We start from the raw sequence: 72089 nt of genomic DNA, 5'->3' as shown, positions 1-72089 counted from the left end.
AATTTTGATCTTGAAGGTATTTTTCGTGACAGTCAATTTTTTCCTATCAAAAAATTTTGTTACAAAATGTAACATGATTTTGTAACATTTTTTTTCTTTAGTTACGAAAGCAAATTAATTATTTTGTAACAACTTTTTTTTATTACAAATTACATGCATAATTTACTAAATTATTTTTTAAATTAACTAATATATTAACGATTTTAATAAGCAAGTTTACATGTATATAATATGCAAAAACATACATAAGTCAAACAAGATCCTTTTAGCTAAAATTGTCTTGAAACAAAATAACATTAGCTAGTGAATACATTGATTAGTTCAACCAAAACATAAAAGTTCTAACATAAAAGTTCAACCAAAACATAAAAGTTCTAACACAGATTAGTATCTTTATGTATCAAAACATTCTTGAGCCCTCAAGGTAGCATATGGTTACTATTTTAGCACTCCTGTAAATAAGAAAAACCGAAACAAGAAAGTTAGAAACAAGATATAACATCTATTATAATTTTTCCACTAAGTTTTATCCAAAATGTTTAGAAAAATTTTGGCAAAACCTCCCCTAAATTTTGGATATTTCTACCGTCCATGGTTCCAACAAACACAACCAATTCACAACTTATTTCTCAACCAATACACAACCAAATTTATCAAACTAAATAATAAGACATTTGTGATTTCTCAACCATGACACAAGTAAAATGTGATAAATAGATCCATATACAAATTAAACTATACTAATAATATAGGAATCATCTAGGAAAATATATTAAAACCATAAGCAATTTTATGAGTACCTTTAGGGTCTATTAGCATTTGAAATTCATGCGCAACATCCAGCAATTTCTTCAGTACGTGTTCTGAAATTTCAGTTTACAGGCACATTCTTAAAAAACAATTAATTCTAATGCATATCTGGTTTAAAAATTAAGAATAGCTAATATAATACCAAAGCTGCATGGTGGTATGCCACTTACCTATGAACCATATTATAGCAGTAAGAAAGAAAATGGATGTTAAACAAAGTGCTGTTTTCCTCCGGTCATTAATATGATCCTGTGCAGAAAAACTGTTTTGCTTAGAATAAAAACAAATGTTAAAACAGGAACAAATACAGGCAAAAGGCTGGAACAGCCAACAATGTAAAGCAGGTCAGTAAATCATGAGTATGGCTGCATCAAAATGTAAAACATAAGGCAGCACAGTTCTTGTTACTAGTTTTGTCAACTTCTTTTCCATATATGTTAATTCAAGAGGGATGTTGAAAGTTGCCTAAACAAACTAAGATGTGAAACCCTTTTACATCAAAGGGAGAGATGAGAAAGAGAGAACAGTTTGGCTAAGTGAGGTGTAACTAAAAGTAACTTCCAAGATGTCAACAATATCAGGAAAAATGAGGTGTAACCTGCAGGATGCCAACAAGTGGTGAGGTAGGCACATCACCAAAGATATGGATTGAAACTGTAGATATTGCTATGGACAGTGCCCTCAAAATTGGTTTTACACAATGAAGAGAAACATAATTTATAGGAGCTTACAAAAGGGGACACAAATTTAAGACTAGAGTTTTATGTTATATATCATTATCAGGTTCTTATGAACATGCAGTAGCATGCAAGAAGATGAAATACCAACCATCTGAATCTAGAACAGCCATAATATTACCTATGTGGCAAAAATCAGCAGTTCACCAATAGAGAAGAGTACTATGAAACCAGATAAGCTCCTGAAATAGAATGCAATCAAGCAGAAGATAGCACCTAAAAATGTTGCTCCAGAAAGAAGCTGTCATGAAGAAAGGGAACCAAAGAAGAAAAAAAACAAAATATGATAAAAGATCATGAAGAGTAGAACTTCCAAATGAAAGATGTAAAATTCATGATAAAGGTTCAACTCAAATTAAATGAGACCTGCAACATTGGAAACAAGACACTTTGCAGAGCATGGTTCTTCAAGTCCTGTCACCGAAGGTTTGAAGCTCCATGAACAACGGCAGAGTTTTGCCAATATCAACAATCTGCTGAAATTCATAAATTACTTTAACCAAAGGACTAACAGTTTTTCACTTTCCAAATACCCAAAACACATTATCACCTAACTTAACCAAAATCTTAGCAATATTGACCCCAAAACACATAGAGTATGTTTTATTTATAAAATTCCAGTTCTCTTATGATATGTTCACCCAAAAATTCTGCTCCATGTAGTTTCCAATTATCACAATTTATCCTTATACTTTTAGAGTTACTGTTTTTATCTCTAAATTCAGATTTCATAAAAAGGTCAATTTAATAATCAAGCTTCAATCTTTTAACAGTTTTCAAACGTAATTCTAATTAATCATGAACCAACATTAACAACTACCAAAACCAATTCCAATCAGTCACAAGTCAATTTCACGGCCGTTCCGACATGTCAGATTACCAAAATCAACAGCAAACGCTTATTCTCAATAATCAAAATACAGCCACAACTCAAACCATCATCACAATAATCCCAAACCAAACACAAATCCAACTCAGTTCATCAAATATCGATACGACAACTTTTCAAATTTCAATTTAACAAGTATTATCAACTGAATCACCATTCACAACCACATTTCTACCAATTCAGCAATATCACATAAGATCAGAATTTTCAACAAATTCATCAAAATCAGAAAACCAATATCAGTCACAACATTAACCAAAATTAACCTTGTCAAATTAATTACTCACAATAACAAAACCCAGCAACATTCACAGCCATAACCTAAACTCAATAAACTAATTAAAACACTAGAATATCATCTCAATATCAAACTTAATCCGAATTTCACAACTTCAAACCAAGCTTATTCCTATCAATTAATCATATTCATGAATTATTTGCAATTACTCACTAAACCTCATTGGCATTCATAAGTTAAAACTGTTAATTTTAAAATAAATCCCCTACCTCAAAGTCGAAACTCACGAAAATTGCCAAACACAGCAGCTCTGATAGAAGTTCAAACACTCGTTTTGTTACCTGGGCAGCAACCAAAGTGGTTCTGGGCAGCACCAATATTGGTTTCCGGTGGCAGAGGGCTCCGATAACTACGAAATCTGAAGCAGAGGCTGAACAGAATAGCACAGAGTAGTTAAGAGCAGCAGCAGTTTCTTCTGTCAATAGCTACTTCCCCGGCAAGCTTCAATGGTGACAGTGGAAGCGTCCTCCTCCAACGGCGGCATGGTGAGACGCGGCAGCAGCAGAGTGTGACAACAGCGGGGCTGCAACTCAGTAACGGCGACGCGGTGGCAGCTCGCGAGGATGGCGATGGCAACCCGCGACGCTGACGGCGACAAGGCTGGTCGCGGGCTTCTCTTCGTGCGTCTCTCTCTCTTCGCGATTCTGTCCCCTCGACGACAGCTTGTGGACGGATCGGCATTAATGCAAGCTTGTGGGTCCATGGACGGGACGGCGCTGTGAAGCAGCTCGACAGCGAGCTCCAGGGCGGTGACAGTGACAGCAGACAGCATCTCTTCTCTCTCGGACGCAGCCTCTCTCCTCTCCACCCTTCACGTTTGACGGCGACGGTGACGGCGGCGAGGCCCCAGCCAGCGCCGTCTCCCTTCTCTTCCCTCTCTTTCTCAAATCTCTTCCTCTCTGTTTCCCCATTTCTTCAGTTTGTATGCGTTTGTTATGTTGAAGGAAGGTGAGGCTGTGCCTGTTAGGGTTAGAAATTGGGGAAACTAAGGTTATGAGTTAATTTTTGAAATTAGGGTGAGAAATTAGGGATTTTATAAAATAATATGGATATATATGAATAGATATTTTGATAAAATTTGAGAGTAGAATAATTTTAAAATTAAATATACTCTATTAAAAATATTTAGAAATATTATTTATCAACATATTACTAAGTTCAATCAATTATTTTTAATTTAAATTATAAAATGAATATATTAATCACATTTTTATAAAATATAGTTTAAACTCAATTTTAATTATTCAAATTAAATGATATAACTTTTCATTATATTTCTATCTTCGAAACTTTAATTTCAATTTATAAAATAATTAATTATAATAAAAGTTGTGCATAAATATTAATTGACTTAAACTTAAAGTATTTATAAATATCAATCTAATAATTTCTAATAAAATAATTTTTAGGATGGCTCCGCGACGCAACCTCCTCTCTCTTCCTCGCGAGTTCGTCCCTCTCTCTCCTGACGCTCCTGTCGACGACAGCGACGATGGTAAGGCATGATGGCAAGCTGGACGCGACGATACGGCAGCAAATTCCGCAGCACCATCCCTTCCGTTCTCTTCTTCTTCTCCCTCAGTGGAGTTGGAGGCGCAGAGACGGGGTTGAATGAGGCTCAGAGCCTCCGAATAAAGGAGTGATGAATTAGGATTTTTTTTTGTACAGCTTTACATTTTTTTTTACATTTTGTCTTTTGGTTTCTTAGTTTTTTCTATCATTTATATTTAATTATTATTGTTTATATTTATAATTTAATTAAATTTTTTTAAGTTTCACAAATTAATTTTTAGTTAATATTAAAAATCTTATTATTAATAAAAATTATATATTAGTTTTTTAAAAAATATAAAATAATATCTATAAATTTTAAAAATTAATTAGTATAAACAATATTTAAAAAATTTTAATTTTTGAAACAAAATAAAATTATTCTGAAAAGAATTATATAAATAATTTGTTTACTCTTAAAGTGTTTAACAGTTTAAAATAAATATTTCTGTTATAAAATATACTTATATTTTGTGACAAACAAATAATTTGTTATAAATAATGTTGAATTTTGTGACAAATTAATTTTTTGTTACCAAACAATTAGAGTTTTCGAAACAAAAAGATATTTTGTTACAAATATTTCGAATTTTTGCAACTACTTTATTCTTTGTTGCAAAATATTATAATATTTTGTAACAAAACACCAGTTCGTTACAAAAACTAACATAATTTGTAACAAAAAAAATCAGGTTGTTACAAAATATTAGCATGTTTTGTAACAACTTGTAATGTTGTTACAAAACATTATTCTTCTGTAACAATTACCAATTATTATTACAAAAAATCATCTTTTTGTAACAATTTTAAATTTGATACAAATTTTTTGTTACAAATGTTCCATTTTCTTGTAGTGTGCCTTCCTAGTAATTCAAATCATATCAATTCGAATTACATGTAAGTATAATTCGAATCATATTGATTCGAATTATATAATAATTCGTCCTGGTTGATTCATGTATTGATTTTTGATTTGGCTGATTTGAGTAATTTTGAGCTCTCCTTGGCTCATTTGGGTTTTTTATCCTATTATTTATGGTCTATAATATTTTAAAATATTTTGATATTCTTAAAATATTAGTAAAAATATGTATTTTAAATTAAAATTTTAAATTTTTGACTATTTTTATTTTTTATTTATATAGTACCGAGTTAACCGGTTCAACCAGTGACCCACCGGTTCAACCAGTAACCCAGTGACCCAGTAATTTGACCGATTCGATTACCGGTTCGGTTCTGACAACTATGCTGGCACCACGTAACATTTAGCCTTTATATTAAAATCGGATTTCATAAAGTACAAATTCTAGGCTAAAAACACATTGGTCAGTTTAATATTCTATGAACCTCATGCTTGAATCACCGAGGAAATTTTGCATGTATAACACTGTCTATCTTAGATTGGAACCTTTTTTGAACCAGTAATCTTCGTTTTGTTTTTTCCCTAAATGTACTTCATGACAGAAAAGAAAATTAGTCCAACTAGTCGCTGGGTGAAAAGAGTTATATTCGTGTTTTAAAAATACATGTGTATACTTACTCAAAAAACGGAACCACAGCTTTGCAGTTGACTAGCACATGACGATATGCTTGATATTTTTTCATTGGAGTGAGTCCGAAATGTGAAACAGCCCCTAATGTCTTTCCAATATCTAGGAACATAATTTTCCCTAAATTATGTGTAACATTAACGGGTTGATCATCAAATCACACTAGTCGATTAATTCTAGTTTCAATACTGTCCAAATATCTAGAACAGAAAGTCAGAATTTCCTCAGATAAATAGCCTTCCACAATTGAGCCTTCTGGTTGTGCCCTATTACGAACATATTGCTTCAAACGACCTAGATACATTTTAGATAAATACAACATAACGCTTAGTATATACACAATTAATTCAACTGATTGTATTAAAGGGCTTTATTAGCAAGCTAACCTTTCTATTGGATACGTCCACCGATAATGTACTGATCTACCAAGATTTACTTCATCAACGAGATGCACCGTGAGGTGAACCATGACGGTAAAGAATGATGGAGAAAAAATTATTTCCATCTAACAAGGGGTTTGCACAATATAATTCTGAAGGTCAGCAAGCTGCATAAGATTTATGACTTTCCCACAAAGTTCATGAAAAAATGATAACAAATTTGCAATCACATTGGACACCGAACTTGATAGTACATTCTTCACCAAAATCGGAAGTAATTGTTCCATTAGAATAAGTGGGTGTAAAGACATTGTAGTAATATGAGAATAAAGTTGTTACAGTAAAGCTTTGCTTTCCTTGGCCAACTCCAAACTTGTACAAGTTATTATTGGTGCTGATTCTCCTCTCAGATCTAAATCCTCACCTTTTGCCCCACATTAATTTAATTTTAGCTCCTGAACATGCATGGTTTTTTATTTTTTCCATCTTAATTAAATGTTTAGAATGTATATGCCTGTTTATGTTGCCATAATCAGTACATAGTGATTGAGTCAATAATCTTTATTAATAAGATAACGTATAATAGTGAATATTTACGTGAAATCTGCTACACTGGGTTAAATTTTTTTGCACATAAAGTTATGGAAACTGCTATATACATATACGCAGAGCAAACAAATTACCAATCATTAAGTTTATGTGAACCTCATATGCTTAATGTCTCTTATATCAAACGAAGAGCATTAGCCAATAAGGTAACATTTTTTCTGGGTCAACAAAGCATTAAGGTGATCTAGTTTATCTAGTAGTGTGTCTTAGGTAATGATGAGCGGATATTTTATACGCTTTTTGGCATCATTTTTATATAGTTTTTATTATGTTTTGTTTAAGTTTTATTATATTTTCATTGGTTTTTGTGCAAAATTCATATTTTTGGATTCTACTTTGGACAAAGAAAGGACTGTAGATGCTGTCAGGATCTGACCTTCGTGCTTTTCTCTTAACGACTATGAAAAGCTAACATCTAGGGCTTTATAGAAATATATAATAGTCTATACTTTGCTTTGTAAATAAAGGCCCAAAACCGGCGTTCAATGCCAGCCACTACCATATTCATTGTGTTGGACGCCCACAAGGGAGCAGCTGACATCCAATGCCCAAAAGGGAGTCCCAAGCCAGCGTTCAATACCCCTAAGGGGTACTAGCTCGTAGGAGACACTCAAGCTCAGCCCAAACACTCACCAAGTGGGCCCTAGAGGTGGATTTTTGCACTACAAGACTAGTTTATCTTATTTCTGTAATCTTTAGTTAGCAGATTAGTACATATAGGAGGAGATCATCCTAACTTAGGATCATCTCCCCCCCCCCCCAATTCGAATACTTTACTACTTTTGTACAGTATGAGTCACTAACCTCCTAAGGTTAAGGTTAGGAGCTCTGCTGAGTTTCATGGATCAATAATATTACCGTTCTAGTTTAATTTGTCTGATTCTATTCTCTAATGCATTCTCGTTTTTTATCTTATGAGTTGGGGGTGACCAGTGACAATCACCCTTGTTCTACATGGGTTATGTGCGAGTCCTGACTTGGATAGCGTTGAATCAAAGCTAGAGATTGCATTGCGGATTCCAATAGAGTACTTGGGCAACTTTGGATACGTGACATGAAATCCCGTTGACCGTGGGTAAGTGAGGTCTCTGTGACATTAAGGCTAGAGTCAGAGAAGCAGCACTTTCTGATCCGGAAGATCTGCCTTGTCTGTGACACCTTGAGTAGAATCGTGAAGGGAAGTGGATTGCTTAGAGTTTCATCTTCTGCTACAGTGAAAAACCTATATGTGGCTTGATGAGAGGACATGAGTTAATTACTTACGGCTGCCATTGAAGGAATCAGAAGATTATTGAAGTAGACAGTAAGAAAAGTTAATCCGGAAAGACAAAGCATTTCCAAAGCCTCAACCATTCTCGTACCATTGATTTCACACCTATCTAGTAACGTTTTATTCATTTATTCTATTTTATGCATTTTTCGTGACAAACTATAAATTCTAATTAAGATCTGCAAGGTAACCACTGCTTGCTCAAACCAATAATCTCCGTGGGATCGACCCTCACACACTTGAGATATTACTTGAACGACCCGGTATACTTGCTGGTCTATTTGTGCGAAATGTGCGGAGCCAGTTTCGTGCACCAAGTAATATTTCTCGTGAGTTATTAAGTTTTTTATTACTCAATTTTAACCACTAACATTGCGACTATAGTTTTTGTTAGATATTTGTTTTAGATTTTTTTCTATAAATTGGATTTTTTGCTAATATTTGTCTAGTAATATTGTTTTCTCTCAAGGTTTGTAAAAATGCCTAGGAAACCATGGTATAGTGTTATACATGAATCCCGGAATGATGCCAGGACTAATGACGAAACAGAGGGTACTATGGTGAGTTTCTCGTCGTTAACATTTTTCCATAAAAGCTTACGTTAAAATTATGAAGCATTTAATTATATCAGTGAACCTTTTTGTAACTTTTTCGTGGAAAATTATGGGTTTATAAAATCAATTATAATTCTAAATTAATTATTTTTGTTAAATTTAAGTCTAAATGATTTCATGTTGCCTGAAGGTTGGATCTATGACTAGAGGAGTTCAGATATCACGTGAGCAACCACGTGATAGAGCTCCTCCATTTTCGTCTTTAGCTAATAGAGCTCCAGCATCCCGCATCAATGAACCATTTTGTGCATCGTGCAATGATAGACGACTTGCGACGTTAAGTACAACTGATGACCCTCAAACTCCCACAGAACGCACAGAGACTCGACATCGCAATGAAGTAGCTTATCATCAATCAGAGGATGAGGATTACGACCCAGAGGCAGATGAAGTTCAGTCGTTTGATGACCATATATGACGACTAAGAAGCCAAAGATCAAAACAACAACGAGAAACGCAAAGATACATATTGGAAAGTTACTATCATCGGTATATTTTTTTCCTCCTATTTTTGTTAATATTTATTTTGAAAGTCCTTTACTTTTATTTCTCTTTTATGCAATGATTATCTTGCAAATTTTTTTTCCATACATTTCTTAGAGGACGGCGTGAGAAAAGTGTCTGAGTTGAGCATGAAGGTGGCTATAGCACTTCCTTCCAATACAAAGATAATACTCCTATTTAACAAAGAGTTACAACCAATTGATCAGGCAATTGGATTATTAAGTAGTTTCTTAGGGAGTTTGGGTGCTGACTATTCCCAATTTGTCATATATGAAGAGAGTTGGAAGCACGTGAACAAAGAGAAGAAGGAACATGCATACGACATGGTTAAGGTACACCTTTTAGTTTCAACATATTAAGCAAATTTAGTATTCAATTTTTTTTTGGGTAAGAACTTTTGCATGGATAAAATATATTGCTGGTTAAATTTCCATATTTCGTTTTTCACATGTTTATATCAGCATTTCTATCTTATACGTAATTGCGATTTCTTGACCTAGATTTGAATGTTATACTTTTTCAATTTAAAGTAGCTTGTTTTGGTTATTGATATTCTTTAGATTAACAGTCTTATGCTTGTTGATTGGTTTTAGTTAATAACAATGGCAAATAATTACATCGGGTCTTTCACTATGAGAACGATGTCAGAGGAAAAATAAAGCGGAAAATTATGCAAAGGATAGGAAAGAACTGGAAGGATATAAGACACAACTTGTATCATAAGTTTTACGAAGAAACAAGGACTTTTGAGGAAAATGTTAAGCATCGCCCATCAGGAATAGAAGAAAATCACTGGAAATGGTTCCTTGAATATCGCCAGAAGAAAGAAACAAAGATAACCCTTAGTATTTTTTATTATTTCCACGAAAACATACATATGTCTACATAATAGACTCCTTAAATTTTATATTCAACATCACATTCTCATTTGTATTTGTTCTATTATTTGTTCATAGAAAAAGTGTAAACAAAATGCTTTAAATCGGAGTAAACAACTTTACACACATATTGGGGGTTCCAAAACATTAGCAAGAAAAAAAGACGGAGTGGTAATAAATAATTATTTGTTTTAATATTTTGCTTAATTTTCCTGAATATGGTGTTGTTATTTATATAATTGTGTCAATATCAATGTTATAGGAAAAAATACGAGGAAGGCCCATTGGTAGAGGAGAATTGTGGACCATCACTCATAAGAAAAAAATGGCTTTTATATCTATGCCGATACGCGTGTTGTTGGTGTAAGTAATGTTTGAAAATTTTAAACTTCTCTTATTGTATATATCGTGCTAACTTTAAATCATCATAACCCAATTTCTTGTATATCTGTAGGAAGCAATTGCAAATATTGAGAGCCAAGATGAATCCTCTAAACACCTTTCACAAAATGATTTGCTAGCACAAGTTCTTGGAAATGAGCATCCAGGACGAGTTTGTGCCTTAGGTGTTGGACCATGTCCCACCCAAATTTTTGCTAACGCTGCTGTACAACTGTCGAGTTCTAGTGTGCCAACTGAAGAGTATCAGAGGACGATTACAGAATTAAAGGCTGAGGTAGCAGAAGAGAAGGCGAAGAGTCAGACGATGGAGAAGCTTTTGAGATATCTCATTAAACAGTAAGGAGACAATTTGCCACCTGACATTGCTGCAGAATTGGATTCTTTGGGCAGTACACCAACCTCATCGCGCGCAAGGCCATTTACTTCTGGAAATCATGATCCGCAACAAAAATAATGACTTTCAGTCAATGTTATTAGATACTTTTGAATTTAAATTGTTTTAGTGTTTTATGTTTATTTTCTTGAAATTATCGAATTATAATTTATATTGAATGACACACTTATGACAATCTCATTATATATGTTATGTTTGCATATATATATAATTTAGTTTGTTACGTTATTTTGTTGTTTTATTTGGTTAGAAGTTCTTTAAATTAATTGGTAACTAATAAATTAAAGTTGAATACACAGACAGCTATAAAAGAGGCAAAATAATAAAAAAGCTAAAACTTTTATGGAAAATGGCCATCGTTTTCATTTCCCTTCTATTTAGCGGCAGTTTGCAACTATCGCAAAATTGATATACATTTTGCGATTTATTACACGGTGGTTATTCCAGAGGTTAGCTTAAATCGTCGCTAACCGTTTGCCTGTAGCTTATCTTTCAGCGAGTATTTAACAACCACATTATGTTTAGCGGTGGTTGAGAACCGCCACAATATTACTCCAGAAATGCCGCTATCTGCCGGTATTGTTGTAGTGCTATTCTACTACTATTTAATTACTTTCAAATTTAATATGGTCAATTAATACATAAATAATAAGGTGAATTCTACCATACCCTTTGTAAAGTAACATGTAACTTACCCTGTGTGATGTGTCACTTTCTAATTGGTTATTAGGTTAACCATGGTTAGACTATTTGATAATAAATTAGTTTTTAAAATGGATAATTATGTAATTTTTTTAAAGTATTAAAAATTAAAACATGGCTTTTTTCCCAAATCATTTCTATAAAACCTGCGAATTTAAAAATAATTAACGAATAAATAAATTATTATTTAAAAAAATTAGAAAATTAAATTTGATAAGTTAGAAGAGTAGAAATAATTGAAATACAAATTTTGACACTAATTTTAAAGAATTTGGCCCGAAATTGGGCCGAACTGGCCAAACCAGACAAATCGAACCTGTATTGGGCCCAAGGCCCATGTATATAAACCCATGTTCAGCCCCACTTTCCCCCATCAAACACAAACCACATGTTGAATACAAGAAAGAGGAGCCAATAACGTGCAAACCCTTGGTTCCAAAATTCAATCTCACATAACTTTCGATTCGGAGTTCCGATTGACGAGCTGTCAGCGGCCACACGTTTATCTTGAAATCCTCTATGAAACCCACAAAACAATTTGGTAAGAAGCTTGAGTTTTTTTGCCCAAATCTTCTCATCTCAATTTTGAAATTTGTTGAGCTGTGGTGTTGAGAATTTGTTGAATTTTGGTGTTTAGGAGCAAATTAGCTTTGTGAATTTGTTGGGTTCTGTCCCTAGCTTCTGTTGGTAAGATGAAAAATCTCCAATCCTTGTAAAATTATTCATATAGAATATGGGGTGTTGGTTTAGTGATGTATATATATGATATTAGATTGAATTATATGTTATGGAAGCAAATTGATGAAATTGGTGGTCAATTGACGGTGCTAAAAGCTTGAAGTCAGACATTTGTTGCTGAATTTCTGTTTGAAAGAGGTTTGGAGCTTTGGGTATTTGCGAAACAATGATAATTTGTGGTGTTTCGAGCTTTAGGGAGGAATCAGACAAGGTATAGTTTCAGTTTCTCGTGATTAAAATAAAATGTGTTGTGAAAATTTAGGTTAGATCACCTCAGATAGGTTGAACCATGTATTGTTGCATATTATTTTGATTCAGTATGGAATAGTTGAGTTGATGATTACTGGTATGAGTAACGTTGATGGTGGTAGAATAATGTGTTTTGTGGTGTTTGATGATGTATGTTTGGGGATGTTAATGATTATGTATGTGTTGTATTGAATTTGAATTATTGGTGTTGGAGTGACTATAATTATGGATTGATGACTTAAGAGGTGTTGTGATGTTGTTGAGGTTGGTTTGGAGCTTTTATGGTAAGGTTTGGTAAGTTTTAAAAGGGTGGAAAATTGAATTGTTTTGAAAGTCGAGGTTTGATAATTATTGAGAAAATCTTGATTTTTGACTAACTTTGGTGAGCCATAACTTGCCTTCCGGCCCCCTAATTTTTACCAAACTTATCTTGAATGAAATTGGGTCCGAGAAGTTTATGCCGTTCGAAGAACGGATGAAAAATATTTTAAAATAAAAAAGTTATGCGTGACAGGAGTTTGGTGTATGAAAGGCAATTCTGTAACACTTAACAGCTTTTTGGCATTTTTGGGAGGCTTGCGTGCATATGCAGGGGTACACGCGACGTGGCCATTTGGGTTGGCCACACGTGCTCGCGTCCGCGGGAGTATGTCACGTACGCGAGTTGGGAAAAGTTTCACTTCCTCGTAGTGGTTCACATACGCGGGGCCTTGTTTTTCAGAAAATTGAGTTTTGTGTTTTAAATGTGATTTTGAACATCTAAACCTCTATTTTTACTTTCTAAGACCCTGAAACATTGTTCTAATCATAGGGAGAGGGGTAAACTTAGAGAAGGAGTTAACTTAACAAGAGAAGAAAAGTCTGGAGTAATGAATTGTGATCGAGGAAGTGCAAAAAGGATGGTTTGTGAGTGAATGTGATGTGTGACCCCTGGATAGTAGGCATTGGTATTGTCCACTTGCTCCGGATATGAGATGAGAAAGAAAAATTATGAAAAACTGAGTTAATTATAGAATTCCAAATGAGTATGATAAATGAGGATGATTAATGATTATGAAATATAATTGATGATTGACTTGAGATTGAATGAATTCTTGAGTGAGATACCTGGGTAGTAGCAGGGATTGTGGTTTGTCCCTCTTACTCCAAGTCAGTGATTGAGATACCTGGGCAGTAGCAAGGATTGTGGTTCATCCCGCTTGCTCTAGGTCAGTGATTGTGACACCTGGGTAGTAGCAGCAGTAGTGGATTATTCCACTTGCTTCAGGTTGAGCTTATAAACACCCGCCTGAGTAGTAGCAGCAGTTGTGGTTATTTCACTTGCTTTGTGTTGAGCGGATAGTAGCAAAGGGGTTGTGGCTTAGTCCCCCTTGCTCCGCGATGGGTGTTTCTGTCCACGGTTAGCTATCAGGATATGTTGGGTTGGCTATATGACCGACAGATGATATTATCAGCCATAGGACAGGCATACATCATTTGCATTTGTCTGTTTGCTTTGGTTTGCATTCTTGGGCTTGCCTATTTGATATTCATGCTTATCTGCTATATGTCTTGTTTGTTGTATCTGTAAACTACCTGTGTTTTCCTTGTATGCATTGTTTGTCTATGCAACTGAGAGGCCCCTTGTCTGGTGGAGGAGTGACGAGAGCAGTTCCACCGGTGTTTTGGAGGATTGGAGGAAAGGCGATGACTTGGGGATTAAGTTAGATTTGAGCTACCTCACCCCATTTATGGTTTTAAATTTTATTTTTAAGTTTGAATCAAATGTCAGAAGCTCTAGGATCGCCTTCGCATTTCCTGAGATATTATATGTTAGTTATGTGGCACTGTTACCATGCTGAGAACCCTTGGTTCTCACCCTATACATATTTTGGGATTTTCAGATGTAGGACGTGAGGCACCTCGCTAAGGCATTCTGGAAGTTTCTGAAGAGAAGGATTCTAGCTTTTTGGGGATTATATTTTGGTTTTCGATATATCTATAGATACTTTATATCTCCATTGTATATATTATGTTTTATCCCTCTTAGAGGTCAATTCAGTGTAAACAGTATTTTGGGATTCTCATGTATATATGTATATATGTTTATATGCTCTGTCCAGTTTTAACTTCGCGAGCTGGGTCAGAAGCTTTGTTATCTGTATCTTGAAACTCCCTATATATATATATATATATATATTCACGCTTAGTTTACTCTTAGCTTGCTTTGGTTACGTTAACGTTTTACATGAGTACTGCGTTTTTCGGTTTAACGCTTTTGTTTTAACTTTCCTTCAAAGGCTCCTAGATAAAAACCTTTTTTCACCTATATTATATATATATATATATATATGATTTTACTTTTAGAGGCCGTAATACCTGCCCACTTCTGTTTTATGACTTAAGCATAAAACTCTGTGTGGTAGGGTGTTACAATTTCCGAAAGATGTATCCTAACCCTCTGTAATGGCTTTCGTCCTTTCACTCCTCCCTCATTCCTTCATCCTCGTCGCGCCTCCCAAGAAGCACCACCTCATTGATTGTAATCAAATTATAAGCTAATTGAATAATTAAAAAAACTGATAGGGAATTTCAAGAACGCAGAGAAGAGAGAAAACTAACTTGTCCAAACACGGGCAAAGCAGACTCTAGCCAAGGGTGACAGTAGCAACGGATGTGGACGCGACAACAAAAGACTCACCAGAGCAAAGAGACGCGATGATGCATAGTAGGGGAGCGCAATGGCGCAGTGTTGAAGATGCACCGGAGCTGGCGAGACAAATCAGAGGATCCGGCGATCGTGACTTCTGGACTCTGGAGTTCGACCGTTCAAGACTTCAAGAGAGGTTGACTGGTGAAGAAGAGTTGCTAAGTGATATTGAGAGAAAACGAGGAAGAAGAATTTAGGATTAGGGCCACTGTTAACGTGATTTAGAAAATTAAAAAAAAAATCAGTTTCTAATCTTTTAATAAATTATATATTTACCCTTTTTAAAAATTTAATTAAATATAATTTAACTATGTTAAGATAGTAACTCAAATTAAAAGCAAATATCCAATTAAGATGTGACACATCATCGAGAAGTAATTTACATATTATTTTAGGGAGGATTGGGTAGAATTCACCAAATAATAATAATAATAATAATAATAATAATAATAATAATAATAATAATAATAATAATAATAATAATAAATTTTTTAAATTGTACATAAAATCTACTAGCTTAACACGGTTTACGAATAAATAACCAAAAATCTAATACATCGAATTTTATCGAATAAAAATCAAACAAAATATAAAAATATAATTAGAAAAAACATTCTTAAAAACATAACATTCATAAATTTAATAATTAAATAATATATAAAAAATTAAGTTGTAGTTAAAATTAAATAAGGACTATTTATTAATTATTAAAAAATTTAAAAAATATATTTTATTACTGAATGATTTAATGATCCAAATATTTTGGAACCATTGAATCCTAAGTTGATTTTTTTATATGATTTAGCATTGTGAGTTATGTTGGGTTATGATGATTAGGGGTGAATTATACTGTTATGACGGCGTTACTTTTAGGAATCTGGGGGGGAAGAAATTGGACCGTCCGATTTCATGCAAAGAGAGAAAGGAACACAAATCGGACGGTCCAATTTGTGTGGGCAGATATTTGATTTGCATGAAATCGGACCCACTGATTTTTGGTTGTCCAATTTTTTAAATCCAAGAGTGCACTAATCAGACCCACCGATTTTTGGGGGAAATTTTTTTTTTATCTGGGAGTGCACCAATTGAACCCAACGATTTGTGATGCGCAAAAAAATTGAAATGATAGGACGCAGTCGGTCTGTCCGATTTGATTGTAACTGCATACATAAACCCAAAAAAAATCACAGAAACCCCATTTCTTTATCGTGTGTCTCATCTCATGTTCTTCCTCTTCTCTCATTCTTTTCCTTCATTCTTGCAGAATAAATTTTAGTGAGATTGAGAGTAGTTAAGTACGTATAGTGTTATGGATGATAGATTTGTGTTAAAAATTTATTGTTACGGGCAGATTTTATTACAAACGTATGAGGGAGTTCAATTTGTGTGTGAAAATTCATTAGATGTTGTTATTCCATTCACATTGTCATTTGAGGAATCAAAAGGTGTGATTTGTGAGAAGATACATTCTCAAATATCTAGAAGAGTATCATGTATTTTGTACAGGTATCCTTTATCTGTGTTTGGTGGGTTCGTTCAATTTCAGACCAAATACGTGACGAATGAAGCGAGTATGCATGAAATGTTTTCAATGTATATGGAAAATCGCCACCAAATGTCGTGCATCGAGTTGTATATTGAGTTCGATCAATCTAAATATCATGTATTTTATACAGGTATCCTTTATCTGTGTTTGGTGGGTTCGTTCAATTTCAGACCAAATATGTGACGAATGAAGCGAGTATGCATGAAATATTTTCAATGTATATGGAAAATCGCCACCAAATGTCGTGCATCGAGTTGTATATTGAGTTCAATCAATCTAAAGTGGACCGTAATATTGAATTGGAAGATTATAATAGTGAAAGCGAGGAGGAATTTGAAAGTAACTATGAGATCGTTGGTCCAGGTGAAGACGAAGATTAAGTTGACGGCGCCATGAACACAGATGTGGCGGAAGTTGCAAATGCACTAGCAAACCCGCATCTGTTTCAGGAGCCTTCTTTTATGCGGACGCGGTCGTTGGATTTGGAGGCTATGCATGCACCGGAGTTTTCTCAATATATGAATGCAGGTACGTAAAGAAAAGTTAGCTTTGTGATACTCTGAATTAGAAGATCAATAAGGTAAGATGAGTAATATATGTGATATGTGGATAGTAATTAGTGACAATAGCATTTTATTATTTTATTAGTTAATAGTTCTTTATTATGAATTATATTTAGTTGTTCTTTACGTAGATAGAATAGTGAAAAAAAACTATTATAATCATACATCGTAAAGTATGTTTATCAATTGTGAGTTGTAATAAATGATTTATTACTGATTACATAATAAATGATTTATTACTTATGATGTATGCAATGCTTCCTGTTGTGGCGGATAGTGAGTTCACGGTGGGGATGGAATTCAGTTCAAGGGAGGCAGTAATCAAGGCAATGAAAGATTATACCATCCGTAGAGGTGTAGACTATCGGGTATATGAGTCGGAACCGACAACATTCTATGCTAAATGTACACAATATGGTTGACGGATGTCTAAAGGAATCACGTCTGGGTCAATGTCTCCAATGCCATAAGCCTGCCAAACAAACTCGACACATCGAAACAGTCAAATGATTACACAACAATTAATTCACTGACCAAGCTAAATTCGGTACTAGTATTTTACAACATACATGTCCTTCTTGTAGATCATCCAACAACCTCCTGTAGTGCGCAAGCAAATTATATCGGTAGGCATAGTTTTTACGATCCCAGTTATCCCACCAGCCGTCAGACAATCCATTAGTTAACTTATTTTGTGAAAAACAAAATAAAATTTATAGAACTTCTTTCAATGCATACTTTAATCAAAATTACCTGTTTGCAATAAAAAACGCTCAGGGATTGCCAGGAGTCGATGCTAGAAATGGTAGCCGGATCCAAGCCCAAGTAAGTAACAGTGTCAGCAGACCGTTTATTTTCTTGCAGTCGACACGAGTTGCCCTACACAATGATCTATACAAGTGTGCCAGGTATGCCGAACCCCAACTAAACTGTATGATCCCACCGAAGTTACGGAGCAAAGGCAGAAATTTCCAATGCACCGCTGCACCCGACTTATCTCCAAACAGAATTGTCCCGAATAACAACATTATGTGACACTTTACATACATCTGAATGTGAACATCATCATTCAACACTATACGATCTTTCAAACCCCTAAACCACGTTAATTTTATAAAGCTTCCTCTACAGTCCGTCTTCCTCGGTGCAACCCTAAACTAGTGCAAGCACTCGGCCTCCAATGCCTCAAAACTACTCATGGTCGGTCTTGTAACCGGAAGACCGTTTGTCGGCAGACCGATAATTATCACCACATCCTCCAAGGTCACGGCACACTCACCAACCAGAAAATGAAATGTGTGAGTCTCAGGCCGCCATCTCTCAATCAGAGCATTAATAATTGCTGACTGACATTGGATAACTCCAATCTGGGAAACATAATAAAATCCAATCTCGCGTAAGTGTGACTCAACAATTTGGTTGTATGGATCTGGTGGCTTTAAGTGATCACATATCAACATCCGTGAACCCTACAATATCACATTTCCGTTATAAGTACCAGTATAATATAACTATATTAACAAAAACACAATTATCCTTACATGTCCATTATAACTAATTACCAGCATAATTGCATTTCAAACATATACAGTAAATCTGTTATACAAAAATCCTTCAATCATATTCATTACCTTATAACAAAAATTAATTAACCTTAACTAACTAACCAGAATAATTTCACAACTGATAAATTATTTATTCGTAGAAATTTTTTTTTCTTTCAACCTCTAATATTATTATTATTATTATTATTATTATTATTATTATTATTATTATTATTATTATTATTATTATTCATAAAACAATATACTAATTTTCCAATTTAGGTTTAGTTATTACTAATTTATTATCTAAATTTTACTAAATTATGTTAAATTCAATTATGAATGATCATAAATAATTTATTAAATTTTTATTATTAAGCATAATAATTTATTAAACTCAATTACTAACTAATACTAATACCAATAACAATATCTAATATGTACAAATCTCATTCTCCTTCTTCATTCATTCACATTCATTCATTCACATTCATTCATTCTTTCATTTCATTTTATTTCATTTTAACCAATAATCATAAAAAAATCCAAATCAACAGTACTATATCATACATACATACATGACTAATCCTTATTTTAATCTTCATTTCTAACCACCTAACAGTAAAATTATACGCATACATGATTAATCTCTACTTAGTGCCATTATAATATATATATATTGCTAATAAAATCTAATATTATCACTATTATTATTATTAAATCAAATTATTAGGATGTCCAAAATAATTAACAATATGAAACTTTAGTTGATTTACTTCTTTGATTTTTGGTCTTCTTAACATTTTCTTTCAATTTTTTCCGAGTTTTGTTGTGGTCCAACAATAGTGAATAATGGAGAGAATGGTAGGGTTGGGGAGCATGAAGTGAGGGGTTTGAGAGTGAAAGAAAGGTCTGCTGAGAGGGGAAAACACTCGTGTTTGGGGTATAGTAGCCAACCAAGGAAGCCATCTGCATAGTGGAAGGAATACGCAAATTGGACCAATCAATTTGTGCACCGTCCGATTTGTGAAATCAGACCATCCGATTTCAATACTCCTAATCGGTCCATTCGATTACTTTTGCACAGTCATCACAGTTCGGTGATACACCATAAACCCCCATATCCCTGCTATATCCCATCATTTCCTCCATATCAAAACTAAAAATCTCTTGAATCCTATACCATTCGCTTCCAATAAGATAACATGTATTTGTGGCCAACTAAGGGATAGTTATAGTATCTTAACTCTATTTTCCAATAAACTATAAAGGTATATATAGAGACATACAAATAAAGAATCATATAATCTAGAATTAAACCACACAATTACGATATTCAAACAACAAATTGGCCAATTTTCTTAGTTAATCTCCACCACCACACCCACCTCCACCACAACCACCACCACCATCTCCGCCGCCGCCATCATCACCTCTATCTCTTCTTCGACGTGGCGTGTTGGAGTCACCATTTTCACCGCAAGAAAATATGGCCATAGATATAATTGAGAGAGAAATGAGGAACACGCCAAACAAATACAAGACCCTTAAGCCTGAAGCTATCTTGACCTCTTCAGCATGATCACGGCCCCCTTGTAAGGTAAGGAAGTGGTTTCCCATTTTTCGTTATACCCAAAATCACTAGGCCAAATTCTCTTATTTATAGTCTTCATGAGTTCTTACTTATATTAAAAATTTTATTTATACGTTAAAATTGATCATTAAAATTAATTATTATATAAATAAATAAATATTATTTAATTTATTTTTAATAAATATTTTATATTTTAATATATATTTTATATTAATAATTAATTTTAATGATTGATTTTGACCATAACTAATATAATTATATACATATACGTATGTATGTATTTGAGTTTCCCGAATAGTTATCCTCTGCCATGGTCAGATTAACCAAAATCTTCTAAGAAATAATATCGTAGCCTTAAACGTTTCATTCATTAAAAGATTAATAGATAAGTAAACAAATGGACAGATGGCAGGTTTCGTGGTGCATAGGAGTTTCTCTTCAAAAGGAAAAACTTATAATAGAAAAGTAAACATCTTCTACTTATTTAATAATAATTAGAAATTACCCTTGAAAACATTTGGAGAAAAAGAAAACCTAGAAATGAGGTCAAACTTAGAACTCAACTCAAATAAAACTGCGAAAGATTAATCACTAAATTATAGGAATCAATCGTCATAGAAAAGTTAACAATTGCTCATAGAGTTAAATCTTAATTTTTGGTTTTTGAAATTTAGTCTATATTTAAAATGATCTCTACAATTTTATTGGCCCCAATTAAAACTCTTTTATAATTATTACTCCAACTTGACTCTTCGATCATCTCTATCACCAGAATATTGTGGACATTATTTAAACGACGGCGTATTAATTTCGCGCCCAAACCCTTTGAAAACCGTAAGGGTTTTCTTGATATTTGGCAACTTATGATCGTTGTAACGGAAAAAAAAAAAAATTTAACCCACAAAAAACTGAAACAACGTAGTTTTCAAAAGGTTTGGACGCGAAATCAATGTGCCGTTATTTACGTAGTGTCCATCGTATCATACAATTGCATCAAATCAGTATTCTAGTGACGGAAATGATCTCAAAAATAAATTAGAGTCACAATTATAAATTTAAAAATTTTAATTGGGATCAACCAAATTGTGAAAATTATTCTAAGCATTGGACTAAGTAATATAATGTTTGTTATTATATTTTTTTACTAGAAGTTGACAAAACTACCACAAAGATTATATCACTAACAAAAAAAGTTTAATTTCTATATCCTAACTAAATAAAAAAATTATATTATTTGACTTATAATTTTAGTTAGTTATTAGTCTATTGATATAGAACTTTCTTCACATATTTATATTTATTATTTAATCGGGTGTAGCTTGCTAACTTGGTTAAACCGAAACTTGATGCAATTAACAAATGCCACGAAAACTTTGCCCAATTGTCCTAAACTCCTAATCAATGTAATATATACTGACTAATATTATGTGGATTATTTTTATGTATATATTTTTTATGGTAAAAATTCAGATGAAGCCGACTTTATATGAAGTTGATACCTTAGAGTCGTTAGATGAAAATTTAATTAAATTAGTTAAATCACCTAACGGCTCTCAAATATCAACTTCACATAAAATCAACTGTACTTGAGTTTTTACTATTTTTTATATTCATTATTTTTAGTATTAAAAATAATTGAAAATATGAAAAATAATTTTTTATAATAGAAAATAAAATTTTGGAAAAATATACAAAAAAATATAAATTATGATAAAAATTTAGGTAAAATTAACTTCACGTAAAATTAATATTTAAAAATCATAAAATAAATTGACTGATTTAATTAAATTTTTATCTAACGACTTTTAAATATTAACTCCACGTCAAGTTGAATCCACCTCAATTTTCACCGCAAATCATTGTTTTTCTAAACTAAACTAACTTAGCGTGAACAAAAAGGGACAACACGGACAGATATTATTTTATAACTTTGGTCAAAAGTCAAAGGCAGACCAAATGAACAAGCTGATCTGATCCTAACAACGTTGTATGCATGGGCCTTAAAACTTAACAGGCCTTTAACTCAAACATCCAAGTCCAAAAATAAATATTGAATAAATGAAAGCAAATTCATGGGAAATAAAAAACCACCCGGTTCCTAACTATTTTACTAAAAAAAATAATTATTTGTGTGTTATTTAAATAAATAAAAAATAAAAAAAATATTTTTTTATTTAAATAAATAAAAAATAAAAAAAATCATAATAATATAAAATTATATTAATACTCTTATCATAAAATAAAATATAAATATTATAAAATATTATAATTTTATATATTTAATTTAAATTATTTATTTAATACATACAATATTTAAATATTAATTTATATTATAATAATATATTAAAACTAAATTTATATTAATAATTGTTAATAATAATATTACTAAGAATAGTATTGAAAATATAAAAAATATAGCTTTTTCTTCTTGTTTTCTTGCTTGTGATGGAAAAAAAATGTTTTTAATGGACTCACACACAAATAATTTTTTTTTGATAATTAAATAAAAAAATATTATTTTTTATTTATTTTTTATTTATTTATTTATTTTTTATTCATTTTCTCACCAACCAAATATAGCATAAATGATTGTCTGTCGTTTATCAAAAATAAAATGTCATTGTGACCCTGTCTATTGAGTTTATTGGACATCTTGACCCTTTTATTAAACTCTTCGTCAACAGGACGGATCCAGAAGTTTTAATATGGAGGGGCCGAATTTTAGATAATTTTTTTCTTTCCATAAAGATAATTAACATATAGTTATTAGAGTTAGTTTTTAAAAGATTTATCAAAATATATATAATTATAATTTTTTCACAATTTTATTTTTAATATGATAATTACATAAAAGAAATATAACAATATCAATAATACATTATAAAATTATAAAATACCAATAATTTATAACGTGTTTAGTTAACAATTATCACATATCTTATTAATTAAAATTAATTCTTTCAAAAATTTTAAAAAATTTAAAAATAAATTATAAATTATTAATTACTTGAAAGACACAAACTCTTATACTCTTATAAAATACAAGATATAAGATATCTTTATAGAATTTTTTCTTTTAACAACGTAAATTTAGAAAAAAATTGAGTATTTTTTACAAGAAAATAATATCTAAAGTACATAATGTGATTACCAAAATATAACTACGTAAGTCATTATTAATATAATAATATAAATGCTAAATATATTAATATAAAAAATAAATAATTTTTTTAAAAATAAATATAGAGATTATTATATAAAAATTAATTTGAAAAGTACAAAAATTTGAGAGTATGATATTAAATTAGTTAAGTAAAAAATATTAGTGAATTAAACAATTAAGACATAAATCCATTACGTAATGAAAAATAATACATATAAAACTATTAAATTATATAATATTTTTTATTTTTTAAACACATATATAAATTTAATTTCTTAAAATTTTGGGGGTTGTCGAGGCCATTACTCGCCCCTCTCTAAGTCCGTCCCTGTCAACAGATAACGACACAAGCTTAAATGTGATATTACTTGCTATAATTTGTTAAAGAGAGATTATCTCCTACAGGTTTAGTTATTTACTTAATAAATTAATAGGGATTTAATTGTTCCCTTTTTTCCAAATAATAATTTCAAGTAGTGTTTAACAAATTACTTAATAAACCCACTAGTAATGCGCTCCTTGGACAACTGTGACAAATGGTAAATATCTTATCTGTGCACAGAGCAATATCAGAAGTTCAAAACAAGTGTTACAAAATGTAGACAATCTCTTTCGACTAAAATATCATATTAACCAGGAAGTGAGTATGTATACAACAAATTTTTGAAGTGTGTGTGATTAATTATTAATCATTATAATAGTCCTTTAACAATAATATGATAATCATAGTCTATTTTCATTAGTTTCAAGTGCCAATTAACAATGTACACGCTCTATAATCAGCTCTATTTTCTTAGTAAAATTGTATAACGATAGATACACTTAATATGCATAAGTTCACCTCCGATAAGGTAGCTTCCATTGTGAAGAAAGAACAAATGACCAAATTTTTTGTTATTTAGTTTGTCAAGTGTAGATTAAGGATTGGGTGAATTTCACAAGGATTGTGTTGGCAGATGATAGGGAACTGAATAAATAGACATAAAAGAATATGAAGATAAAACCAAAACAATTAAAGAACTTACGTTCCAGTGATAAAAACATTCTTTGATCTATGTAACCAACACCATCAAGGGAGAAAATAACTTGATTGTTTCTGTTATCTGTAGGACACATGAATTCTAGTTACTTGAGATCCTTGCATAATATAATCAATAAATATCGGACTATAGTTTTATCTAATGAGTAGCCTGTAGTGGAAAGACACAATAGACAAATGAAAAAACAATTCATGACAAAAAAAAAGGAACAATTTAAAAGTTGATACTTACTTGAAAGAAAAAAAAAAAAAAGAACTGATACTCATCTCACAATTTCTTTCTTATTGGTAGAAACATAATGTAAACATGATATTGCTCGTCTTACAATCAATGGAATCACAACACGACAACAGTGAACAAATAAAACACCTATTTTTTGTACACTAATCCCCTCAAACATTAAATTTTAATCTACCATAAGAACAAAATAAATCATGCAATTGCAACGCATTCCTATGATCCCATTCATTTGGTTCTAGAGCATTGCTAGTAGGTGACACTATCTGAAATTGTTATTTAGAAAAATGGGATAATTAAACTCCTATGAATTTATTAAATAAATTATACATTGGCAAGTAACATTATACGTAAAATTGTATCGTTATCTGAGAATTTAACAAAAAGAGCAAGATGTCCAACGGACTTAATTGACAGAGGCGCAATGGCATTTTGCTTTCGGTAAGGAGCGAATAGTCATTGTCAAATAATTAGGGGTTAGGATGAAGTTTTATTCAAAAAAACAAAAGAAACATCATATCCAAAATAAATTGAATCAAATTATTTTATTAAAGATTAAAATTTACTTACAGTTATTTTTAACTGAAATTAATAATTAAGAATCAATATATAATAATTTAGTCAAATTTTGTTGTCAATTTAAAGACTGCAAGTAATTCGTAAACAAAAAAAAAAATAAGAGACATGTTGATATCTAACAGATTTAAGGGTATAAACTGCAGAATTCTGTATGTGCAGTTCATGAAGAAAACAGAGAAGTAGAATTAAGCAACTCAGTTAGAAGAAGAAGAAGATATTATGAATTTATAATAGTAATATAACAATTGTAATAAAGCCTAATAATTTATCTACTTTTGATTTTGTATACATGCCATTACAACAAAGAGTTAATTAAACTCACATTGCTCTAGCCACCACCGAAGCCACCACCACCTCCGCCGCCGCCACCATCTGCACCACCACCGTCTCCGCCAAGTCCACTAAGGCCAGATCTTCCGCCTCTGCGGCGGCGGGGATCGTCATCATCATCACCACAGGAAAATATTACCATGGATATGATCCAAAGCGAGAGAAAGAACATTCCCAATAGAGATAAGGCTCCTCCAGAATTGTGCGTACCATCAACAATTTCGACCAATTCTCTGCTCATCTTTCAGTGATCCAAATCCAACCTTCTCTTGCAGAATTTTCCAGATCTTGATGCGTCCTCGATAACCACAAAGTTTGCTTAGCTACCATTTCCTACGTCAAAAAGGCCATACTCCGTTTTAATAATAAGAATTATTTGTATGTTAATTAATTAATTATATTCCCTGCTTCCTTCCATCAAATTTTAAATAAATTTGTTGCCTTTACATAGATGGAGCGGCGAATCTTAAGGAAAACTTTAATATATAATGTGTTTCAATTGTTTTTAACTATTAATCTTAATTATAAAAAAATATATTATAAGATATATAATTAATATTAACTATAAAAATTTATTGAAATACTAGTGTATTAGTATACTTAAAAATTTTCTAATCTTATATCTTTTATAGTATACATTTTCATAATAAAAATGATTAAAATAATAAAAATAAAAAATATACTTTTTATAATAATCAAAATCGTCTTTAAAATATTACTCATTTTATAAATTGATCTCCAAAAAAAATTTAATTAAATTTATTTTTTAAAGATTTTAAATTAGTCACATCAATTTTTTTGTCTATCACTTACATACCTTCTCTGAATTTAGAATTAATTTGATATAATTTCATAAATTTATGTTAGAAGTCAATTAAGATCGTAAGTGTATTTTGTGCTATCACTTAATATACTATACATAGTTGTAAAAATCGGATCGGACCGACCGGTTCGCCAGAAAACCGGTGAACCGGACCCTATACCGGTCCGGTCCAGTGATTGAACCGAACAAAGAATTGACCCGGTTAAAACCGGTGCAAACCGATCAAAATCGGTGAAGTGGTTTGACCGAACCGTTTGGGAGAAAATATTTCTAAAATGCTTGAGGTAGTAGTTTGACCGAACCGTTTGGGAGAAAATATTTCTAAAATGCTTGAGGTAGGGTTCAAACCCCTGTCCTCAAGGAAACCAAAAAATTCCACAACCACCAGACTACTATATTTTCTATTAAAATTTATGCAAATTATAATACATATAGATATTTTTCATCAAATAGTTTAATTTTATTTAATTTATTTTAATTTTAATTATAAACCCACTCATTCTTAAATTAATTATATTTTTGTTTAACAATAATTATAAACTCATTTATTTTTTTATAATTGTATAATATCTATTAATATTATTTTTTAATAAATACTTGTAGTATATAATAGTATAAAAGATATAAAATAATTAATAAATTATTAAAATTTAAAAATAATAGTTATTTTAATATAAAAACAAATTAAAAATATTGATGATAGAGTAAAAATAATAAAATATTTATTGTTCATGTTCAATATTGTTTTAAAATAACTTGATATTTTAAAATGTTAGTAAAAATATTTATTTTAAAATTTAATTTTAAACTTTTGACTATTTTTTATTTTTTATTTACATAGGACCGAGTCAACCGGTTCAACCAGTAACCCAACGGTTGAACCAGTGACTCCGTGACCCAATGACCTGACCGGTTCGATCACCGTTCGGTTCTGACAACTATGATACTATATCAGCAAATTGTGACAAAATGACGAAATGATTCATATGACCAACTTAAAATTTTTGAAGTCTAATTTAGAGAACAAGTAATCTTTTAGGATAAATTTAATCATTTATTTCATAAGTAAATATAAAATAATGCAAGTATTATTTTTGTATATATATTTAGTCTAATAAAACTTGTATTTATTTTTTTAACCAATTTGAGTGAATAGAGTAATCAACTTATTTGTAAGTTTAAACAAGTGTGAATTTAAATCTCATGTTGTGTATATATCAATCATTATCCAGCAATTAATCCTTGACAAAATTTTAAACCTGTAGTAGATTAATTCTTCTCTATGAATAAGAGAGATACCCTTAAAAAAACTTGGACGATTATTTTAATTTTGTTTATAATTGATCAAATTTAAAACTATATAAAGATAATATAGTATTAAAAAGAATATTGTAGAGCTGGATTGGGTAGATAACTAACCTAAAAGTAGCCACAAAGGTGTTTTGGTATTCAATGTATGATTGTGTGAGGCAACATATCTAGGATTGAGGATTTAGATGCTAACATTTGGCGGTGAATGGAGCACTCTTTGTAACGTGTTACAACTTTTTCTTTTTTCCTTTTCTCTCCAAAATGGGCGATGAATCATGGGAACCACGTTGCAATGTTATGAGGAAGTAGAATCCATCAAACTATATACATATATAGGCAACTTTTGTCTCAACCAATCAAGGGTAAATGAAAGAATCCATTATAATATTTAAAACTATGAATTAATTTGGAAGAAACAATGGCCTTTTGGCTTGATCATGTTAAAGATTGATGTAATTTACAATGACAATCATTTTCTGTGTTATTGGAACAATTTGTTTCATTTACAATGTACAAAAAGTAACCATGTTCTATTGTTTTTTACAGTTGAGATGTGAAAGAAACTCATATTACTGATGCAAAAATCAGATTTTACCATGATGTTCAAAAGCTTCTGGAATGCTTGTCAGTAGTTCCTGAGAGAAAAGAAGGACTGAATATTAGCAAAGTTTAGAAATTAACATATAATGCTTGTAAAATAATTAACACAAACTATGCATAATTACCAATTTGTTTGCTTTTTATTTGGTTAATTATAGTTTGAAATAGATATTATAAGTTACTGAAAAATTACCTTAGGGAGCCTCTGATGTCCATGATGTACATTAGAGGATTTAACAATTGTTTCCCACTTAGGATACATTGATGAAGCTGTCTTATGAGTTTGACTTCTTGCACAAGTGTTTGTAGCAATGTTGTTTGTTCTTGATTGCAAGTTGCTTGTGGAAATTGTAGGTAGAGTGCGCTTAAGCCAAGACTCTGATGGAGCTTTCAGTGAAGGAAGTTCAAGTGAAACCTGCATATAGCTTGAATCATCATCATCATCTGTTTCTTTTTGGCCTAACTGAATAACACATTGGCCTTCTAAGTCAATTTTCCCATCTTCTCCAACTTTGGTAGCAACTTCTGTTGAGTTCAACTTCTTGGAATGTTTTGTCATTTCTATTATGTTCATATCACTACTAGAATTTTTAGAACTATCTTCTTTGTGGATGGTTTGATTCTTTACTTCAGAAGAGATTGAACTTGAATGTGACTTAACCTTGCGCACAGAATCAACATATAGAGTTTTCTCAACCACAGGGATCTCACTGGTTGATGATGGCTTATTGCAGCCTCTACTATGATGAGGATCAGTTCCATGTTTACATTTCTCAGAAACACACAAGATGTCTTTTACTTCTGTGAAACCAGGTTGAGAATCCAATGGCTTTTTCCAAGGAAAAGAAGTTTTAGCATGCTGCAAGAATAAGAAAAGTGAAAAATCAAGAATTGAAAGAAAAGCTGATAGTAGAAAGTTAGAAACAAATTAGTACCTCCTTTGTAGTTTCACAATGGGAAGTAACTGATCTTGCTTGCATTCCATGAACTGCAGAACTTTGAGTCTTATCCTCATTTCTTGATCCTCCAATTGGACTAAGAAGACATAGCTTAGGAAACAATCCACAACCAGTGGCCGTGAAGTTTTCGGCTCCATTGCAGTCTCCGGTTTTATCTTCGCCATAACGAGGCAGAGCTTTAGGCCTATGCTGACTAAGAGGCAGGGAAATTTCTGGTCTCAAAACTTTCTTAATCTCTTTTCGTTGTTGTTCTTGTCCTACAATTGTCTTCCTGAAGGATGATGCATATGGCTGTGTTCCGGATGTCAAGGCCTTTGCTGCCGGCAAGAACCTGTCGATTATGAAATCGCGATTGCTGGACAATGATGATAAGCTTCTAGATTGTTCCAGGACCTCTTGATCATCAAAAACACTAGTAGTGCTCATGAAGAATGATTCAGTCCTTGAAAGTGTCTCAAGAGCATCTACAAAATTCTCATCATCTGAATCAGAACCTGCTACCTTTTCCTTTTCCTTAACTTCCTCTTTATCCGAAATCCTTACAGAATCAGAAACATTATTGCTTCCACAAGTCGAAACTGCATCAAAACATTGCTTCCTATTTACCTTTGAAACCTTCCCTGGTGGAGGATTTGGAGTGATTAGACCATGTTTTTGTGAATTGCTCTGTTCTTTTGGTTTTCCAGGAGCTTTTTCCCACACAAATGGAACAGCACCTGCAGTTCTAACTGGACCTGACTTTAAATCTGATTTGTATGAAGGTGGAGAGGGTAATCTTGTTGATGAATTGCTATCTCTCTTGCTTCTTTTTGAGGACTTTGTCGATGAGTATCGCCGCACCGATAGAAGTGGCTGGCTAAGGTTTAACTGTTTTTCTTCCATTAGATCTTTGAGTAACATGTAGTGTTAGTTTCTGCAGAACTCAGAAATCAAATGTAATTTGAAAATCAAACTAGGCATTTCCCAGCAGCATGTAACAAATTTATCAAGAAAATTAAAATGATATTATGTTTTGGTTATAGAAGAATTCACATTATATCATTCATCTTTGTAAATTGGTGCTATAAGAAAATTGAAAACAATATGGAATTGAAATTGGAAAAAGAAAGGACAAAAGACAAAGGAACAGTTCCAAGAAAAAGAAGCTGCAGAATTTCAAGATTTTGGTCTTGTATGAGAATCAGAATCAAAGCAAAGCATCAAAGAAATGCAAATTGCAGTTCTAATTGAGCCAAGACTATAGAACTTCATTGGACAAGAATTGTTACCAAGAAAATTCTGAATGCAGCATTGCAATTTAGAACCTAGAAGCATTCTCTCATTCCAAATAGAAACATGTGTTTCTTCTTATAGATTCCTTAATGTACAATCATCATCATCATCATTTTACCAAAGCAAGAAACACCAACTAACACACTAACACAGAAAAAGTGAAAGAAAGAAAGAAAGAAAGAAAGAGAGTTTTAAGGGAAAGAACCTTTTGAAAACCTCACTGCTTTTTCTTCTTCCTTTGGAAAAGGCTAACCCTGAAGCAGTGTCGAAATTTTGGTGTCATGCATAAGAGAGCACCAGAGAAATGAAGGCAAAGAGATTAAGAAAGAAAAGAAAGGAATTTTTTGTTTTTTTAGAATAAACTATTTTGTACGCTTGTGTTTATAATACCATATACTTGGTTGGTTTCACAGGTAAATGCATAATAATGGTTCCTTTTTATTCAATTCAGCATTGAATTCTTGTGTGCAGATCAAAATAACAGAATGTAACTTATGTATAAGCACATTATGTTCTGATTAGTTTTAGCTAGGTGCCACGTGGCGTGTGGGATCGTGTAACAATGAAGGTGAAGAAATCATGGTACAGAGTACAGACAAATTAAGTGATTGTAATAATGATATACTATATGGTCCAAGACTATGGATGAAATTAAAATTTGTTGCACAGGGCCAAAGGAAAAGACCAAACGTGTTTTACGTGTTAGGTCACTTAAGTAGTTTGTATATACAAGATATGATCTTGTCCATTTCTTTATTTCTTTTTTAATTTCTTGCTAATAAAATTAGGAATATGCTAAATCAAAACTTGAAGGATTATTTTAAAACATTCCTTGTTAATATTGATATTTGATGTATGTTATACTTAAGTGAAAATACAAATTTATAGTGAGAGTAATTATAGTTTAGGCCTCTTATAGGGAAAAAAATAATTATGATTTATATCTGTGCTTGGATACTATCGGAATATTTGCAGAGTAACAGGAAGGAATAAATTCACTTTTTTTTTTACTAAATATAGGAGACTCGAATTCACAACCTCTTAATTGAATATGAGAAGACTATGTCATTTGAGCTATTACTCATTAGCAGGAATAAATTCTCCTTGTATGTACTGAAGGGAGATTATATATAGTTATAATTATTCTCCCAAAATGAGAAGGATATTGTTGACATTACCAAAACAATTAATTTAAGAAAAGAACATCGCCATGGTGATTAGATTATAATTGTATAATACTTCTTATTTATGGCCATGGTGATATTGATGAAAGTTTTTATTTAAAAAAAAAAGTTTTAGTTGGCACTTTTTTCCATTGATGAGAATTTTTTTATTTTAAATGATTTTTGAATTAAAAATTTTAGTATTAATAAAAGGCTCATCCTTAAACGCTCCTTGCTAAGTATGGAGTGCTGCACACCTTGTGAATTTGTTAAATCTAAACTCTTCATTTATTATATTTTATTTGAATGGTCTGGATTTAAAAAAATAACCTGTTAATCAGGTTAATTATTTTTTTTACAAATTTTAGATTTTTTTGGCAAGTCTCAGATATTGGGATGAAATTCAAAATAAAAAATTAGTATATAAATATTAAAAATAATATGTCTGTACAAAAAAAAAAGTTATTGGACTTTAGAATTAAAATAAATAATACATAAAAAATAAGTTAAAAATTCATGTACTAAATCCAAAAAAAAGATATATTAGAATCTTAAAAAAAATAATATTAAATATATATTATGTATAATATTAAAATTTAAATAAATTTTGTTTTGTGTGAAATAAAATATAAATAAATATAAACACAATGATAAAAAAAATTTGTGTTATATATATAATATTAAAATTTAAATAAATTTGTTTATGTGAAATAAAATTATAATATTAAATATAAATACAATGATAAAAAATTTTGTATTATATATATATAATTTATTTTGTGTGAAAACAAAAATTAAACATTAAATATGAATAGAATGATAAAAGATTTAGTACTATATAAATTTAATTAAAAAAAATATTATACAAGGTAAAAAGCAAACAACATATAATAATTTTATTTTGTGCGAAAAAAAATGTAAAAAATATTTATATAATTTTTTATTAACAATTTTTTATTAAATATGTTATTTTACTATATTATAATATATTATTTGGAATAATTATTATTAGTTAATATATTATTTAAAAAAAATTTAAAATTTATTATTTTGTATTAAGAATATTATTAAAAATATATTATTATTTTTTCTTAAATAACATTTTCTTTCTTTGGTGTTAATATAAAACAAAATTTTTGTGTAATTGCTTCTACTCAATAAATATTATATTCATTATTTTTATATTGCATGTAAAATAAATAATTAATGTTTAAAAAAGTTAATAAAGGAAAGAAGTATTTTTTTACCAATTCTTAAGTGAATATAAAGAGATTATGTCATTGAACTATAATTCGTTGGCAAAGAAAGAAATACTCTTAATTATATTAAATAGAATAATTATTATTAGGCTCATTTTTATACAAATAAAATTTTTTCTTAGTTTTATATATGTAATATTTTATACCAATTGTCCAATTAGCTTCAGAATTTAATTATTTTTTGAATAAATTAAGAAAAAAATAATACAAATAATTGTTTAAATATAATTCTATTACGTACACGTTGAGGTTAATTTGAAATAAAAGATAATGGACTTGTTGTAACTGCCATGTATTTTGTGCTTTGACTGCGTCGTCATCTGAGAATCATGCGCCTTCATAGAAACCGGGGTTCTTCTACAGAATTCGTTTTGCGTTTGGAGTTAGCTAACCAGCAGTGGCGACAGACATGCGTCTTCCTTTTCTATGGCAGCAATTTTTCGGACTTTGATGGTCATTTATGGTAGAAGTGGAATAGGGTGGGTTCAAGAGCGTCAAAATCTATAGCTAACTAAAACGATAGTGGAAGCACCTGCCAGCAAACAAAACAGTGAAAATATTTGAAGACATCACATCGATAATAATAGAGTAACAGAGGAATTAGTTTTTTTTGTTAGTGCTGGTTTGTTTGTTCAGCCCATGACAAAAAAAATAATAACAATAATAAATAAATTAAATTTACCTGATAACCTTTGATAGTAGGTTAACTTTTAATGAGTGCTGCACTCCCTACTTTATCTGGAGTGCACTAGCTTTCGCCTTAATAAAAAGAGTCAACCAACTAATTTTTTGTTATTTAATATTGTAATTAAAGGTTAATTCTCTGTCTTTAATTATTATATTTTTTTCAGATTATTCTATTATTATTTATTACTCTCATTAGATATGCAATTCAATTTTGGATATTACATTTCATCTAGCTTGCTAGCAGACTAGTTTCTCTGGTCCCCTAAATAAACCTAGGTTGGAAGAAGAAATGAAAAAATGAAAATAAATAAATAAATAAACGATATCGTTGTTGTAAAAATCAGACCAATCCATCAATCGAACCGAAATATCCGGGCTACCAAACCGGACCAAGCGGCAATAGGAATATATGGCTCTAAAAACTGGAATGGACTGGCCGGTTGAACCGGTCCAACCGTGAATTGAACTCTGATACAATTCGATCCATTGCCAAAATCCACTCTATTCAAAATCGTTTTTGAATCGTTGAACCGGCTGATTAGACCGAACCGAAATCCAGTCAGTTCTAATAAAACGTCGCCGTTTAAGGTTCTATGCCTAGAGATAAAAAAAATCATCTTCCTCCTCGAGCCATTTCTGATTTTTTCAGTTCCTCAGACTCTCTCAACTCTCAACCCTAGGTTATAGCCTTCGCCACCGCCGTAAGGAGAGACTCAGCGTCGCCGCCGTCCATTGTGCTCAGGGGCCACTGCCGCAGGGAGTGAGAAACTGTCATCGTTCGCTGCATTGTGGTCGTGCTCCAAGTCTCCCCCTGTTCACTCTCACGGTCTCACCAATCGCAGCTTCTTCTTTGAGCTCGGTGTCCGACGTTGTGTTCTTCTACTCAGCCCCACTTCATATGGCTTTCCGTGGTGGCTCCATGGACTGTGGCAACTAAGAAGATTATAGCTGCTGCAGAAACTATTAGAAGCACCAAAACCCCAACAACTAATGCTACATTGCTACTACAGGAATAGGTACATTGCTTTTCTTCTTCTCAATTGTTTCGATGTGTTGGTTGCATGATGGTGTAGAACTACATAGGTATAGATTTTGCCCCACAATAGCATTTTCAGATTAAAATAAAATGATTAAAATTAGATCAAGAATTAAGAATATCTTTGATTACTGGTCATTAGAAACTTTAGACTTTGGATTTTTGATTATTTGCCATAGTTCTGAAAACCGAACCGGATCGGCCGGTTCAACCAGATTAACTAAAATCGATCACTAGACCGGTTCGGTTAGCCTTATAAACTGTTTCGTAAAAAACCGATCAAAATCGGCCGAATCGACGGTTAACTGGTAAACCGCTTAAACCGGCCGGTTTTTTAAAGGATTTCCGGTTCGAAAACCCCTCCAAACGGCGCCGTTTTAATTCCTAAAAAAAAACAACCTAAACCGCATTCCCCACCGCACCCAAGCGAAGCCCCATTCCTCTCCTCTCTCAAACTGAAGTGAACATTTGAAATTTAGAGCACAGAACCCTAGCCCTCCAGCTCTCCATCCCCGCAGCCACCGCAGCCCCGCAACAACCGCAGCCACCGCAACCCCGCAGCCCCGACAACCCCGCAGCGACGCTTCGTTGTCATAGCCGAACTCGTCTCCACTGGGTAGAGGCATCGAGTGCGGAAGCTCCGTCGCTGTTGCAGGAGCTGTGTCGCCGTTGTAGGAACCTGCGTCGTCTCTTCTGTTCGAGCTCTATCTCTTTGTGTTTGCCGGTGTCGTCGTCTCCTCTGTCGTCGCCATCACTCCCCTTCCTTCTGGTCGCCGGTAAGCACTGTGACTTCGATTTTGGTAATACTGTGTTCACCGGTGTCGTCGCTTCCTCGTCGTCTCCTCTGTGTTTCCTGATTTCACTGTTGTTAATAATTGAGTTGCTGATTTAGGGTTTGTCATTCTGAGTTACAGATTTTGTCAATTTTTGCTTATTTTGTTTTGCTGAGTTGCCTATGTTTATGAAACTGGAGTTGGTTATGCTGATTCTCAGATTCTGAATTGCTATTTTAGTTGATTTTGGAGCGTGATTGCCAGGATAGAACTTTTGTTGCTGTTGCATTCTTTTTTCTATTTTGTTGATTGTAACGATTGTGAGTTGTTGTTTTTGTTTTTTTTTTTATTTTGTTTTTGTTGATTATAATAATTCTGAGTTGTTATTTATATTATTATGATTTTGGAATAATTTGTTGATTATGTTCTGTGGCGCGGCTGCTGGTGTTGCTGCTGCCTTTCGCGCACCAGTGCAGTAGGTGGTGTCCTCTTTGCCCTTGAAGAGGCAGCTTCATGGTATCTATCTATTTCTGCTTAGACTATTCATTCGTACTCTCTCAATCTCATACTATCTATAGCTTGTAAATTTGATATTGAGGGAAAGAAAAACTTACTTACCAATCCAATTTTTCTAACATTCTCTATAAAATGTTAACTAGATGTAAGAGTTTACGTTGCTTTGATCATCAATGTGTAAAAAGAGTAGCAAACAAAGATGCTACATAGCATAGCCTGAAAACTCATCATTTTCTTTCTTTTTCTTTAGGTGGAGGAGTGCTCTTTGGTGGAGGACATTTTTCACCACAGCAGTAGTTGCTATTGTTTTAAGAGCTGCAATTCAGCTTTACGCCACCAGGAAATGCGGCTTATTCGGAGAAGGTGGTCTGATCATGTATGATGTTGGTTCTTCCCAAGGTAACATACAGCGCCGGCGACGTACTAGCAGCAATACTATTGGGGGTCATTGGAGGAGTTCTTGGAATTAATAAGTAATTGATTATCTAAGTTATTTCTTTTGGTCTTAAAAGTATGAAACTCAACATCTTAGCTCTATTGATGAAAGATTATAGGTTGAATTTATATATTTGAAATTTTATATAGGTTTTTTAATAATTTTATTTAATATTTAATTAAACCGGTTGAATCCCGGTCGAACGAGTAAACCAGTAACTTTACCGGTTTATTGACCGGTCCGGTTCTCACAACCTTGCTATTTGCTATTAACTAAGCATGCATGCCTCGATAATAGTGAACCTTTAATTTCTTCTTCCTCCGTCTCTGTCACCCTCGTGTTGGCTCCCTCCTCTGCCGGGTCTGCTCTGCTTGTGCCGGAGCCCTGCTCATGCGGCCACCCTCTCCTCGCCGGTGGCCTGCCTCTGCAATGGTGGAACGGCCCCAACCCGTCCCTGACTGCTGACTTTTGTTCTACTTCTGGCCTTCTGCAGTGTAGAGGTGAGTTTTTTTTTTTTTTTTTTTTAAAGTTATTCTATGTTACTTTTTTTGGACTTGATTTTTGCTGTTTTAATGTAGGTTTAGAAGAGACAAATTGATGCTAATTGTATTTGTACTTAAAAATGATTGATTAATTTGTAATAGGTTTAGATAATTGTAGAACTCAAGTTCAAAAAATTAATATATATTTATAGATGATGGTGCAATGGTGCATTTGGAGTTACAATTGAATAAATAACATGACTTGGATGTTAGCATAATTTGACATCAGTAACCTGTGTAGTTCTATCTTAGCACATCATAGTTTAACTTGGGCATTTATGTAAATCCCGAGAGCATTATGGGCAAGGATGTGAACATAAGATGTTTGTCCATTACAAGAATGCTCAAGTTATTTGATTACTTCATGGATATGCAGTATAAACCTTGTCCACTTATGCAATACTGAAGATAAATTCTGTCATTTAACCTAGTTTTTTGTTTTCCTTGTATTTCTAGACTATGAATCAGTATTCTGCATCATTGATGTACAAGGATGCGTCATGTACAATTTTCATTAATGGAAAATGGGTCCCTGTTGGAAATGATATATAGAAATTCTCAATAGTCAACCTTTTATCATGTGGTTTCTTTCTTTCAGAGAGTAATGGAAGATTACCTGCCCCACACATTTAGTATCATCTGTTGTAAATGTGGATGATTTTGACTTACATTGTCTTTGCTTATATCCTATGAGCTCCAAATATGGATTTTTTTTATTAGTGAAAATGGATGGTCAAAACCAAACCATTAGTCCATTTATATGATAAAAATTGTATTTGAAAAGTTCAGTTCATGCATGGCCCAATTAATAAATATGACCTCCATTAAGAAATAAATGTCCACTTTTGAAATTTTACTTTTTCATAAATAATTGAACGTGATGGCTAATGGATCAATGAACGATTTTACAACCTTAACAGATTTATATATGATATATGGATGGGGCCGAGGCAATTGTAACAAAATTGCAAGCTTCATTTTTATATGGTGATTTTATTGCCTCTTAGTTGTACTTGTACATGCTTTTCATTTGTTATGCGATTTTGAAAATTCTATTTCCTTTTGTTTGGTAATGTTGATTTCTCATTTTCATATTTTGTTATTTGACTCATTCAGGCTGCAGCTTGGTACAATTGAAGCTGCTGAAGTTTATATTTCAATGATTTGCAATTAAAGGACTATCTTTAGCTTGATATGTCTCTTATGGGTTAAGAACTGTGGCAAGATGGATTTAATTTCCAAACATATAAGATCATGGACGAGACACAAGAAGATGCAGGCCCGTCAGAGCAAGGGTCCTCTAATGTTTCATGGTAGCCTTCTGACTTTGTTGAAAAATTTGGATCTGTTTCATCGGCCTTAAACAATAAAGAACCCCCTAGACATTCTGGTAATGATATTTTGTCACCTAGAAAGCATCAGAAATTCTCTGGAGCACAGGAATTCAACAAGATCCAATTCCAAATGAATTTTATTCAATCATTCCGGTGAGGATTTATTATGCCATTTTTATTTGGTTGTAGTTTTACATTGTTCAATAGTGGTTCTCATCCATGAATCACGACATGCAAGCATGAGTTGCGTGCGCGAGGCCAAAAAACTCCATGCCCGCATTGTGAAGACCAAAGGATCTTGGCACTCAGACAACTCCTCCGTTCTCTCACTCTACACCAACCTTAACCTCTACCATGATTCAATCCTCCTCTTCCGTTCCCTTCGTTCCCCTCCTCCTCTTGCTTGGAGCTCCATCATCAAGTGCTACACTTTCCATGGTTTCTTCCACCATTCCTTCTCTTCCTTTAGTCAAATGAGGGCACTTGGCATTCGCCCTAACCGCCACGTCTTCCCTTCTCTCCTTAAAGCCTGCGCCCTCTTGAAGGACTTCTACCTCGGCCAATCTCTTCATGCCTGCATCCTTCGCCTCGGCTTCGATTTTGATTTGTACACAGCCAATGCCTTGATGAATATGTACTCTAAGTTTCATGGCTTGGGGGCCTGTGCAGGTAAGGTGCTTGATGGATTGTCTGAGAGAGGCAGAGCCAACTGCAGCACCATGGCTGCTGTCAATATGAACATAGATAATGTCAGAAAGGTATTTGATAGAATGCCTGTGAGGGATGTTGTTTCTTGGAGCACTGTCATTGCCGGAAATGCTCAAAATGGCATGTATGAGGAAGCATTGGCCTTGGTCAGGGAGATGGCTAGAGCCCACTTGAAGCCTGATGCCTATACCTTGTCAAGCATTCTCCCTATCTTTGCAGAGCATGCTGATCTTATTAAAGGAAAGGAGATTCATGGATATGCTATCAGAAATGGGTTGGATGCGGATGTTTTCATTGGAAGCAGCTTAATTGACATGTACGCAAAATGTACTCGCGTCGAATACTCGCTTCGTTCCTTCTACCTCTTGCCCAAGAGAGATGCTATTTCTTGGAACTCTATCATTGCAGGCTCTGTGCAGAATGGTAAATTCGATCAGGGGCTCATGTTCTTCCGCCAAATGTTGAAGGACAAAGTCAAACCCATGCATGTTTCCTTCTCCAGTGTAATACCGGCTTGTGCTCACTTGACTGCCCTCAGTTTGGGAAAACAGATCCATGGATATATTATTAGAATTGGATTTGATGATAATAAATTTATAGCGAGCTCTCTGATGGATATGTATGCCAAATGTGGCAACATCAAGATGGCTAGATATATTTTTGACAAAATAGAGGCAAATGACATGGTATCATGGACCGCCATCATTATGGGATGCGCTATGCATGGCCATGCTCTTGATGCAGTTTCTTTCTTTGAGCAGATGCTAATGGATGGAGTAGAACCCAACTATGTGGCATTTATGGCTGTTCTAACGGCTTGCAGTCATGCAGGGTTGGTAGATGAAGCTTGGAAGTATTTCTACAGTATGGAACAGGAGTTTGGTATTACTCCTGGCCTGGAGCACTATGCTGCTGTTGCCGACTTGCTTGGCAGAGCTGGAAGATTGGAGGAAGCCTATGACTTTATCTGCAAAATGAGAGTTCAACCGACCGGAAGTGTGTGGTCGACATTGTTGGCTGCTTGTAGGGCTCATAAGAATGTTGAATTAGCCGAGAAGGTTCTCGACAAGATAATTTTGGTCGATCCTGAAAACATAGGTGCTTATATTTTGATGTCAAACATCTATTCATCAGCTCAAAGATGGAAAGATGCTTCAAAGTTGAGAACCTGCATGAGGAAAAAGGGCTTGAAGAAGACTCCAGCATGCAGCTGGATTGAAGTTGGATACAAAGTCCATACTTTTACGGCTGGAGATAAATCACATCCATATTATGACAAAATAAACGAGGCATTGTATGTATTATTGGAGCAGATGGAGAAAGAAGGTTATGTTCTTGACACAAGTGAGGCACTTCATGATGTTGATGAGGAACACAAACGTGACTTGTTACTCACCCACAGTGAGAGGCTTGCCATAGCATTTGGCATCATTAGCACTCCTGCAGGTACAACTATCCGCGTAATAAAGAATATTCGGGTTTGTGTGGACTGCCATACAGCAATTAAGTTTATTGCAAAGATTGTTAACAGGGAAATCATTGTCAGGGATAATAGCAGATTTCACCATTTTAAGAATGGATCTTGTTCATGTGGAGATTATTGGTAATATTAATGTAGCAACTATGGTTGAATTCCCAGAATATAGTGGTTTTTTATTCTCAAGTTTATAATTGAAAAGAGCTAACCTCCATGACCTGATCCTTTACTTGTGCTATTCTATAATCTTATTTCTCTCAATCTCTCTCTCTCTTTCTCACACACACACAGCGCGATTGCTTCACAGTATTACACTGAGTCATGCTAACATGGCACCATGACTTTTGCACTTGAGAACATTGAGTAAGTTCTGAGAGTCAGTTTGCATTTTTGCAATGAGGGCGTGGAGGGTTCATCCACCACATGGCGTTTTGAAGTGGGTTCTTATTTGGATGAGTTTTTGTTTCATTGTATTCAAAGTTGGACCACTCTCCCAATGGCCGTTGAAGGAGGCCACAACTATTCATTCTCCATGTCCTCCATGTGAATGCTTTTGCTCTTTGGCTGGGTATCCCTTCGATCCTTCGGGTAAGTTTCTCCCCCTACTCTTTCGTTTAAAACGCACGCACACAATTAGTTTATGGCTTCTTATTCAAATTACGATGGTCTAAACTTCTACCGATATTGATTGATTTACTTTTAAATATACTATTATTATTTAAGAGAGAATACAGATTTACAGTGAGAGACAGAGTAATTAAAATTTTGGTTTCGCTAGGGAATCAACTAGAAGTGTAGTCAACTAGAGCCAATTAATTGAAAAACAAGAAAATTAGCTATAGTTGGGTTATGCTGTAGTTAGCTCTCTAGACTTTTTCTTAAAATTTAGGCCTCTTGTCATAAACAAAAAATAATTATGATTTTATGTCTCTGCTTGGATACTATCCGAATAATTGCAGGGCAACGGAAAGGAATAAATTCTCCTTCTATGTACTGAAGGGAGATTGTATATAGTTAGAAGGATATTGCTGACATTACCAAAACAATTAATTTAAGAAAAGAAACATCACACTGGGGATTTGATTACAATTGTATGTTATTTTCTGTTATTATTATTATTGTTATTATTATTATTATTATTATTAATTACGCATGCATGTGCCCACATCTGCTACAAAATTTCTAAACAATTTGATTTTACTTTCTACAGGTGTCATGAAATATAGCACGTTACCTTGCTCGAGATCATACACGAGATGGTTTCATGATTCCCTTCACATGTTGGTGACCACACATACATACATTGCACTAACGAATTAATAAGTAACAACATATATAATTTACCATTCATGTTAGGTGTACATTAAAATCAGTCACCAAAATTAGCTATTAGAGTAGAATATATATTAGAATACAAAATACACATTAAAAATAAGTTAAATTATACATATATTTATATATAAATACATGATGTATATAGTGATCAATTTTGATGACTAATTTTAGTGTGTAAATAACATTTTGATAATTTAATATACAATTAATTATTTGTGTAAAAGTTTTTTATATTAACAGTGCATATATATATATATATATATATATATATATATATATATATATGCGCTTCATGATCATACACTTGCCGTGCATGAGTATGTAACATTATTGTTCAAACAAAAGTGATGTATAATGGATGATTTAATTGTTTTGATGATGATATTCGTTATTGCTATAATTGTTCAAGTGGATGCGTTCTGTATATTTAAGGAAGATGAAATTATTGAAATGATACTGTTTCTTGTAATAATAATTCATGGGGATGGAAGTGTTTCCATTAAGGAAGATGAAATTGACTTTCAAACTCAAGAAAATTTTGAAGTAGTGATAATAATTATAAGATGAAATTAAAAAGTAGGATTATATTTGATGGGCTACTAATGTTAAAATTTTATAGGACTATTTAACTTGATCATGTTATTAAAAACAAATAAAAATGGACTTAAATTGTATGAAATGAACCGTGTGAAATTAATTACATTATCCAATTATAATTTATAAAGTCCCAAACAAGTAAACTCAATTGATTTTTAAATATATTTAATTCTGTATACGACTAATCAAAAAATTCTTATTGGTTGAGAATGTAAAGTAATTTAATTTATATATATTATCAGTTTATACTATTTAATTTTTCAAAATTAAATATTGAATTAAAAATATTAATACTTACAACAATTATTCAGTAATATAAATATAATCATTTGATAACATTAAAAAAACAGAAATTGATAACATTACAAATTTTACACACTAATGTATCAAAAGGAAAACTATAAATATAAATGTACAAAACAAAAATTATTACATGTACTATACTCATCAAGTCATCATCCAATTGGTAGTTATATATATGACATTGGACATCATCATCACCCTACAGAAAGAATAGTGGTAATGTTTTTATCTACACGCAGAATAAGACTCCAATAGTTGCTTGGTTCAACCTCAGCCATTTATAGAGTGGTGGACTTGTGGTCATGCAATTGTATGTGCACAATCATGGCCAAAATATTTGAAACCCCTCATATTTGAAATCTGATTTTTTTTTTTTAACATGTTGATGTTTATGTTGTTTAGTATGAGTGATATTCGCTTATATTTTCTCAAATAATTAATAGCGTAACCTTAATAAAAGGTTGAATAACACATCTTAAATGAAAACCTTAACATAATCACTATATGGGATTTTCATATTGTTATATAGTATTTTTTAATCCATTTTCAACCCGTGTGAGATTATTCATTTCTAACACTTTTCATCTGATTGTAGACAAGTCCTGTAACGAGTTACATTTTTTACATTCACGTTGAACTTTAATTTACATGACTTGTGTGAAGTCACAACAAACCCATATATCGCTTAACACAGCTCTAGTGAAATCACATTGAGGTCATACCCTAAATTTTAAATCATAATAACCATCCTCAAACGGTCAAACCCCAAATTACAAACTTTAACTTGCATTGTACTATGGCCACATTTTAAGATGAGTATGATTGTTATAACACATTAGCGAATAAAATACTGACACATGGCAGATTTTTTAATTTGATTTTATTTAGGATTATGTTAAGTAACTAATGACTTTCTTAAACAACATGAACAACGAGCCCTAAAATTAGCCCAATTCAAGTAAAACATACTACACTCTAAATTACTCACCTAAATCTTAATATTAGAATAACTATCCGTACACCTAGTGAATTGAATATCCAATATATCTATTGTAAGATCAAATTTTAGACTTTTATATCATAAAGATTTTAATATCATATTATAAATTTTTTTTATAAGTTTAAATGAATAAAAAATGATACATAAATAATTATATTTTTAATATATATATTTTTCTTTTTTTTTTGGTAATTTTCCTATTCCATCATTAATGCCTTTCATAGTTATGTCTTCTCTTATCAGTTATGTATGTCATATTATTTTAAGGACATTTTTATAATGTTTACAAATTTTTCATCGAAATTATTTAATGAGTATTGAGAGATGTATTTATTACGTGATCACTCTTTTAAGAAGCTAGAACATGTGTAATTTATAAGTAACTGTTGTTAAGATAATATGCTTCATTTATAGTAGGTCAAGGTTTTCGTCTCGATTCTCACAGTAATTCTAATCATCATATCGTTGAAAGTTGAAACCAATCTCCATCTTGTCGTTGATTGATATACTAAGTAAAGTATAATGGTCAAAGGTGCATCATTCAAGGGTCTTAAAATAAATTGATTGATTGATTGGGCGAGTTGGCTGGAATGCCAATTGACTTAACAGCCAAGTTAATCATTAATTCTAAATTCTAATTAATTCACATATGTGACTTGGATAATACACTATCTACTTAACACAAATGTTATATAGCTAATTGCTGATGGTGAATTATTTGAACAAGTCACTGGCTTATATCTTTAATTTCATGAATTTAAAACCAACACTAATCATATATGCTTATGTTAAAACATCAAAGTCTTGTCTTTTCATGCCATCATCGTCAATAAGTGATAAAAATTGAGATAGGAGCATAAGACCAAACCGAAAATTTTGTTTTGTAATACTAACATTATTACTATTTATTTTTTCTGCTCAAATTTTAAAATATCTTTTTTTTGTTATTATGATTATTTTAGGTGAAGACAAAAATCGTAATTGACGATTAAAGTGATAATTATAGTGATTTAAAAATGAGACTAACAGAAGAAAAGAAAAAAAAAAAGATAATAATAAAAATTAATATTTAAAAAATTAATTTAATGAGAAAAATCAAATAAAATATTTGAAACAAAAATAAAACGTTTTAATAAACATTAATAAGTACGAAACTAAAATTTAATCAAAATATTTGGTGCTAAAATAATGCTTTATCCCAAATTAAACACATGCTAGTTATAATAGTTCATCTTTTAATGGCAAATTGGCAACCCTCCCTTTTCCTCATATAATTGAAACCACCCTTTTTCCGTAAAATCCTCACCTCCAACTTTGTTAGAAAAAAACGTGTTAAGATTCCCCAACACACATTGCTGTCAACAGAGAGATCAAATCAAGTAGCATACTAAACTTAACTTGTGCTTAGGCATTCCTAGAACCAACACTAATATATATCTTTGGGCCAACGCTGCTTGTTGCCCTAGTTTTGAGAATTTCTGTTGCTTCAATTTTCTTAATTAATTCTTATCACCAACGACGAAAAAAAAAAGTGTGTGGAGGGGCTTTAATTTCTTCACATCCAATTTTGCATGTGTAAAATGGCTTTTGAGTTTTGACAACAACACCCCACAAATGAGAAAGATATTTTTGAGTATATTTTGGGAACATATATAATCACATATTTTTATTTATAATATTAAAAGTTACATAAAAGTTTGAAACTAATAAATAATTGTGTAATTTTTTATAGTATGTATTAAATGCGTTAAAAGATGCATGTAACTATTTCTTCTTTCATTTTTTACTTTTGGATGAAATTAAATAATGTGAGATAGATATTAATTTAAATTTTATATTTCCTTCAATAGTATAAGACAGTGAGTTAATTATTTATATACACAAAAGGAGTAGTGACTACACATTATCTACCTCAATTTAATTTGTTTGACAATATATATGGTCACAACAAAACAATTTCCTAATGGAAACTATTTGAGAGCTCAATAATTACACGCTAAAGTGTTTCTATGGCCCATTTTTTATGATTTCAATAGTTATAGGTCAAAATCTGAATGTTTGATATTGAAAAAGAAAATTGAACAATAAAGTTAATAGCGAGCTAGCCACATGATACGTCACTCAAGAAAGATGATGGCCCCTTTTTGACATTGTTGCTTTGGAATTTATTCCCTTCAAAAGTTATATATAAATGGGTGATAGTGGTTTCATTACCGAAGTTTTCATATTAACATGTGTAATGATGGGTTTAAATTTGAAATTAATTGAGGGGGTAGGCTGGCTAATCACACGAGAGAAACCGCCATTCCAAAAAGCCACAAATTAAAGCTCCTAATAAATCTAGTTTGAAAAATATTAAGACCAGAGTTCGACAATCTTTCGTTATGATTAAACAAAAAGCATGAGTTGTTTCAAATATAATATATATATATATATATATATATATATATATATATATATATATATATTTGTCGGTTTAAATTCAAGTGATGATTGCTTGTGGTTGTAGCCTTGTACAATGCATTTGGTGAGCAATGTGTAACTATTGCCATTTGACTAACAGAGACTTTTTTTTAAACCAAAATTAAAATTAAGATTTAAACCCATAATTTTTAAATGAATATAAAAAAATTATATTATTTGAGTTAGATATTTAAGAAGTGTTATAATGCCTCTTGAATTTTTAACCTTATTAAACTCTGCTTATTATATTTTTTTGCTAAAATTATTTTATTTAATTTAACATTCATAATTTTATATATATAATATTTATAATTATATATTTATTATATTTAATATTACTTAATTGTTCGTTCTAACAGGCAATAATAAATTAATAACAACTCCTTTTAGTTAAAGCTTTTGAATTTCACTCTCCTATGTTTTGAGGGCATATATTTAAAAAGCATTAATTATATCTGTTAATTAAAACTTTTATGTTATTTAATTAATATAATTTCTTTCATATTTTTATGATTAAATTAAAATTTTAATTACATTGTTAAAATTTTCTTCCAAAATATAAGTACAATTTAACTCTTGACTGTAGTATATGTATAAATTTTTCTTTAAAATTATTCTCTAAAATTATTAGTGACAATTCAATAGATCTTATACATTATTCTTTTATTTATTCTCTATATTTTCTTATACATAAAAACAAGCAAACCAAAGATGCAGTGGAGTACATAATTTTTATCATTTTTATTTCTATTTTAATTTCTTAATCTATTCAACTCACTTTCTCTATTATTTGCTCTTTTTTCTGTTTTAAAAATTGTGATTATCTGTCTATTTGCAATTATCATACATAAAATAAAGCAAATCAAAGATACAGCAAAATACTATTTAAAAAATAGAGATTTTTATCCATCTTTATTTATTAAAAACGAGAGTTTTTTTAATTTTCTTTTACTTGTTAATTACTCTCTCTATTGTAATTATTTGTTTTTTTTTTTACTGCTTCATGTAATAACTATGAGAGTATATACCCATTTTGGTCCTCAAAGAATTTCAGACCAGACACTTTAGTCCCCAACTAAAATTAATTACTCGATTGGTCCCTAACAATAAACTTCGTCAGTCACTTAGGTCCTTTACAACGTCAACTCTAACGGAGGACAAAATAGTCCCTGACAACTTTAACATGGGACAAAATAGTCCCTCGTCTCCTCTGTTCGAAAATGACATTGTTCTCTCCCAATTTCCATCATTTCTCACATAACACTAGTAGTCTAACACTGTAACTTCAAGCTACACAGTGCACACTCTACAACTTCAATGTTCACAAGAAAAAAAATCCTCAACTTGTTCTCAACCAATTCATACTCAGAAAACTAATGACAATGTCTCTCAACTACTTGTCGTCTTCGATGGATCCCATGAATCTAGACAGCAAGTTTGTTTTGTCAAGACCTGTCGTCGTCGTTGCCATCTCCCTCCTCCTCTGCCCTATCAACTCCATGACCACATTGTCCACCATTTCGATCGCTTCCTTCAGCTTCTTCTCCAAACCAATCTTCAGTAATCGCTTCAGTTTTCATATGAGCGGCAACGGCGACATTGCTCATTGTACTGATAGCTTGGATGCGAGGTCGAAACTGTCTGCCAACTTGGACTTCGGGAAAGAAGGAATGAAGCACTCAATGTCTATTTCAAATGAGAATTTGCATATGACGTCAAAGGATAATCTTCTCATGATGTCGTAATGTCCAACAATTTATATTGCTTGCCAAAGAGTGGAGAAAGGCGTGCCTTTGGGGTAGTTGTGGAACTTGGTCTTGAGGATGTCGTGGACGTTGTCGGGGTTAGAGGTGATGTTATCGACGACGTGGAAGTAGATGCTTCTGGTGGGTGAAGTGCAGAGTGGTGTGCGTAAATTGTGATCATCAACAATGGCACCAATAGACTTGGAGCTTTCAAACGTGAATCACACTTTGTCACAACTCCGCACAACTAACCAGCAAGTGCACTGGGTCGTCCAAGTAATACCTTACGTGAATAAGGGTCGATCCCACGGAGATTGTTGGTATGAAGCAAGCTATGGTCATCTTGTAAATCTCAGTTAGGCGGATTTAAATGGTTATAATGGTTTTCAAAAATAATAATAAATAAAGCATAAAATAGATGAAAGAGATACTTATGTAAATCCTTGGTGGAAAATTCAGATAAGTGTATGGAGATCCTTTGTCCCTTCTGAATTTCTGCTTTCCTACTGTCTTCCTCCAATCATTCTTACTCCTTTCTATGGCAAGCTGTATGTAGGGCATCACCGTTGTCAATGGCTACTTCCCATCCTCTCAGTGAAAATGGTCCAAATGCTCTGTCACAACACGGCTAATCATCTATCGGTTCTCGATCATGTCAGAATAGAATCCATTGATTCTTTTGCATCTGTCACTACGGCCAAAAATCGTGAGTTTGAAGCTCGTCACAGTCATTCAATCCCTGAATCCTACTCGGAATACCACAGACAAGGTTTAGACTTTACGGATTCTCAAGAATGGCCGCCAAAGGGTTCTAGCTTATACCACGAAGATTCTGATTAAGGAATCCAAGAGATACACGCTCGGTCTAAGGTAAAACGGAAGTGGTTGTCAAGCATGCGTTCATAAGGATGGATGATGATGAGTGTCACGGATCATCACATCCATCAGGTTGAAGTGCAGCGAATATCTTAGAATAAGAATAAGCTTGAATCGAATAGAAGAACAATAGTAATTGCATTAATTCTCGAGGTACAGCAGAGCTCCACACCTTAATCTATGGTATGTAGAAACTCCACCGTTGAAAATACATAAGTGATCAAGGTTTAGGCATGGCCGAATGGCCAGCCCCCAAAGTCTAAGAACTAAACGTCCAAAGATAGATACCAAGATGTCTAATACAATAGTAAAATGTCCTATTTATACTAGACTAGTTACTAGGGTTTACAGAAATAAGTCTAAATGCAGAAATCCACTTCTGGGGCCCACTTTGGTGTGTGCTTGGGCTGAGCTTGAGCTTTACACGTGTAGAGACTTCTTTTGGAGTTAAACGCCAAGTTGTAACGTGTTTTTGGCGTTTAACTCTGGTTTGTGACGTGTTTCTGGCGTTTTACTCCAGAATGCAGCATGAAACTGGCGTTGAACGCCAGTTTGCGTCATCTAAGCTCGAACAAAGTATGGACCATTATATATTGATGGAAAGCCCTGAATGTCTACTTTCCAAAGCAGTTGAGAGCGCGCCATTTAGAGTTCTGTAACTCCAGAAAATCCATTTCGAGTGCAGGGAGGTCAGAATCCAACAGCATTAGCAGTCCTTTGTCAGCCTTAATCAGATTTTTGCTCAGGTCCCTCAATTTCAACCAGAAAATACCTGAAATCATAGAAAAACACAAACTCATAGTAAAGTCTAGAAATGTGAATTTTGCATAAAAACTAATGAAAACATCCCTAAAAGTAGCTAGATCCTACTAGAAACTACCTAAAAACAATGCCAAAAAGCGTATAAATTATCCGCTCATCACAGAGGAGGTGGATGTACCAGTCATAGAGATTTAGGAAGTGTGTGGTCCATGAAATGTTGAGATAGGTGAGACACGTGTGGCAATTACACCATGGCTTAATCTTGGAGGTAAAGAAAAGGAAGGAAAAGATGGAACAAAAGACTGTGAAGGTGAAGAAGGAGAGTATGAATGTTAGGGTTATACGAGATATGATAAAAATTGGGGAAGAATAGCGTCCTTTTCGAATAAAGGGGTAAGGGATCATTTCGTCTCTTGTTAGAGTTGTCAGGAATCATTTTGTTCCTTCTTAGAGTTGTCAGGGATCATTTTGTCTTCCGTTAGAGTTGACGGAGCCAAGGACCTAAGTGACTAACGGAATTAATTGTTAGGGACCAATCAAATAATTAATTTTAGTTGGGGACTAAAGTGTCTGGTCCAAAATTCTTTGAGGACCAAAATGGGTATATACTCTAACTATGATTTCTGCTAAATTACAATTTAAATTTTTATTCCTTTTAATTATTGAGTTGTATGTTTACATTATATTTTTGAATTTATTTGAAATTTTTTTTATTTATCATGTTTTATATTATAGCAAGAGAAAAACAAATAATAAAGGTACAAATAAAATTTCCAAATTTTTGGACAATTTTGATTCGAATGCATTACCTAATGAAGTATTATGTCAATAGTTAAAAAAGACAATTGAAAAATCTTCAAAAGATATTACGAAAAATGGTTAAATATGATTTTGGTCTCTAAGATATAAGTCGAATTTCTTTTTGTTTCTAACCTTTTTTGTATATCAAATTGTCCCTAAAGTTCAATGTCCTTCAGACTAAAATATCCTTCTTTTCTTTTTTTTTTTTCCTTCTTCTTCATCACAGCATCCCTTCTTCTTCTTCTTCTTCTTTATCAAAAGCAAAAACAAAAACAAAAACAAATGTAAAAACAGCAGCAACGACCAGGGAGCATGCGAAGTGGTGACAACTAGGACAAGAAACCAAAGTCCTTTTACTTTTCAAACCGTGTGGTATGCCTTTTGAGTTTTGATTGTTTACAAGGATGACGACGACCATTTCCTACGCTTCTTTAGGCAGGGATGGCAATGGGTAGGGTAGGGTTTAGATCCAACCCTAACCCTACCCGCGAGTTGAGATTTTTATATAAACTCAACTCTATCGGTCTACCATATTCGCAGGTTGAGAATATCCCAACCCTACCCATACCCATTCTTAATCCGCGGGTTACAAAAAAAATACAGTATTATTATATAACTTGATGATAATTTAAAATAGAACTGACTTTTATGTAAAAAAAAAGTATTCAATTATCAATTAAAGATCTTCTTTTAGTAGCTAAAAATATTTTATATTTAGTGAGAGGCCTTTAGTTCAAAATCCACTTAAAACATATATATATGATGCGAATTGGTCGGGTAAAGTTGAGGCTCAACCCGCACCCTACCCTACCCGACTGGGTTGGGTACCCGTGGATAAGGTGCATGTTGCCACCCTTATCTTTAGGTCTTCTTCAACACCTTCTTTTCCCTTTTCTTTCCTATACCCTTTTTAATTCACTTCCTCTTCACCTTGTTCTTTTTTTTATCCTGGATTAGTTGATTTTGCAGTTGAGTTAGTTCTACTTGTTGATTTTGATGCATTCTTGAATTTTTTAGGACGAATGAATATTTTAGAGCTAATTCTTTACTGATTTGAATATTTGGTTTTACCAATTCAGTAAATACCATTAAAGTTATTTGATCTAGCACTTACACCAATTTAATACTGAAATTAAAGAAAATTGAATAAAGGTTTGGTCTTATTGTTCTGTTAATGCTGATTATTAGTTTTTATTTCCGGCAATTGTTTTATTTCATGGTTTTGCTCCCACAAGCTGAAACAACTTTTAAGGAAAATTTAATTTTGTGAAGCCTTACTGAAAATCTTAAAAACCTAACTTGGTGATTTGAATTTTGTTTTATTGGTGTGAAAATTTATTGGGTATTGAAAAATTATAGTTTTGGTAACTGAATCCCTGCAAACCTGTTTTGGTAACGGTTTTAGATCTCCTCCTTTTTTTTTCTATGTTGTTGTTAAATTTTAAATATTAGATTGTAATAAATGATGTTGATATTTTTGAATTTGAATATTGTGTATTGTTGTTGTTGGTGTTTCATTAATGGCTTTTTTGTAGTTCTTTTTCCTCCATTAATGGATTCTCTATTCTTTTTTTTTTAATTTTAAAATTTTTTTCATTAGGAGTAATTAAGTCCAGAATTTTAAGATTTAAGTCAAAAGGACGATTTTAAAATTACATGAACCTTAGGTTGCGTTTGTTTCTGTGGACAGGACACAGAAACATGGACAGTACACATATAAAACGTGTTTAGATAGAGAGATATAGACACTGGACACAGTGTCTCTGGGACATTTTTTTATTTTTGTGTCCACTTCTAAACGAAAGACACTGATGGACACATAAATAAGTTGGTGGACACGGAATTTTTAATAATTTTTTCTCGTTTTTGTCCCTGGTTATTTTTCATTATTCCGCTATTATCCTTTATATTATCTTGTGAAAAATCATAACCTTAGGTTTTTTTTACTGTCGTTTCAGGTACTCTCTCTTCTTCTTGCTCTCTCTTTTCATTCTTCATCTTCTTCTTGCTCTTTCTGTCGTCGTCTTCTACTTTGATTTGTTCTTCCTCTTCTTTTACTTCTTTCACAGTAATATCTTCTTCTTGCTCTTTGTTTCTGTCTCTCTTTCTTCGTTTCTTTTTCCTGATTCTTAATCTTCTTGTTTTCTTTCTGATTCTTTTCTTGAATTTTTAGGGTTCTTCTCTCTTCTGATTTTGTATCTTCTTATCTTTTTTATTGATTTTTTTTGTGCAGCCAATTACTACTCGTTCTTGTTACAATTTTCAGAAGCCTGTTCTTCTCTTTATCAGTCACATAATCAGGTATTACTCTGTCTATTCCTTTATTATTTCTTATTTTTATTTTTATTTTTCTATTAAAAAAAACGGTTCTGCTTTGTCTTTATTTTTTCGTTTTTAATTTTTTATGATTTTTCAATCTAAAAATCATATAAGAAGAGCTACATTCTTTTCTTTGACAAATTGTTAAATGTTTACAATGATAGTATGAATGAATGAATGAAAAAATAATTTTGAGTTTTAATATGTTGATGTATTTGTTCATAATCAAAGAATGAATGAAAAAATTGTATTGAATTTGTCTCTTATTATTAATTTGAACTAAAAATTAAAATAATTAGTGAGTTATGTTGTTGTTGCTCTTATGGCTGCTGTGCTCATTGTTGCTGATAATTTTTAGTATGTGTTAATTATATAAGCTGTTTTTTATGTGTTGATTAGGGAAGAATGGAACCATCGTACCGCTCTTTCAGGCTGAACTTCAAACTGTTACGATATTAGTTTTGATGTTTGTATTTTTGTATTTGAGAAATAGGAGAAGAGGACATTTGTTGACTAGGAACAGAAAAATTAATACTAATCCCTTAAGACGGAATGTATTAAACCTTATAATAGGAGGGGGCGATAGAAATTGCATTTGGGAATTAAGGATGAGCGTAGATGCATTAGGAAGATTGTGTGAGTTACTAAAAGTTCAAAGTGGATTAAGAGATGAATGTTGTAAGTATACATGAGCAAGTGATTACGTTTTTAATAATACTAGCTTATCATAAAAAGAATCGCACGCTTCAAGTTAGATTTTATAGATCAGGAGAAACAATAAATAGGTATTTCAACGAGGTGTTATCCTCGGTCATATGTGTCCAAAGTCTATGCAAAAAGCTAGAACATCAGCAACTGTGAAACTCCATGCGAATAGTTAACGAGATGTATCATACAATATATTATAATAAATTGTTCAAATTTTCATGTTAACATTGTGAACAAGGAGCAATTGAGAAAAAGAATAATTGCGAAGGGAGCTTTTTGAAACCCTAATTTCCTTTTCCAAATAAACTTTCCCCTGATATGTTTAAATCAATAAATCAAGGTTAAGGGAAAAACATCAATTTACTTGTCTTGGGACATTATCAAATCAAGGATTTGAAACATCTTCTTCAAATCTAATGAAAATCAAACGGGATAGAACTTACAAAGAGAAGATTCAGAACAACAACTGAAAAGAGAAGGAAGAGAGATTGAGTGGGCAGAAACAGAAAACGAGTTGGCAGCAGCGCGGAAAACAGGCAACGTCGTGTAGGTAGAACAAGAATCATTCCTCCACAGTTCTACAGGAAGGGTATAGTTAGGGCGGCAGTGAATGAGTCTGAGACAGAGACAGTGATGAGAGGTGGCTATGAAAGTTAAAACTAAATATGTCTATTTTAGTAATTTTATATTATATTGTAATCTTCATATATATTAATCCAAACATAATACTAGACATTACATTAATGTCTTGTCCATTATATCCAAACACAATACATAAAGAGTAATTTTTAATGTTTCTGTCTCAGTGTCTTTGTCTCAGTGTCATGTCCTGTTCTATCTACGAAAACAAACACAACCTTAGCGACGATTTTGTAAGGTTGGGGACTGAAAAAATTTTCAACCTATACCTTAAAGACCAAAATCATACTTAACCCTATAGAAAATAATGAACATTTCAAATGATCATATCAAAATTTAGATGTTATAAAAAATAATACTGCAATTCGAAAAGATGATTTCATATCTTTTATTGGTCAAAATTTTTTAAGTGAAGAAGAAGTATTTGTTTTTGACAAAAAAAAAATGCAAGTCAATAAGGATTTTCAATTCAAAAAGAAAAATTTGTCAATTTTTAGATAGCTGTTATTTACTCGACCCAAAATTAGGGGGAAGAGTTTTTATTTGTGAATAAACCCCTTCCATATTGTCATCAAAATTGATCACAAACCAAACTAAGTACAAAAATACAATAAGAGAATGTAAAAATTTTAACAACTAAAGGAAAGCAAAACAACAAACATGAATAACAATTAAAATCAATGAACCTTCCTTTTATTAATTCATTCTTTATGCTCTCTCGAGATGATGGACTTCCAAATCCCATGTCACCCCATTTTCATGATATACATTATACCCTTCATCACTTAACATTTTCTCTTAACACCATGTCTCCCAACAAATGTAGTAAGTATGGTAATATTAAAATCAATTCATTGATATCTGCCTTGTGCATTCGGTTCCATAAATCTCCTTTCAACTAATCCGTCTCATCGTTGCATCCACTTTGTCTAACTTCCACCTCCAATATTTTTTTTTTTTTGAGGAGTGGTAGGGACCAACAGATTTTGTGATTTGTAGCCATCAATTAGTCATTATTAGTGTTTTTAATGGTGTGAGATTTCATCCAATAGTATAAGATTACTCACTTTTCTTTTGTTAGTTAAGTGCTGGCCAAATTTTAATAAAAGTGTTAGTCTCTAGACTTTCTCTTTTCTTTTTCTTTCCACTCTTCTCTATATATGAACTCTTTTTGGCTTGCAAATTCCACACTCAAATTTTGTATGATGGACTTCAAATTCATGATTTTATTTCTCAAAATAATTTGTTCCAAATACACCACGAATTACTTTATTGCATCTTACATTCTTTCATTTCTTATCCTTATACCATCGATTAGCTTGAGCTTTCACTTGTTCCTATGCTCTATTTCATGTGATAACTTTGTCTTAAAAAATTCTGACATTCCTACATCTCTAAATAGACCATATTATGACAAAGAAAAAGATTATCCATTTCTTTCTTGGCATATATATATTACAAGACCCCTATTCCTCCCATGTTTCAAACTAAATTCTAACATCCTTTGGTCCAACCCAATACACATTATCATAATATAAGGCTAACTACCATAGTTTAGATGCAAAATTACATGGTAATAATAGGTGTTTACAATCTTTGGCGCCGCATTGCATAATACATAAGCTTCATCTGAATCATCTCTTTTATTAATGATATTTTTCCTTATTAGCTTTTCAATTGCTGCATTTGTAAATGACATCACATTGTATCTTCCATCAGATAGCTAAATGTCCACGTCACGATTCCTGTAACCTGTACATAAACATATTGTATAACTCACCCATTTGTGTTTTTTCTATCTCAAAAAATTTTCGTATCCATTAGAGATTCTAGACCACATTATACCCACCCACACACTACAGTCGTTGATAGTGCTGTCCTTCTGACTTGATACTCTAAACAACTTTGGAAACTTCTTCTCGATCTATCGTGACTTTTTCTATTATCGTGAAGGTAAGATATTGAAAGTTATTGACCTATCAAATGAGTAAAGAAAGAGAAAATCCTGTAGAGGTAAATGCAAGGCTCATTTGCGGATTACTTTGCAAAAGTGCAAGGACATGTTTCCAAGTGAGTAGCGGGTTACTAAGTTCATTTCAGACCATAATCATCATGAATTATTAGTACTATTCTGAGGATGGTGTGGGGGTAGTATATTTTCAGAGGACTCTAATGCTTAAATTAGTAAGGAATTTAGACAAATTTTTATGAATTAGGATCGAGAGATACTTGAGTTTGACAAGATATTTATAGGAGAGGGTGATGATTTAATAATCATGATTCCGGAACCCTTCCACCTATAGTGGTAGATAATTATTTTCCAATATTTAGGGAATTAGTTATCCCAAATTTTAAATAGTGGACGAATTTATAGGCGTGTTCACGTTAGTACAACTGAGCCCTCTCTTCCTGCTACAAGTTGGGTTGAGTGCGAATCAAGAGATTCGTGCTCCATGTAAATGGGGTAGATTGATATAAAGGATCTTCTATACTTTTTTCTTTTTCTTTTTTAGATTGACTCTATTCATTTTGAGTCGGATCTTAATTATGGATCAGGATATGAATAAGTATCATTAGAGGTTCGTTTTTTATCTGTTAACAGAATTATTTCTCAAAAAAATCAAGATCGTATTGTCTTACTTAAAGAGGCAGGTCTTTCAATTAAACAAATAACACGTGTGTTGGAACTTGAGAAAAACATTAAGAATGGTCACCTTGTTTTTGAAAAAAGATGTTAACAATCTTTTTGAAAAAATAAAGAAACAAATAGCAGGGAATGATCAATGATATAATGAACCTTTTGAAGCTCAGTGAAGAAGTTAAAAGGTGTAACTCTAAAATTAGATGTAGGAAAAAAATTAGAATATCTTTTTTGGTCACTTTCTATTGGTACCAAAAATATAATGATGTTGTTGTCTTTGATACTACATACGATATATGTCTATAAAATGGCCGATGGTATTTTTGTTAGAATTAATATTTATGGAAAGACTATACTCGTTGGATGTGTGCTTTTGCATAATAAGACAATGGCAATATTTTTTTGGCTAATGAAGATATTTTTTATTTTTTTTTATTTATAATTATACTCAATATCCTTTCATTATTAATAATCTTATTGCAATATCTAATTATTGTATTATTATTGTATGTCTAGATTTTTGAATTGTTAATGAAAAAACCACATTAACTGATTAAGATTCATGAATGACAAAAGCAATCACAAAAAAACTGTCATTTTTACTAAGCATAATTGTTGTATAGAGTATATAGCTATTTTGGTTCTCAAAAAATTTTGAACTAGATACTTTAGTCTCCAACTAAATTAATTACTCCATTAGTCCCTAATAATTAATTCCATCAGTCACTTAAGTCCTTAGCTCCGTCAACTCTAACGGAAAATAAAATGGTCCCTGATAACTCTAACAGGAAACAAAATGATCCCTGACAACTCTAACAAGGGACAAAATTATGCATGATCCGTTTATTCGAAAACAACACTATTCTTCCCCAATTTTTATCATATCTCGCATAACCCTGATATTCATACTATCCTTCTTCACCTTCACAGTCTTCTTTTCCATCTTCCTCTTTAGCTCCAAAATTAAACTATGGTGTAATTGCATACTTGTCGCACCTACTTCAACGTGTTATGGACCACACACTTCCTAAATCTGTGTGATTGGTACACCCACTTCCTCTGCACTTCACCCACTAGAAGCATCCACTTCCACGTCCTCAATAACATCACCTCCAACCCCGACAACGTCCATGACATCCTCAAGACTAAGTTCCACAACTATCCCAAGGGCACGTCTTTCTCCACTCTTCGGCAATCAATATAAATTGTTGGACATTAGGACATCATGAGAAAATTTTTCTTCGACATCATATGCAAATTCTTATTTGAAATAGACATCGAGTGCTTCATTCCTTCTTTTCTGGAGTTCAAGTTGGCAGACAGCTTCAACCTCGTATCCAAGCTATCAGTACAACGAGCAATGTCGCCGTTGTCGCTCATATGGAAACTGAAGTGATTACTGAACATTGGTCCGGAGAAGAAGCTAAAGGAAGCGATTGGAGTGGTGAACAATGTGGTCATAGAGATGACAGGGCAGAGGAGGAGGGAGATGGCAACAACGACGACGGATCTTAACAAATCAGACTTGTTGTCTAGATTTATGGATCCATCGAAGACGACAAGTAGTTGAGAGATATAGTCATTAGTTTTCTGAGTATGAATTGATTGAGAATAAGTTGAGAAATTTTTTTCTTGTGAACATTAAAGTTATAGAGTATGCATTGTGTAGCTTGAAGTTACAGTGTTAGACTGTTAGTGTTATGCGAGATATGATGAAAATTAGGAGAGAATAGTGTCATTTCCAAATAGAGGAGATCAGGGACTATTTTGTCCCCTGTTAGAGTTGTCAGGAACTCTTTTGTCCTCCATTAGAGTTGACAGAGTAAAGGACTTAAGTAACTGGCGAAATTAACTTTTAGGGACCTATCGAGTAATTAATTTTAGTCAAAAACTAAAATATCCAGTATAAAATTCTTTGAAAACCAAAATGAGTATATAGTCTTTTGTATATGGCATATTACATCTAAATTTAGTAGTAGTTTAATGCTTTAATTCATGAGAAATATTCAAATAGTGTGTAAATTTTTTTGAGCTATATAAATTAGAGGCAATTAAAGAATTGGAGCAGCAATGGTATGAGATCATATTGAAGTACAACTTGCAATCCAATAAGCACTTAAAAGAATCATATCAAATTCGAAAAAATTGGGTACTTGCTCATCATCGTGACTATTTCTTTGAAAGAATGACAACTACTGAAAGATTAAAAAGTATAAATACATTTGTGAAAAGATTTGTTAGTTTTCATGCAAGTTTGAGTGATTTTTTTGAATGGGTTAGCCATTTATAAAATTATTATATTATTTATTATATTCTATTCTAGTAATATTTTTCATTCATTAATTTCAGATTGATTTAGCCGTGCAAAATATTAAGAATACAAAGGAGCATGATGTGATGCTGCAAAAGTATAAAGGATTTTCTTTGAAGATCATGTCACATTTGCAAGCTAAGATTAAGCCAACGTGTCTTTACAAGATTTGATTTTCATAAATTCCAATAAGAATTTGAAAGATATACTCGGTGAAATAAAAGAACGATAACGTTTTCATAGTAAAACATTATAAAAATGGGAATAAAAAAAAAGATGAGTGTTAAAAGTCAGTAAATTTTGTAATTTGTAGCCATTAATTAATTATTATTGATGATTTTAATAGTGTGAGATTTCATTTAAAGGTGTAAAATTACTCACCTTACTTTTGCTGATTAAGTGCTGACCAAATTTTAATAAAACTGTTGACCCTTAGCCTTTTCGAAAAAGATAAAAATAGTTGGGATGAAAAAAATGCTAGTTGTAGTTGCAAGCATTCTGAATTTTGGAAATACTACTTTGTCATCATATACTATAAACACGTTTATGTATAAAGAATTGTTATGAAATTCCTTGTGAGTACTTCTCATGTCGTTGGCAATATCAAACATCTCACAACATTGATCGACAAGAAATTAAAGAACAAATTTTTACTCAACAAAAACAAGAGAAAATCATAAGTGTCGAAGAGTTTGTTCATTATTGTCCTCTGATTTCAAAGATAAAAGAACATCCTAATAAAAAGAGGAACAGAGTAGCTATAAAATTAGCAAAGCAGAAAAAAAAATATTAATTCACATTCTTCAACCAAAAAGAAAAAGAAAAAGAAAATCATTTCAGAAGATGTTGGCTTAAATCCATTACTCTTCTTAAAAAATCAAGTAATACTTTTAACAAAAATATTATTCATATATTAAAATCAGTTATTAATGTATTTGTATATAAATATATGTGTAATTTAATTTATTTTTAATATGTATTTATATTCTAATATATATTTTATACTGATGAATGACTTCAGTAGCTAATTTTAGTGTACACGCAATATAATCATATTTCTAATTATGGTTTTTTTTTATTTTTTTAAATTAAAGATAGGGAAACTTAAACCTGTGATCTCTTAGATGAGTATGAAGAGACTATGTCATTTGAACTATAACTCATTGACTTTTGAGTACATCATTATATTTTGATAAATAGCTAATTTTATGTTTATTTTTATGTAATGTTAAGGCTTTTTTCGTGGATGATATTTTAATATATTTATATAACTTTTTATAAGATTATTAATTTTAATTACTTGGTTATAGATGTTATATTGTAGCAATAAAAAAATAAAAAAAAATACATACGCTTGAATTAAGAATTAAATTGTATTCATAATTTTTTGGAGAGAAATTTTAATAGTATAATTAAAATTTTAAGGGTTAATTTAGTCATAAAAATATAAAAAAGAATCATATTAATGAACTAGGCCAACTAATTACTAAATAGCACAATAATTCATACTTAACACATAATTAATGTTTCTTAATTTTTGTCTTAAGGGTACAAGATCGCAAAACCAAAGTTATTTTTAAAAAAAATTAGAAAAGAATGTAATAAGTATCCTAGTTCACATATTTATATTTATTAATAATAATTTCTTCCTTTGTAGGACCTAGATTAGATTATTATCTCAAGTTACATGCATTCACTTGTAAGTATGGTTAAATTATGGCTTTGTTCATTGTACATGTTTTAAAACGTTTTTGACTTTTGACGGTGTATTTATTGATGAGTATTAAGAAATTTGTTTGTGATTCATGCATGTACATGAAAAATATGTTTTGAAAAAAATACTTTTAAGTTTGTATTTTTAATTATATTTTTATATTTTTTAAATTAAATTTTTATATCATATAAAATTTTATAGTTAAACCCTCACTGTAATAAAAAAAATTAAAGTTAATGAAACATTTAATTAAACAAATGAATATACCACACATAAAAGACATAATTCTTAAATGAAAATATCCCTCCATTTTTAAATTCTAAACAAATTTTTTAATATTTTTTCAACCACATTTTAAACGTTTTTTCCTTTTCGATAAAATTCTGTTGAGATTACTCTCATTTCTGTCGCTCATGGCACCGTCTCCATCGCCACCAGAAACGAACCATCGTATGATGTCGCCAAAGACTGCGACGTCGCCCTCGTCGCCAATTCAGTAATGGATACAGAAAATTTTGACTGTGGGGGCAAAATTTATATAACTCATTTTCAATGTATATTTTATATTTTAATATATATTTTATACGGATTGTTATTTTTTATGTATATTTAATATAATTATTGTTATGATTATATTTTGTTACGGTAAAATATGATTAGTCTTTAAAATATCTAATTTATAAATTAAAATACTAAAATAGTAATTAAATAATAATTCTAATTAAAATTTTAATTATAATTAAAAATGATCTTTTTTTAGGTTTTATATTTTAAAAAGATTAAGCAATTTTTTCTTAAAGGTCTAATTGAAAATTTTCTCTTTTTATATATATCACTAAATAATTATTTAAAAATTCACTTTTCAATACAATTAAAAATTGTCTCTTATTAATATATAATTAGACAAGTTCTTTCAATTAATGTAGTTGATATAAAAAAATTAAAATTAATTTTAAAAGAAGATAAATAATACACTTTTGAATCAAATTCTAAAAAAGAATAACAAACTCGTTTAAATTTAAAAATTAATTTTTTTGATAAATATCTAATATAAAATTTTTAAATTAATTATTAAATAATGAAAATTGAATAAAAAAAATTATTGTAAAGTCAAATTTAATAATTTAATAAAAGCAAATAAAGAGTACTTCCCCACAATTACATATCTAGAACGATTCCTGGTCGTCATCTCTGTCGATTTTTTTGTCGACTCCCTCGTAGAGGAAGAGATCGAGGCCAACATGTTTCCTCCGTCGGCTGCTACACAAACCAACTATATCATCATCCAAAACTACATCCTCACACGGTGGTATTCCAACCTCAACGTGTGGCTCGCGCGATTGAACCCTCCAATCAATCCATTCCAAACATAAAGGGTAATTAAACTAAAATAACCATAGAAAGAAGGGACAAAAATTATGGTAAACCAACTCTTGTTTCTGAATTTTCTCAATTGATTCTCTGGTCCAAAATTGGTCACTTGTTTCACAAAGACTCAAACTTAAACGACAAATTCAACTTCTTACTTTTTTATAACTACATTTTTAACTTTATGTTGAAAGCTTCCTATATAAGTAAGCAGAATATAAAATTTGAAAATTTTCAAGAAATTTTCTTGCAAAGTTCAAGTTTTTAAATTTGGGTTGTACTCATTTATCCTCTTCTGTCTAATTTGAGAATTCTTTGTTCCTCTCATGGTCTTTAATTTTCTGGAGTTTTAATAGTTTGAGACTTTTGAAAAAATAGTTATGGAGGTTGAATGAAATAGGTGGAGGGTGGTTTTGGAAATGGATTTCTTCTTTTAATGAATGCATTGTTAGTATTGTGATTCCGGTGAATTTTGTGAAAATAAATTAAGTGAAAAAATATTAAAATAAAATATAAGGGTAAGTAAACTTATAAAGAGTAAATTTTTATTAATGGCAAATAAACAACACAAAAATTAATGATGAGAAATAGAGATGGAGAAAGTATTGAAACCTCCACTAATGTCACAGGAGAATGAATGAACTCTTTTAGAGTAGACAAAAGTTAATTAATCTTACTGTCGAAAATTCTATATGAAATTGATGAATAAGATGAAGAACAATTAGAAGAATTTGAGGAGAGAAAAAGTTGGATATGAGCTTCCTAAGTTTCAAGAAAAAAATTCCTTCCAAAGAGGTGACTTAATGTCCTTTTATAATGTAAAGCCATTTTAAAGAGGGAGTCCATTGTCCAATTGTTACAATGTAATGTTTAGCCTACTCATTTTTATCCCGAAGGCTTGTTACTAAGTAGGGTAGTGGTGCTTCTTGTCACGAACGCGTGACACTTCTTGTCACGAACGTGTGACACGATACTTGGAAGGATCGAAACTACGTGATAAAGTGATGAAGAAAGAATGGAGGTGCGAAAATGTGCTTCAATTAAAGGGAGTGGGGTTTTAATATTTTAAGAAATTATATTATTACCAATCTCAAATAATAAATTATAAAATAATCCAATTATGATTAAAATAATGACCAATTAAAATGTGACACATCATAAAGGGTAACATACATGCTATTTTAGAGAAGATTGAGTAGAATTCACCATATTATTATTATTATTATTATTATTATTATTATTATTATTATTATTATTATTATTATTAATTAAAGAAAGAATGATGATTTGTGAATTTGGAAAAAGGCAGGAAGCGATAAGAGCGTGTTTATCATTTTTTCTATTAGGACTTTTTCTTTTTTCTCCACCACAGTCTTTTCAAAGTATTGGTTAAGGAGGGTGGTGATTTTGTGAACAGATTGAAGTTTGCTGGTATTGCTGAGACTATCCGCACATCTACAGGTTGGTTGTTCTCTACCATCTATTAACATAATTTATTCTTATCTCTTTACTTTGTTGCTATATGTTGAAGAAGGACTAATTGATTTCTTCTTGGCAAGCTTAGGTGTTCAACAAAGTGGATATGATGAGTTTATTTTAGCAGCGGTGATGTTCTCAAACTCACACTTTCCTGATTTCTTGGGGTGAGTTTTTGCCCACTTTAGAAGATGTGATTCTTCTTCAACGGTTGGTGTTTGGTCGTGTAGATCTCACTCTTCTTTTCCCAAACTCTGATATATTTAAACTTGCGAGACATCTTCAAATAAGTTTAGGTAATGCTGCCCGATATGCAAAAGAGTTGTCCAAGAGTAGGCGTGTTAAGAAATCTTCCTCCACAGATAAGCATCCAAAGACTCGTGGGTCCTCCAAGGAAAAAAAGGTGGCTAGCGAGAAGAAAGATTCTAAGAAGAAGATGATTACTGTTAAGTATTTTTACTCTATTGGTCTCGTTATTTTTTTGTGATTTCTTCAATGGTGAGTTTGTCCCTACTCCTGCTGTTCCTTCATATCTTAGGGAAGTTGCTTTTGTAGCTTATTGGTTAAGTAAATATATGTTTTTGGGACTGGCATATGAGTGTGTGAGACATGGGGTGTTTCTCTTAGCTTGCTTGATTGCTAGAGGAGAACGTCTGCCATTGGCTTCTCTCTATCTGGACAGTTTATATGCGCGGCTTGATCAATTTTTTGAGCAACTCAAAATTGCTCATGGTTGCTTTTTGATATTAGCTTTTATTGATGAAATATTTCTTCACCTCTTTCTTTTTGAGCGGTTCTCTCATTTTGCTCCCATCCGTAAGCCTGCTATAATTCTTCTAGATAAGAAGGCAAGTCCTTGTGCTTGGATTTGGGATTCAGCTAATCCTTCTAAATCTTTGGAGGATGTTATTGATTTGGAGGAGAATTTTTGTTTCCACCCGTACATGACCTCTTACCAGCCTAGTGCATTGGTTCTTCATCATATATATTCTACTCATCTTGAACATGACCGCAATGAAATTTTCACTGGTAAGGAAGGAGCTTATGACTTTTGGCTTCTATGTACTTCTCCTACTCCTCTTTCTGGTTTGATTGTTATGGATAGAGATTTTAATTGTAGAGCTTTGATCTGTCCAATGATTTTTCGCCCTGATAAGGTAAGTTGTTAACTAGGGTGGGACCAAGATCGAAAAAATGTGGGGCATATTTTTTTTCCACTGAAAAATTTAATGAAAAATGTTTAGTTTCAAAATGAACTCCCAGAGTACAATCCTTGTTTGGTTGTTCCTCTTGATAGGGATGGGGAGTTACAATGAAGTATGTTGATTATCTTATGCATATGAAAAAGCATATTGGGCAATATGAAGGTATCTCTGCTCCAGATGTCAGATTATTTATTCCAGTTTTGATCAAGGATCCATATTTCATGACTAGCAACCTTTCTCCTTCGACCATTACAAGTAATATTTGCTCTTTGTTGATTCTTATTTTTGTTTCTTTACTTTCTTTTTCTTCTTTTTTTTTTGGCTTTGTATGTTTCTGTGCTGGTATTTTGTAGACTTGAATGCCAGGTGTTACAAACATCCACCTTTTTCAAAGAGAAAATCTGATGACTCTGTTGTTACTGTTGAAGTGCTCAAGTATAGTAAAGTGCAGGGTTCAAATATCAAGGTTGCAAAGAGGTTTCCTAAGAAACCACTTAGGCCTCCCATTGATGTTATTCCTTCACCAATTTCTACTGGCTTGAGAATTTCTCTTTTTTTGACAGCCAAAACTAAGGGTTCTTCTGCTGTTGCTTGGTTTATTAAGTCATCATAATCTCCTGGTAAGGATGTCGCTAGCTTAACTGGAGGTGCTGTGAAGCGTAGGTCTCATCGCTTTTTAGGTAAAATGAAGGCAATTCCCAATGCAGATTCTGATCCAGTAAATGTAGGTGATGAGAGCTCCCAAGAAGGGGTCAGTGGGGACTTTTCTAATTCATCTACTATTGGCAATTTCCTTTATAAGAGTACTACCCAAAGTGTTGCTCAAGATAGCCCCCAAGCAGTAGCAAGTTCTAAGAACAATGTTGGCATTGAGTCGGGTGTTACCTCCATTCAGATGGACTCCCTTGGCAGGATTCTCTTGGCAGGTAATACCCGACTCAATACCAACATTGTTCTTAGAACTTGCTACTGCATGGAGGCTATCTTGAGCAACACATTGTGTAGTACCCTCATCAAAAACATCGCCAACAACAGATGAATTAGGAGAGTCTCCACTGACCCCCCTCTTGAGAGCTCTCATCACCTATATTTACTAGATCAGAAGGTGCATTGGGAATTTTCTTCATTTTATCCAAAAGGCTATGAGACCTACGCTTCACAGCACATCCAATTAAGCTAGTGACATCCTTATCAGGAGATTGTGATGACTTAACAAAGCAAGCAGTAGTAGAAGAACCTTTAGCTTTGGCTGTCGAAGAAGGAGAAATTTCCAAGCTTAAAGAAATTGGTGAAGGTGTAGCATCAATGGGAGGCCTAGGTGATTTCTTAGGAGACCTCTTTGCAATATTAACATTTGAACCCTGTAGTTTACCACGCTTGACCACTTCAGTTGTAACAACAAAATCATCATATTTTCTCTTTGAAAAAGGTGGACGTTTGTAATACCTGGCGTCCAAGTCTATAAAACACCAGCACAAAAGATACAACAGTCAAATACACAAAGCCAAAAAAAAAGAAGAAGAGAAAAAAGTGAAGAAACAAAAACAAGAATTAGCAAAGAGCAAATATTACTTGTAATGGTCGAATGAGAGATTTTCAGTCATCAAATATGGATTCTTGATCAAAACTAGAACAAATAATTTGACATATAGAGCAAAGGTACCCTCATATTGTCTAATATGCTTCTTCATACGCACAAGGTAATCCACATACTCCATTGTAACTTTCCATCTCTATCAAGGGGAACAATTAAACAAGAATTGTACTCTGGGAGTTCATTTTGAAACTAAACATTTTTCATTAATTTTTTTGGTGAAAAGAATATACTCCACGTTCTTTCGATCTTGGTCCCACCCTAGTTGACGACTTATCCTATCAGGGTGATAGATTACTAGAGAGATAAAAGCTCCACAATGAAAGTTCTTATCCATAAAAATCAAATCAGGAAGATGGATAGGAAAACTACACAGAAGCCAAAAGTCATAAGCCCCTTCCTTACCAGTGAAAATGTCATTGTGGTCATATTCAAGATCAGTAGAATATATATGATGAAAAACCGATGCACTAGGCTTGTTAGAGGTCGTGTACGGGAGGAAATAAAAATTTTTCTCTAAATCAATAAGATCCTCCAAAGATTTAAAAGGACGAACTGAACCCCAAATCCAAGCACAAGGACTTGCCTTATTGTCCGGAAGAATTATAGGAGGCTTACAGATAGGAGCAAACCGAGAGAACCGCTCAAAAAGAAAGAATTGAAGAAATATTTTATCAATGAAAGCCAATACCAGAAAGCGACTATGAGCAATTTTGACTTGCTCATAAAATTGATCAAGCCACGGATATAAACTGCCCAGATAGAGAGAAGCCAGTGGCAGACATTTCAGCGATCAAGCAAGCTAAGAGAAACACCCCATGGCTCATATACTCATATGACGGTTTCAAAAATATATATTTACTTAACCAATAAGTTACAAAAGCAGCTTCCCAAAGATCTGAAGGAACAGCAGGAGCAGGGACAAACTCACCATTGAGAAAATCACCAAAAAAATAACGAGACTAATTAGAGTAAGAATACTTAACAGTAATCTTCTTTCTCTTAGAATCTTGCTTCTTGCCCACCACCTCTTTTTGCTTGGAGGACCCACAAGTCTTTGGATGCTTATCCTTGGAGGAAGATTTCTTAACACGCCTACTCTTGGACAATTCTTTTGTATATCGGTCAACATCACTTAAACTTACCTAAAGATGTCTCGCAAGCTTAAGTAAATCAGAGTCTGAATGAAGAAGAGTGAGATTCACACAGCCAAACACTGGCAGTTGAAGAAGAACCACAACATCTTTTAAAGTGGGTGAAAACTCACCCCCAAAAAGTCAGCAAAGTGTGAGTTTGAGAACACCACCGCTGCCAAAGTAAACTCATATCATATCCACTTTATTGAACACCCAAGTCTGCCAAGAAAAAATCAATTAACCATTTTTCAATATATAGCAACAAAATAAAGAAGTGATGAGAGTCAATTATGATAATAGATGGTAGAGAACAACTAACCCGTGGATGTGCGAATAGCCTCAGCAACACTAGCAAACTTCAATCTCCTCACAAAATCACCACCCTCCTTAAATAATACTATGAATACCCACTTCTATCAAACCATATTCACGTGAGTAACTGCTTCAGATTTGAAAGATATCCATGAAAAATTTTTGGCGTTTTAGCCGAGAAGGAAGTAGAGCAGGACCCACTTGATATGAAAGCTTCTCAATAAATTCATCTTAAACTTTACAATCTAATGAATCAAATCCGGATTTTATAGTTTTATTCGTAACTAATAACGAGCCAAAAGAAGGAGGGTCCAGAAAAGGTATTTTAATGAGAGAAGGATCCACAAAAGTAGCCCTCTTGTGTGATGGTTTAACCCAAGGTTGGGGGACAGATTCAGAAAATTCGATGGCATACTCTTGAGAAACATCGTCCATATCATCCATATAAGAGTCGGTACCCAAACTGTTATTAGAGACCTCTGGGTCACTATCCACTATCCCAACAAATTATTTTCCATGAAGCATGACAACAAAAAGAAACAAGTCCTAGAAAAAAGAACAACAACAACAAAATAGAGTGAATATTAAGATCACATGAATATCAACGACAAAAATACTCAACACCAGTAGCAAAATCAAAAGAGTACCAATATCATCACAATTCCAGCAGTAAAAAAAATCAAGAACACCAACTCAAAATATAAAGGAGAAAATTGTAGAACACTCAAGGCAAATCTTTCCTCAATTCACAAAGAGACATATCCTCAAAAGTTTTCAACTATGTATCAACAACTATAATGAATTAGAAGCAACGTATTCAAAAATTCTGAGAAAGCCAAAGAACATTTCATGTCAAGAAAGCAACCAAAGAGTTATCAAATGAAACAAAAAAATTAGAGATAAAAAAATTATTCATCATATTCTTTACTTGATAAGACCACTAATTCTTCATATCCTCAAAATACCATATTTCATTTGGTGAAATATATGAAAGTATTATATGATATTATAAGTTTACAACTTTGGGAGAATACTAATATTAAACACTAAATTAGTAAAATGTTCTAATTAAAAGAAATTTATTATCAAATTACTCATGATTATGCTATAAAAAAATCTTTTAAAATATTTTTATATATCTATTTTTTAGTTACAAATGAGTATTGTTCATAATTTTTAATTCAATTTTTTTTATTTTGTGATGCCATTGAAAACATATACAAATGAAAATATGACATTTAAAGTTGCAAGTTAAAGGACATTTGTCATGGAATCCCTATAGCTAATTTTAGAATTAACAATCCAATATACATGGGGATTGAGATGGATTATATATATGGATGGCAGTAGTACCCGAACCCGCAGGTACCCGACCCACCCCTACCCGGTTGGAACGAGTTAAAACCTGACTTGGAGCGGGGCGGGACGGAGTCGGGTTCAGGATCAACCCGCCCTAGAGTATATGAGTATATATATATATATATATATATATATATATATAATTTTAGGAATTAGGGTTAAAGTGCCACTCTCACTTCAATTCCCAACCCTACCAAACTCACCAATTCACTCTTTAGCTCTTTTTCAAGGACCACAACCTCTGCTCAGCTGCACCAAACCACCAGTCAGTTACCGTCACAGCTTGTCCCGTCGTTGTAGCCGATCGGCGTTGTCACAGCCGCCGTCGCTCACCAACCCTAGGAATTAGGGATCAAATCCTCACCATCACTCACTTCAGTTCCCAATCCTCAACGAAACTCACCTCTTCAACTCTTCTCCAAGGACCACAGCCTCTGCTCTGCTGCACCAGTCAGTCATCGTCACAGCTCCTTCTGTCGCTGTAGCCAGTCGGCATCATCACAGTCGTTGTCGCTTACCAACCCTCCTCATTTACCTCGGTCACCTCATCGCTGTCCCTCACCGAGCTTACGTCGGCGTCGCTCTCACTTCTCTCCTTGCTATCACTATCCTTACCGTCATTGCCCAAGTTATTTCATTCCTTTCCTTTTTCAACATTTCTATCCATTTTTGTTTTTGTTTCTTTTTTGCATTGAGGATTGTTTTGTGAGATTGTAGATTTAGAAAAGTATTGTTAATGTGCACTTTGGAATTTACTGTGTTGGTTATTTTCAAGCTTCAAACATGAAGGAGTTGCATTCTCTGAGTCTCGTTCAAATTACTCTGTTTCTTCCTCTTCTTCTTATGTGTATGTTTTGTTTCTTTAATATATCTGCATGACCCATAATTGCTAATTTCAATTCCCGTTGCTTTAATTGCTATTTATAGTTGCAAGTTTTTATCTTTTGTCTCTTTGTTCTTAAATTTTTGTTAGATTATGTAATGGCATTGCAATAAGCATTGGAATTAAGTTTGCATTTTCAGTTTCTTGTATATTGTGATATTTTAAATTCAGGTTGAGTATTGTATGAAGCTTTATGTGTGTTGAAGAAAACCCTAAATTACTATAGGTTGGAAATTTTTGAAGAGTAGAATTGTTCAACATGAAAAAAAAGTAGAATAGTATAGTATTGATGTTATAGATTTGAGTAAAACCCATTGTTATACTGTATTTCTAATTTTGCAATTGTGTATTCTGATCTTTGTGTATTTATGCTTTGATTTATCATTTTTATGCATTTTAAAATTTGATTTTATTGTGATTTTGCAATTGTGCTTTCTTTTTTTATATGCATTTACGTTTTGATTTATCATTTTTATTCATTCTGAATTTTGATTTTATTCTACTTTTGCAATTGTGCATTCTGATTTTTGTGCATTTATGCTTTCATTTATAATTTTTATGTATTCTGAATTTTGAAATTGTGCATTATCATTTTTGTGCATTTATGATTTGAATTATTATTTTTATGCATTTTGACTTTTGATTTTATTCTAATTTTATAGTTGTGCATTATGTTCTTTGTGCATTTATGATATGATTTATCATTTGTATGAACTTTGTGTTTACTAATCATAATGCTTAACTTAAATAGTTTGATATTCATGGTATTATGGGTGTTGCTGCTATTTTAGATCCTAGGTACAAGATGGTTGGGGTTTAGTTTCAATTTAAAAAAATGTATCCATATCCAATAGAATATTCTAAATAAACTGACAGAATTCATCAGTTGTGTAATGAGTTGGTTAATGAATACAATCAAAAAATGAACTCTGATGTATCACATGTTGGTACAAAAAAAATTGATAAAAATGAAAATATAAGCCTATTTGGGGATGATGATTATATGGTGTATCTTAAAAGAAGAAAAATGACAAAGAGTTCATGTGTAAATATTGAGTTTGATCGTTATCTTGAAGAAGAAATTCATCCTTTAAATGATCCTAACTTTAATATTTTGAAATGGTGGAAGAACAATCAAATGAAATTTAAATTTCTTGCAAAAATAGCCAAGGATATATATGTCATTCCGATATCTACTGTTACTTCTGAATATGCTTTTAGTACAAGTGGTCATGTAATCTTTTTTCATTGTGAAAAGCTTAAAGAAAGCATAATTGAAGCTTTGATGTGTGGCCAAAGTTGGTTGTGGGCAGCCTTAGGGAGTAAAGATGATATGTTACTTAATATTCATTTATGTTAATTTTTTATATAATACTAATTAATTTATTAATTGCTATCTTTTTTATTTTTAGGTTTGAATCTTGACCTTCAAACTTTAATTGATGATAAAGATGTGAAAAGTGATAAAAAATAAGGATGGAATACTTTTATATTTTAATGATGCATTTTTTATTATGGTGTTGAATAACTTTTTTTAATTTCACGTTATTTGATATTGTATATATTCCGGCTCAACTCACTAACAAGCCGGGTCTGGTTACAAGCCACCGACTCGAGACAGGAGACAACTCGCACGTCACCTCTAATTCTACAAGGAACCTGGACAGCTAGCATGTAACGACCCAATTTCTGGTACGTCATGATCATACTAGAAACTGAGCGCTACCAACTTGTCTTCCTAATTATTATCTATCATTTATTATATGAGCTTGATTCATTGTTAAAA

General features: G+C 32.3%; 2 protein-coding genes and 1 long non-coding RNA gene across 9 annotated transcripts; 1 reads left to right on the top strand and 2 right to left on the bottom strand.

Moving 5' to 3' along the window:
* Positions 1-17628: 17628 nt before the first annotated feature.
* On the bottom strand, positions 17629-26059 carry LOC130946332 (uncharacterized). The gene is made up of 5 exons (XR_009072263.1): positions 25853-26059; positions 24700-24777; positions 18127-18842; positions 17943-17973; positions 17629-17845 (listed from the first exon to the last, which is right to left on the bottom strand). It is a non-coding gene; the product is annotated as an uncharacterized LOC130946332 (long non-coding RNA).
* Positions 26060-28423: 2364 nt separating this feature from the next.
* On the bottom strand, positions 28424-31085 carry LOC130946330 (uncharacterized). Of its 2 annotated transcripts, none has more exons than XM_057875025.1 (4): positions 31031-31085; positions 29530-30466; positions 28788-29453; positions 28424-28629 (listed from the first exon to the last, which is right to left on the bottom strand). In XM_057875025.1, the coding sequence occupies exons 2-4, from the start codon at positions 30451-30453 to the stop codon at positions 28579-28581; spliced, it is 1641 nt and encodes a 546-aa protein (XP_057731008.1). In that variant the 5' UTR covers positions 30454-30466; positions 31031-31085; the 3' UTR covers positions 28424-28578. The 2 variants fall into 2 exon arrangements, with proteins under 2 accessions (XP_057731008.1, XP_057731009.1); XM_057875026.1 differs by having other exon boundaries at positions 29530-30440; positions 31031-31066.
* Positions 31086-35398: 4313 nt separating this feature from the next.
* LOC130946329 (putative pentatricopeptide repeat-containing protein At3g23330) lies at positions 35399-42218 on the top strand. 6 transcript variants are annotated; one of them, XR_009072259.1, is made up of 7 exons: positions 35399-35746; positions 36215-36259; positions 36510-37195; positions 38354-38724; positions 38810-41344; positions 41716-41847; positions 41967-42218. XR_009072259.1 is itself a non-coding variant. In XM_057875024.1 (5 exons), the coding sequence occupies exons 4-5, from the start codon at positions 38702-38704 to the stop codon at positions 40884-40886; spliced, it is 2100 nt and encodes a 699-aa protein (XP_057731007.1). In that variant the 5' UTR covers positions 35399-35746; positions 36215-36259; positions 36510-37195; positions 38354-38701; the 3' UTR covers positions 40887-41661. The 6 variants fall into 6 exon arrangements, 1 of the variants encoding a protein (XP_057731007.1); XR_009072260.1 differs by lacking the exon at positions 41716-41847 and having other exon boundaries at positions 36220-36259; positions 41967-42199; XR_009072258.1 differs by lacking the exon at positions 41716-41847 and having other exon boundaries at positions 41967-42199.
* The last annotated feature ends 29871 nt before the right edge of the window (positions 42219-72089 follow it).

This window comes from Arachis stenosperma, chromosome 8 (assembly GCF_014773155.1).
Source record: "Arachis stenosperma cultivar V10309 chromosome 8, arast.V10309.gnm1.PFL2, whole genome shotgun sequence".
NCBI lineage: Eukaryota > Viridiplantae > Streptophyta > Magnoliopsida > Fabales > Fabaceae > Arachis > Arachis stenosperma.
Note: the sequence above shows the minus strand (reverse complement) of the source record. Positions and strands in the feature narration are given on the sequence as shown.

What these genes read in the sequence shown, in the direction of transcription:
- LOC130946330 (XM_057875025.1), bottom strand. Translation starts at nt 30,453, where the DNA reads ATGTTACTCAAAGATCTAATGGAAGAAAAACAGTTAAACCTTAGCCAG. An exon ending in ATTGTGAAACTACAAAGGAG is followed by an intron (nt 29,454 to 29,529) that starts GTACTAATTTGT and finishes TTATTCTTGCAG; the next exon opens with CATGCTAAAACTTCTTTTCC. An exon ending in GACATCAGAGGCTCCCTAAG is followed by an intron (nt 28,630 to 28,787) that starts GTAATTTTTCAG and finishes CTTTTCTCTCAG; the next exon opens with GAACTACTGACAAGCATTCC.
- LOC130946329 (XM_057875024.1), top strand. Translation starts at nt 38,702, where the DNA reads ATGAATTTTATTCAATCATTCCG. An exon ending in AATTTTATTCAATCATTCCG is followed by an intron (nt 38,725 to 38,809) that starts GTGAGGATTTAT and finishes ACGACATGCAAG; the next exon opens with CATGAGTTGCGTGCGCGAGG.